At 41.4% G+C, this 71,925-nt stretch overlaps 2 protein-coding genes and 1 pseudogene across 2 annotated transcripts; 2 read left to right on the plus strand and 1 right to left on the minus strand.

Annotated features, from left to right (window-relative positions):
- The first annotated feature begins 730 nt into the window (after positions 1-730).
- On the plus strand, positions 731-29,250 carry LOC114043113 (Golgi phosphoprotein 3-like). The gene is made up of 5 exons (XM_027862062.1): positions 731-876; positions 4,797-4,988; positions 24,273-24,404; positions 25,104-25,218; positions 27,066-29,250. The coding sequence occupies exons 2-5, from the start codon at positions 4,803-4,805 to the stop codon at positions 27,491-27,493; spliced, it is 861 nt and encodes a 286-aa protein (XP_027717863.1). The 5' UTR covers positions 731-876; positions 4,797-4,802; the 3' UTR covers positions 27,494-29,250.
- Positions 29,251-39,927: 10,677 nt separating this feature from the next.
- Positions 39,928-40,079, minus strand: LOC114043449 (annotated as a pseudogene).
- Positions 40,080-58,980: 18,901 nt separating this feature from the next.
- Positions 58,981-68,028, plus strand: LOC114042811 (alpha-endosulfine). Its single transcript, XM_027861539.1, has 4 exons — positions 58,981-59,171; positions 62,983-63,108; positions 64,396-64,562; positions 67,272-68,028. Exons 1-4 carry the CDS (start codon positions 59,115-59,117, stop codon positions 67,285-67,287), a joined length of 366 nt encoding a protein of 121 aa, XP_027717340.1. The 5' UTR covers positions 58,981-59,114; the 3' UTR covers positions 67,288-68,028.
- Positions 68,029-71,925: the final 3,897 nt, after the last annotated feature.

Consider the following 71,925-nt stretch of genomic DNA (forward strand, 5'->3'; position numbering starts at 1 on the left):
GAGGACCCCATAGATGGCCTAATTGTATGGGGTGGGATTCGAACCCAGGATGCCAGACTTTAGGGCCATCATATGTTTTCCATTAGGCTTGGTGATCTCTAGCGGGGAGCCCTCGGAATCCGCCAGTATGGGGTCTAGGCCCACCCAACAGGGTTTGGGTTTCCATTTCTTTGGAAAGCAGAGGTTGGCTGGCCAGGTTCTGAAAGCATCAGCCCGTGAATTCCTGCACCGACCAGGCTCAGGCTTTCCTGGCCCGCTGGCCCGGCCGATGACGTCACGCCTTCTGGGCCCACCCCAAAGCGGCTGGTTTGACCTCTCCCCTCTCCCCCCTCCCCCCTCTCCCCTCCCCCATCCCTCTCCTCCTCCTCCCCGGCCCAGCCCGGCCCAGTGCTGGCAGGATGCTCCGCCCGCACACCTGCTCCAGGGGCTGTGGGTCACGCCTCTCCCTTGGCGGCCCCGAGCCGGCCCCGAGGGTGGGCTGCCTTCCGTGCCCTCCAGGTTAGGGGTCCGCCATTGGGCTGACCGGCTGTCAGCCGGGGCCTCGACCTACCTCCTTTTTGTGGGGTTTGTCTGGACGGCAACACAATAGCGTGGGGGGAGGCCCTCCCCTCGCTGCCGCCCATTGGCTGGACCTCCGCCCTGGCGGCCCCTGATTGGCCGAAGACAGAAACACCAAGCTAGGTTGCCTAGCGATCGCCGAGGAAGCTGATGTGTTAGTCCTTGTTTGCAGCCGAGGATCAGGAAGTAAAGTTGGTGCTTCGTCGGCGCCGGAGAAGTTTCTCACCCCGAAGGAGCGGAGGGTGAACAGGTGTCGTGAGCCAAGGGGAGCCTGACGCCGTCCGGGCCCCGCACTCCGAGGAGCCGCCGCGACGCCAGGTGAGTCCGCTCGAGGCCTCTGCCCGCGGCCGGCCGCCGGGCCGCCTGTTTGCTGGCGGGAGCGAGAGCGGGAGCGGGAGCGGGCTGCGGTGACTTGGTGGTGGGCCGTCGGCTAACCAGCACACACACCCACGTACGTGGCCCCTCCCTAGGCCCCCGCACAGGTCCGCCTGGGAAGTTCTGCTCCTTGGTCACGGTCACACGGGGCTTGAAGTTTCTCGGCCGTGGGGTGGCCAGGACGTAGGCTCCGGCTTCCTGCAGTGCCCGATGCGAGCATTTACCCTGGTCTTCCTCCTCCCTCCTCTTCCTCCTCTTCCTCTTGCAGGTAGGCTTCCCTCCAGCCTGCTGGAATGACCTCACGTGTGTGCCTACCTGGGACATATTTTGCATAAGAAACCGCATTGTGAGGGATTCGACCTTACATCTTCTTCCCCTTTAAGTGTTGCTTTTCCATTTTCCTTGTGTGCAGTCGGTATTGAGGTTCCTCCGAAGCACAGCGTGGCTATTTTAGCGTACAGTGCCCTCCAAGAAAGGACAGGGTCCTGGATGAGGTGCTGAACCTGGGAATCGGAGGCCCCCCTCCCCCCAGATCCAACTTCTGACACGTGGGCACATCACTGAGGTCAGCTGCAATTTCCTCTTAGTCCCTACCTCGAAGGATTGTTGTGAGGCTCAAATGAAAGAATCGAGCAGTAGGTAAATGCCACACCTGCTGTTGTTGGTAACTGTGTAACCTTACCCAAGTCACTTTACCTCTCTTGGAGCTGGCCTCGTGATCCCTAGAAAAGCCCTCTTTTAGCTCTAAGGCCTGTTACGTAGGGAAGTTTCCTTCGACCTTCAACTAAAGAAATATTTCGGTTCACGGCTCACTTGCACTCTTATTCTCACTTATTGGGTAGTCACGGTGACATACCTGTATGTGAATGGCCTGCCTATCATTACCCTTCTCCTTACACCTTTATTTTTCTAATATAGTCTGATGGCAGCACTTTTCCTTCAGATTTGAAGAAAATGCCACACATGAACCGTGGGGAGATCCTGTGGTATGAGTTTTTACAGTATCAGAAATGGATTTGTTGTGATGGAACAACAAACATTAACCAAACTCCTACTATGCACAAGGCATGGGCAGTACTAGACAGAAATGAAGCAATTCCTGTGTTTAGATCCTTATATTTTATTGGAGAGCTATAGCACATGCACAAATACAATACAGAGTAATTTGAGGCATGGGTGAGCATTAGCAGGTGAGGAAGTCAGAGGAAGTCTTAGGGAAGGAGGTGGCGTGGGAGCGTGTCTTTGAAGGTGTCCTGGAGGACGGAGCACATTCCCGGAATAGGGGATGGCATAGGCAAATGCAAACGGCTGGTGGATAAACACAAGGGAATACTAATAGTGCAGTTAGGATTGAAGATGGAAGATCTATTAGCAGGATAGTAAAATAGAACAGGTGAGAGGCTGGAGGTCCTGAGTCAGGTTGGTGGCTGTGAATAGAGAGAAGGCATTGAGTAATATTATGGAGATAGAATCCAGTTGATGGATATTAGAAGTGAATGAGAAGAGTCAAGGATGACTTTGAAGTTACAAAGCTGAGTAACTCAGATGATGGTGGTGCCCTCAACAGATGTAAATCTCTGTCCACATTCCCATGCCATTTTCTCTTGTGACCAACTGTATGCATTTGCCAACTGGATAGCTAGCTGAGGTTAGTTTAACCACTACTTAGTACAGCGCATAGCACGTAGTAAGTGCTTAATAAATACTTGTTGCCTGACCGACCAACGTTAAGTCTTCACTAGCCATGCAATAAAACAAAGTTGACTAGCCTCCGTGAAGATAGAATTACAACTATGACCTCACATCATTACCACTATGGATGTGCTACAATTCTCATGATTACCCTTGCTTGCAGCCTTGAACTCATCTTTAACTCTTTCTCTCCTTTATCTTCCATATCTAATAAAACACCAAGTCCTATGGATTCCACCATCAAAAATTCTAAATCTGCTGCCTCCTGATCATTCCCACTGCTGTCATCCTAGGCCAGACCTCTTCACCTGTAGCCCAGGCTGTTGTAGTAACCTTTTCTGTCTCTCTTTCTTCATTCTTTTTTTCCCTTCTCCAGTTCATCCTGCACACCACTGCTAGATTAACTTTCCTACTTCACAGCTCTGATCCCTTTACTTCACACAGAAACCACTGTCTATCAAAGTTCAAACCTTGTAGTCTGGCTTTCGAGAAACGTTATATGCAATCTGGTTCTAGCCCACCTTTTCAACTTTATCTCACATTGTTCCCCCATCCTGAATTCTAAACATCAGCCAGACTGTGCTGCTTGCCCAGGCCTGGAGTACATCCCATGCTTTCCCACTTTTGCTCATGCTGTTCTCCTTCTGCTTAAATGCCCGTCTCTTCATCTCTGCCTGTTGAAATCCTGTCCATCTTTTAAGGCTCAGTCACCTCCTTCGTGAAGCCTTTTCCATTACTCTGTCTGCTCTAAAGTGAAGTTTTCCTTCAAATAAATGTCATAGAACCGTTTTGGTTTTTACCTCTTTCACATGCTTTTATATTAAATTTTTCTGTTGTAGCTATTTGAGTCTGTGTCTTATTTCCCCTACTAGAATGTCAGCTTCTTGAAGACAAGTGTTTCTTACTTATTTTTGGATCTTTCACAGTACCTAGCAGCCAGGTGCCTAAAAGTGTCTATTAGATGAATGAATGAACTATGTTAATAAGTCAAGCTGCCTATCCTTTTTAATTTGTAGATGCAGTGTGAAGGATATTTTGCATTAGGTCATAGAAGGTTCACACTTAAGCTTTAGACAGGAAGGATGGTGTATTAATCATAAGGATATTATCTGGTTGAGCAGTGGGCTTCATGGTTTGATCTGACTTGTTATATGAAGAAACTGGGTCGTTGCGCCTCCCCCCCTTTTTAACAAAGGCATATTTATTTTATTTTTTTAAATGAATTTGAATGTTTTTCCAATTACATGTAAAAACAATTTTTAACCATTGTTTTTTTGCAGTTTTGCCTTCCAAATTCTTCCTTCCTCCCCTCCCTCATCATCGGTAAAGCAAGCAGTTTGATAAAGGTTATACATGTGTAGTCTGGTCATTGCCTTTTTAAAAGCAAATAGGATTTTCCAATTTCATTGTTAAAAACTTCCCCTTTCATTCTATTGTCAACTTAAATTTCTACATATTTCTTGTCTTATATAAGACATATATAGAGATATATATTGAGAGATATTTGAGCATATATATACATCTGTATGCATTTGTGGGTGTCTATTGAGTTTTAGGGGTTTAGGGGTGCAGGGACCCCAAAATCACAACACACAGGTCCTGCATGAAAGAATTTGACCCAACCTTTCTTTCAGCCAAAGACAAGGTTTATTAGAACACCCACCATATTGGCCAGACTCTTAAGGAGTCTGAATGTTAATGAGCTATTGGCTAGATTATAAGAATCTGAGCACCTTAACAGAGGCATGATGGACCATATATACAGAAAGACTGTGGGAGGGATCTAGGAAGGATCTTGATGGCAGTGACTGGGAGATTGAGAATGGGGTCTAGATAAGGGCTAGGGTAGGAGGTAGCCAGAGGCCATAGGGAGGTAAGACAATGAAGCAATGGGCTAGGTCAAGGGTAACCGAGAATTGGGAGATTGGGCTTGGCTATAATGAAAAGCCAGTTGATAGGATCACAGCCTCAGGGGAATTCCAGATACCTCCTTGATCAAGTGGGAGAATTCAAGGAGAATCCCCTTAGACGAATGGAACCCAAACTTTCTTTGGGGTCTCAGCTTGGGGCCTATACCCCATCATCTCTGTACACACATACATATGTATACAACCACACACATACACACACACATATATGTATAAGTTTTTGTCCAACCTCCCCTGGGACAGGTGAGAATGTCATCTTTGACTCACCGAGGCCGGCGGCGAGCTGAGGTTGGCAAGAACTCTGAAAAGAAGTTGGAAGGTGAGGAAGACTCCAACCAAGAAAGAGGTCTGGATAATGATGACTCCGGGGACTCGAAGGATATTCGCCTCAACCTTATGGAAGAGGTGTTGCTCCTGGGCCTGAAGGATAAGGAGGTAATGGAGTTCAGGTATTGATCTCCGTGTGCATGATACATATTAGTCATATTAATATTGAGACGTTTAAGAGAAGTAAAACTCTTGGGATTTTTTTTTGCCAAGCATGACTTTTGTGCTCCACAATATGGGAGCTCCAGGAGCCTCTGATAACTGAGGCCTATAAGATGATATCCAGAGGTATAACTAACTGAGAAACTCCTCCAAAGTCTTAGATTTTGTGGGTGAGGAAGGCTTAATGTACATCCACTTGCGCTGGACACAACTGTTGATGAAACAATTCACCATTAACAAACCAGAATTAATTATCTGCTCTGGAGAGAGTCTATTGTATCGATGGCTTCTTCTTGAGTTCTGAAGGAAACTGTTCTTGCATTGAAACAAGGAAGGGGTTAAGAATAGGTAGAGCCCTATAACTTTTTGAATGTTATGGATTCTTTTCTTCACTTAAGTTTAAATAGTCTCATTTGGTGAGGATTTGGATTTTGTTTGGTTTTTTAAAACAATTTTAACTTTCCTCTTCCTGCTGTGTTTTCCCTTATCGTGACAGAACATTTATTATTAGTCATATAATGCTTTGAGAGGTCAAGCTTTGGGTGTGAGATTCTTCCTCCCAATAGGACATTTTCCCCTCTATTATCATTTAAATCCTTGTCTGGGTCTCAGTTTCCTCAGGTACTTTTTTACCTTTCACAGAAGGGGACTAGAAGTATATATCTAGAAAGTATTTGAGTATCCTCTGTGTAAATACGAGAACACTGTATTATTGATAGATGTTGATATTTTCTTAAGAGTGAAATATTGCTTCAACATTGATTTGAATTGAAAATACTGAATTTACCTTGTTTTTTTTTAAAAAAAAAAAAAATCTCTTACTGCTATTTGACCTGAGCTGAAAGGCAAAATAACATGGCCAACATTGGAGTGTTTCAGGGTACTTAGGGAAACATCCCAGGTGGTATCGTGTATCCCTTGGCTTGGATTCTTTGGTATAACCAAGGAGAGCCCTGGTTACATCTTTGGCTTGTAATTACACTCTCATTACTTCCCATTTCTCAGGTGAAGCTGCAGGCCTTTTATGTGGAACGTTGTTGTTACCTTAATATCAGGCAAGTGCCCTGTATGTGCATAGAGAACATACATAAAAAGGCTCTTGGGCAACTCTATGCCCACTGGGGGTTTATAGCCTTTTCCTTAAATAAAATTAATAGGTTTGTTAATTGCATTCACAAAGGAGTTATTTATTTAAAGGTTCCAGTTACCTCTTTCTTTTCCCTCCTTCTCCTCCCAGCTAGCTGAGAAAGTTGAATTTCGGATCTGTATTACAAAAGAAATATTCAGTACAAATCAATTGAAAAAACAAAACTCCATTATATGATCAGAGTTAGCCGAAAAAGTTGGATTGGGCTCTTATATTATATAAGAAAATTTTAAATAATAAATTAAGTAAACAAAGCTCCTGATTGGGAAGGATATTCGGAGTGCTATTTAGGATTGGATAGAAATCTGGTTCCTGGGACCCCTTAGCCCAGTGGCCAGAACACTTCTCACAAAGTATATAGAAGTGAATACTAAAGAGATTTATTTGTTCACTGTGAGTGGCTGGCTTCAGCCCTGGTGGGGGCAGGGTCAATTCATTTCCTGCTGACCTATGGATGCTCAGATTTATACTAATGCTCTGAGACCACCCTTATCTGATCTTGTCTTTGTATATATTTTTACACTGGTGCCAGTAGGAATTTTACAGCAGGGGAAAAGAGGACCTTACACAACTGTTGAGTCACAGGACAAAGGTCTAGGGCCAGTTGGAAGGGGAAGCCACATAAAAAAGCATCTATAAAACACTTGAAAATTTTAAGCACCGTACGTGATGTCAGAAACACCAATACTAACTGATGATTGTACCTATAAAATTGGGAGGGATCTAAGAGAGCTTGGAGTCCAGTCCTTTCATTTAATGAAAGAGCTGAGAAGTCTGCTGAGGACGGGCAGGTCAAAAGGGGTTCATAAAGTCATGGAGGAGGATGGAGTCTAAGAGGTCAGTTTGGAAAAGTGCTAGATTCAAATCCTGATTTGGGCAAGTCACTTCACCTTTCCAGGCCTCGGTTTCCTCATTTGTAGAATGAGAGGTTGGCCTAGATGGACCCTCCGGCTCAAAGTCTGTGATCATCAGTTAGTATTTAGTGTTTGCGATGCTTTGATCCTGTCATCTGGCTGCTCTCCTTTCCTTCCCTGTGCAGGAATCCCCTGATAAGTGATCATCTAACCTCTAAGCAGGTCTGCTGTGTACACACCGCCCTGAATGTAAGCAGGCAGTAGTTAAATGGCCAGTGAATTGAATTAACCGTCTTTTGGATTGCTCTAGTTGGCTTTCAAAGGGAAGTTCATAAATAAGGTTTTTTATCTTAGTTAACTTGCAGTGCAGAAAATATGAGAAAAATGTATAGGCATTTTTGAATCAGAGTATTTAGGACAAAGTATTCTAATGTACCTAAACGTTACCAATTCCAAATGGCCAGATACTTGCCTTTCCTATCTCTGCAAATGTGTAAGTTAGGTGGCATCTGTACTTTTGCTACTGATCTTCCAAATTACTGACTTAATGAATATTCATTCAACAGATATTAGTGAACTTAAGACAACTATGTATCTGGCTAGGCCTTTGGACTTTATCCTATGAGTAAAGGGGTGGGGAGCTGTGAGTGGAGTGACCATTGCAGCTTTTTAGGCAAGAGAGCACCATGACTAAATTGGAAGAAGCTCATTGAAGTTCTTTAGCCAAATCCAGCCATTGCCTGTTGTTAGGATTTGTTACTCACTATGTTCATTCTCTTTGGCCGAAGCTACTGGTTGTGTGGTGTTGGGTGTTTGGTATCAATCATGTAAGGGTAGACACTAGACCTGTGATTTCATGGTGTAAGAAACTTCCTCAGCCAATTGTAGGTCAACATTTTGGCCCAGTTTGTAGTCTTAGAGAGCTTCCTAGAGCAATGAGGGGTTGAGTGAATTGCCTCAGGTTACTTACACTCCCCACTAAGTGTCAGAGGCAGGCCTTGAATCCAGGCCTTTCTGGATCGCTAAGCTAATTGCGCCAAGCTATTACGTCGTTGCCTGTCTATCAGTTACATACTTGAACAAATATGAAACTTTCTTTCCATGGAAAATTTTATAACTCAAAAGACTCATCTTTAAGATAATTTTGCTAATGATTTCCATATTACTGTGGTCAGAACCTCTGCTTAGAAACAATATTATTTAATGTCACTAGAAATTAAATTTAGATCTATATTTTAAAAGCCTAGAAGACAGATTTTTCAGATAATTATTGACCTCAAAGAAGACCTCACTTCAAGAGGTTAATTTATTCAGTTCTCTCCCAGATGGATTCTATAGCTATCTTCTCTTTTCTTAGAAATCTGTAATTTAGAAGATATACCACAACTTTCCTTGAAAATATAAATTCCTGGCTTAGATTCTTAAAATCTAGGTGCTGCTCACTAATGTTCCGACTCCTTAAGAGTCTGCCCAATATGACTATGTTCTAATAAACTTTGTCTTCGGCTGAAAGAAAAAAAAGAAAGAAAGAAAATATAAATTCCTTTATGATATATTGGGAAGTTCAAATACAGAAAAACACCTTTGAACAATTTGGTATTACCTCAGACAAATAGCACTTGGCATCAACGAAAACACTAACCCTGGGTACCAACCTGGCCAGCGTAAAATAGATTCATTTCCTGTTGAAATGTCAATATGGCCTTTGTTAAGAATTCTCGATATTGAGCTTTCATTGGCTCACTGATATTTAGTCATGAAGTCGTGGGATTCTGTAACTGATAATTTATTAGAATCTATATTTTCTAGATAAAAAGGTACCCATAATAGGAATTAAGTGAAGTTTCTTGTCTTAATGATTTTGGGGGAGGATTCTTTTAACCTCTTGAAATTACAGTGCCTGGCTTGGCTATTCATTTATAATTTCATTAATATAATAGAAATGCATTGAGCATCTACTACATACCAGTCACTGTGTTTAATTTCTTCTTTTGTTCATTGGAAAAATAGAATGTTAATGTAACTCTGTGTCACTGAAATGCAAATGGAATAGCCACAAGTTTTCAAAGACGTATATTCTGGAAGTAGTAGGCATTTTAGAAAACTGTTAATTAAAATTTTTAAACCAAATCCCAAATAGGACTAGATAGGAATATTTTTAAATTAAGTTAATGCTTTATCATTTTGACTAATCTTGCCCATAGAAAAAAGATAAAAATTTTTGAAGAGCCTAAGAACTCGGGAGTATGGAATGTAGCGCAAGCTCTCAGACGTGGTCAGCCTATCTATCCGACATATTGAACGGTTTTGGGTTTTATGTTTTGTTTTGTTTTGTTTTGTTTTATATTTGTAACCATGGAAGCCTCAATGGGTGGAGAAAAGTATATATATGGAAATAAATGTGATGTAAAAACAAAACACATCAATAAAATTTGTTTTAAAAGTGGAAAAAAATGAATGTTTACACTATTGATGAATATAAAAAATAAATGATGAAAGAAATTAGACAAGGTCAGTAAGAATTTTACTTAAAATTGTGAAGATAATGCTCCCAGCCTTGACATTATACTTGATCAGGATATCCTCTTGCTAGGAACATTATTGTTAGTTCCTTGGGAAATCTGAGGTGACTAGTTTTTTTGTGAGTCTTTCAGCCAACCTATAGCCATTATGTAAACAACTTGTTGGAAAGAATGAATGAAATATAAGCTCTCTCTAAAGGTTAGGCTTTTTTCTGTATTTGAATTTCCTGACATTATAAGACAGTTGAACTTTGTGTTTTCAAGGACCTTTTAATTTAATAGTAAAATGAGTAATACTTCTCCCAGGGATTAAAATAGCTGTAACTATCGTTATTGGCTTGGAAGACTTGTTTGTCAAGTTGTTCTGTATGGTCTGTGGAGTTCTACTATTTGGTTATTATGCTTCATAGAATTATATTGAAAAATGTTATTAGGCCCATGACATATAACAAAAGGATCATTGGCCTAATAGCTCAAAGGCTAAAGGCTTATCTTATTTGTAGAATAAATATAGTTCAGATGAACTAACTCTTCTTTGTTTCTTCTTCAGAGTACCAGCTCTCTTCTTGATCTAACTTTGGCAGTGAGGAAAAAGCCCTCATGCTCCTTGTTTTTTGGCTGGGATTGAGAGCTTAGAGCACTGGGCCTGGAATCAGGAAGACCTAAGTTCAAATCTGGCCTCAGAAACTTATTAGCTATGTGTCCCTGGGCAAGTCACTTCACCTCTGTTTGCCTGTTTCTTCCACTGTAAAAATGGGGATAATAACAGCACCTACCCCACAGAGTTTTATCTCATTTGTGAATGAGATGACATTTGGTACACAGCAGGCACTTCACAAATGCTTGTTTCCCTTCCCTTTCCAATCCCCTTATGATGATGTGACCATTGAGTCTAGGAACTTGCTATAGGGCTATTTTATTCCTGCCACCTTACTATTAAAGATGACATGCTCCTAAAGACGTCATCTGTCACCTATCTTTGTCCTTCTTGCTAAGGCAAGGGAGCTGTTCAGGCTTTTTAACTCTTTTGAGTAGAACTCCCACGAATTTTATGCCCTGGGGTAGCTTCATGTGTAATCTAGTGGTTTAATCGTATGTTCTGTAAAGCAGTAAGGACATAAATCCTCTACAGTGACCTTCATCTGATAGCTTTTTCACGAGCTGTTTATCCTAGGCTATTGTTGCTCTGATTCCCAGCTTCCCAGCTTGTGGACCCTTCACCCCTGTATGCCATGGGATCATGGTAAGGAGTCCAACCATCGGTTCACATACGAACGGTTTGTCATTTTTAATCATTACTTAGCTCCAACAAAATAGGCACCATGACTCTATATAGTAAGTAAGAAAACAACTGGAGACCGAATAAATAATATCGGAAATGTTTTACTATTTTTCGGATATAAAATCTCACCCTTTTTTTGGTCAGAGCCTGTGATTTCATTGGTGTAAGTAATGCCTGTGGGGAATCCTCCTCTGTAGATGTAGCTCAGTCACTCCCCTGCAATGTCTAGTCTTAAAGTGGTCCCCAGAGCATTGCCTTTCCCAGGTGTATCTGGGATACACACTCAATTGTATCCCAGGAGGCATTTGGGTCAGGTCTTCCCATTCATTCCAGGGTCGGCTCTTTATCCACTATACATACCATGCTGCTTTTTTTAAGAATTGTGACTAAATCCATATTAAGTTTTCATCACCTTGTATTTTCTCAATCATTGGATACTCAACTACTCTCGTGGGGTTTTGAGAAATTATTTGACAGTAATAAGGCCCTTTTACTCAAAACAGTTTGAGAACCCTTGCTCTAACGTTTATTGTCTTGGCATGCTCACTTGTGGCATGAGACCTTAAGATTAAGCCAAAGTCAAAGTTTGGAAACTGATAGTCACTGTCTAAAGTGATGTCCAGAAGATAATCCCACCATCATGGGCAGAACTTGGGAATATTGCCTTCTGTTCTGAGGCCATGTTATAGAAAGAGGTGCTTTGGATTTTGAGGGCATCCAGAGTAGGATGACCAGGATGGTAAAGGGACCTAAAATCATGTCACATGACAAACAGCTAAAGGACTAGTAGTGTTTAGTATGGAGAAGGGAAGCTTTGGGGGAGCAGGACAGCTTCCTTCAGGCAATCAAAAACATTTAGCATCTGGTGGTATAGAGGATAGAGTGCTGGCCTGGAGCCGGGGGGGTGGCAGGGGGAGGCCTGGGACACACAACTCATCTTCCTCAGTTCAAATCTGGCCTCAGACACTTCCTTGCTGTATGACTCTGGGGCAAGCCATTTCACCCTGTTTGCCTCAGTTTCCTCATCTGTCAAATGAGCTGAAGAAGGAAATGATGGCAAACCACTCCAGTGTCTCTACCAAAAAAAAAATCTAAATTAGGTCACAGAGTCTGAAATGACTGAACAACAAACAAAAATGAGGAAGGCATTATGCTAGATTCTGGAAATACAAAAATGAAAATGAAAAAATTGCTACTCTCAGGGAGCTTACATTTTGTCAGGAAAAAATATCTAAGTTTATAAAAATAGATATATGGTAGTTTGGGGAAGGGAGATGATAATGCACAGTAAGCCTAGAAAGGCAGCTTGGAGCTCAATTGGGAAGAGCTTTAAATGCCAAACAAGCCTGTATTTGGTCCTAGATGTGGGAGCCAATGGAGTTTATTGAGAAGAGAACAACATGGTGATGACTGTGTGCATTCAGATTATCACTTTCCAGATATTTGAAGTACAGTAATCTGAGGAAAAAATCGTCTTAATTTTTTGTGGATCCAGAAGACGGAACCGAAACTGCTGCTTGGAGATCAGAGTCATTTTCCAAACTTAAAAAAGAAAGAAAGAAAGAAAGAAGAAAAAAAAAGATCTAACAAGTAGGACTGTCCAGAAATGAAAGGGAGTGCCCTAGAAGCAGGTAGTAAGTCTTCTCACTTATCAATCAGCCATTGTCCAGGGTGTGACGGAGAGCATTCATGGTGTGGGAAGTTACGCCAGATAACCTCCGAGGACCCTTTCTCTCCTACGGTCCTGTAAGAGGCCTCAATGCTCTAGTCTGCTCAGCGTGAACAAGAAGGGCACGTGAGGAAATGTCTAGCTACTAATCACAGCTTCAGAGATGAGAGTAGAAGGATATCCTCCTGGCAACAGTGCTGCAAGTACCACCTGGGAGACTCAACTGAAAAAAATGCACTTTGGTGACCTCTCCTTCACCCCATGTCACCAGCAAAGCATTCATTTAAAAGGGGATCAGAGGAAGGAATGTTTTTCCTTTTGTTAAATTTCATTTTTTTAAATAATATTTTATTTTTTCCCAGTTGCATAGAAAAATTTTTAATATGTATTTTTTAAAATTTTGAGTTCCAAATTGTCTCCTTCCCTCTCCCCAAATTGGCAAGCGATTTGATATAGGTTATACATGTGCAATCATGTAAAACAGCGTTAAATCTCTTTTCTAACAGCTGCATTTACAGGCAAACTAAGACACGGTGAATGCTAATGGATCATCCAGGGCATCATAACTTTAGTGAAAGAATGAAAGCAGGTACCCCTTCTAGAATTTTCCTGAGATAGAAAATAGAAGGCTAAGCATTATGATGGAGTGAACAGAGAACCTCAGGAAGACCAAGATTCCAGTCCGACATCTTATACCTGTTGGCTTTGTGACCCTGAGCAAGTCCCTTAAACTCTCAGTGAACTAGACAATTTTCCAAGTTACTGTTAATGGGATCTTTCTTTTCTGAGTGGTCCCAGTATTAATGAATTCACAAGTCCACTTTCTGTCCCCTGTGAAATGGAAAGATACTAGAGATTGTTGCTTATGGCTGCCTGCAGTGCAGTTTCTTCTCGTTAAACTAAGCTCCTTAAGGAAAGTGACTTCTTTTTTCTTTGTCCCCTCAGCATCTCTCACAGTGCTTTACACATAGAGACTGTTGAATTATTGAATTGAACTATCTAACAGGGTGGGTGCTTAAGTGCAGCCCTTTGACTGAATCCAGACTTCACAGACCAAATTTAGTTTGGATTCAGTCAAAGGGCCACACTTAAGGACTTAGAGGGCCACATGTGGCCTTGAGGCTGCAGGTTCCCCACCCCTGGTCTAGGAAGTACACAAATTAAAATTATTATTGTATTACTGGCTTCCCTTGGCAGCTACTACTTTTATCTGTTCCTACCTAGCCATAGTTATCCATGGAATAAAGAATGAAAGTGACAAGTGTCACCAGAAACTCTAGATGGGAAAAATACTAAGCTAAGGTCTTAATTTTTGTTCAGTAATCCGTAAACTCTGTTCCCGTTTCACTAGTAGCAGGCTAGTATAGGTTTTTCTCTTCCATAACTGTTGTCAATAATCACCATCAGGGGCAGCTAGTGGTGCAGTAGATAGAATGTTGGACCTGGAGTCAAAAAGACCTGAGTTCAGATTTGGCTGAGTGACTCTAGGCAAGTCACTTAACCTCCCATTTGTCTCCATTTCCTCAACTGTAAAATGAGGATAATAGTAGAACCTACATCCTAGGATTGTTGTGGGGGTCAAATAAGATTTTTACAAAAAGTGCTCAGTGTAGTGCCTGACACATAGTAGGTGCTGTGTAAATGCTTACTCCTTTCCTTCCTCCCACTAATACAGCATTCCTTACCTTGGCTTTCAAGGCTTTTCCATCAGATGCCTCCATCTGTCAGCCCTCATCTTACAGTACTTCCCAACATGAATCTTTTATTTCAGTTTTGTTATTCACAGAAAGCATATGTTTCGTCTGTGGCTTCTTTTTGTTCATGCCTTTACTGCCCCTTCCTGAATTTCCTTTCCTCCTTTTCTCCATCAGGTATAATCCTACAGTTCTTTTGAGGTCCAGTTCAAGTCTCAGCTCCTCCTTGAAACCTTGAGCTTCTTCTGTAATTGTTGATTTTTCTGTTCCCTAAATTTCCGTGGCCCAAGTCTGTAGCACACAGTATTGAGCTTATTTAAAGATACTTGTATTTGTTCTCTGAGGGACTTCTGGATGGTACAATGAATAGAGTGCTGGCCCTAGAGTCAGGAGGACCTGAGTTCAAATCCAGCCTCAGATACTTACTAGCTGTGTGTCCCTGTGCAAGTCACTTAACCCTGTTTGCCTAAGTTCCTCATCTGCAAAGTGAGCTGTCAAAGGACATGGCAAACGGCTCCAGTGTCTTTTCTAAGAAAACCCCAAATGGAGTCACGGAGAGTCAGACATGACTGAAAAAATGACCTACCAACAACAAAGTCGTTCTCTGGTTGTGTCTTAATTATTAAATTGTAAATTCCTTGAGGGAACGCTCCACGGCTCCTACTTTGTTTTTATCGCCCCTGTTCTAGTAATGGCACACAGGCTCAAAATTTCAAAAGCAGCCGTATTCTATGCTTGCTCCAATTGAAAGTAATAATATGGCTTGCCCATTGAGCAACTGATCAATAATGGAATTACCATGATACCACATGAAGTAGTGGATATTTTGTTTGCTAGAGAAGAACCTGACCTGAAGTGATTAGTATTTCTGTTTTCAGGCATGGCTTCAAAATGTGAACGGCCTCCACCATATGAAAGTGTTAGGGGCATGTTGTGGCTATTGATACAGCAAAAGAGACTGAGCAGGAATGGTAAGACAGGTAGGAGGGAAGACCAAGAGAACAGTGTCATCAGAATGAATCCACGTGTAAAGTACTGTGCTAAGCCCTAGGGAGACAAATAGAAAGACTAAACAGCCCCTGCTCACAAGGTGCTTACAGTCTAACTGGGAACAGAACTTACAAACGTTACGTACAGATAAGATATACGCAGGATAAATTGGAAGTAGTCTCAAAGGGAAGGAACTGGCATTAAGGTAAACCACAAAGGGCCTTTTGCACAAGCTGGGATTTCAGCTTGAAGGAAGTCTGGAGGTGGAGACGAAAATGAACATTCCCAGTATAGGGGACGGCCCATGAAAAAACATGTTGAATGTGTTTGTAGGTGCTAAGGAAGGAACCAGGAAAAGACTGAAAATTAGAAGGAAAGGAGGAGGGTCGATAGAGGGGCCAGTCTGCTTGGAAAGACATGAGAAAATGGCACATGTAGAGGCATTGACCTTGGCCAGGAGAAGAACCAGTTCATCAGTATCCTGGGGGTGGGGAGAATAGCAGAGTAACCCTGGGTTGGAACTCGACCTGGTGTGAGTAGCAGCGGGTCAGTGAGTAAGGGTTTCAAGAGTAGCACATAATGTAGAGGTGAACTGGATAAAAGGTTCTGGAATGAGAAGGCAAGGGAATAGAGTCAGAGCAGGGATGATGGCCCATGCAACACTGAAGGGCCCAGAGATTAGGGAGATGAGTTGGTTTAAGTCCCTTCCACTAAGGCATTGACCCAAAGAACTGCCCGGGTGGAGCTGGAGAAGACTCAAGGACGACAGATAGCTGCTACAAGTGCTTTAAAGGCATCCTGTGGAAAACGATCGTTCTGCTTGTCCCTGGAGGGCCAAACTAGTAGAAACGAGTGGAAGTCGAGACTGGATGTCAAGAAAAATGCCCCAGTGTAGTGGAGGCGAGAGCTCTGGACTTGGGGTCAGGAGGTCTGTAGGCGGAGTCCTGCCTCGGACATTTCCTTGCTGTGTGATGCTGCACAAGGCAGTTCATCTCTGGGGTTGGCCTCAAGGGCCTGTGAGGGCCCTTCCAACTCCAAATCTGTGATCACACGATGATTAGAACTTGTTGAAAGTAGAAACCGTTCCTGCAGGAGAAAGCGGCTCCCCCTTTTTAGAAGTCTTCAAGCAAAGGCAGGATGACTTGTTGTCCCTTGGGCCAACTTTCAAATATGACTTGTGCTGCATGGCCACAGGTGTCTTCCAGCTCTGAAATTCTGTGAGTGAACTGAGATTGTATATATGTGTAACGTTACAGAACTTTAAACGCCCTCTGTATATGTTAGCAATTACCTCTTATCGTTAGCCTGTGAGGGTATGTTCTGAGGGCAGAAATACAAGATACACTTATCTGAAAAAAAAAATCTCTCCAATATCCTCTAAATGATAGCTTTTTGAGTGAAAGAGAATAGAATTTCATTTGTTTTCCTCAGCCTTTACATATGAAAACACAAGGACTGGCTTAACTCACAGGAATCACTCATACTTTGCTAGTTATTGGCTTTGGAAGTTCACTCTTGGGAATTATTATGACCAGGCCAGAGGATGAAGCAGAAGATTTGTTTTCCATTCTTCAGGATAATAGGAGAATAAAGGAAAGAATCAGTCATTCTCTTTTGAATTATCATGGATTTAATCGGACAAGTATTTTCATGTTCCAGTGCTTGATGCAATCAGGACAGTGTCATCTGCAGATAGAAACAATTGGAGAACTCCACCATTGCCAAATCTTTCTTTGTATTTTCTCTCCGATGAGGCCACCATAGTGCAGGCCCTCATCACTTCATGCCTGGATTATTGCAGTATGTGAGGTGCGGAGAGGATCTGGCTGCCCCAGGTCTCTCCCCACTCCAATCCATCCTCCAGTCACTAAAGTGATTTTCCTAAATAGTTAGCACAGGGAAAATCACGTGTCATTTCTTTCTTTCCCCCCGCCACTTCAACCAACTCTGATGGCTCCCTGTAGCCTCCAAGATCAAATACCAAATTCTCTGTTGAGCCATCAGAGACCTTTATAACCTTGCCCCCTCCTACCCTTTTAGTCTTCTTACTCCTTACTCTCCAACACGTACTCTTTGATCCAGTGACACTGGCCTCCTGGCTGTTCTATGGCTCTAAGCATTTTCTCTGGCTAGCCCCCATACCTGGAATGCTCTCCTCCATTTCCACTGCTGACTTCCTTGTCTTCCTTTAAGGCCTAACTTAAGTCCCACCTTCTACTGGCAGCTTTCCCCAACCCCTCTTAATCTTCATGCCTTCTTTCTGTTAATTATTTCCCATTTATCCTATTTATAACTTGCTTTGTATATATTTGTTTGCATGTTATTTCCTCATTTGATTTTAAACTCCTTGAGGGCAAGGACTGTCTTTTGCCTCTTTGTATCCCTGGCACTCAGCGCAGGGCCTGGCACATGGTAGACAATAAATGTTTAATTGATTGATTGATCTTTATTCCTACAGTGCTGTGTACTCCAGTTGCTTTGCCTGCATCCGTGACAGAGGGAATCCCCCCTCCGATTTCCAGCTCTCCACTGCTGACCTACCTGATTTCTCAGTGATGAATATAATTCTTACCCAGTCATTCCCTCCCCATCCCAGCAATTCTGAATCCCTAGCTGGCATTATTTAAACTCTGTTCGCCACCCCTTTGGCCCTTCCTCCCCCACCCCATAGTTCACTGTAGAACTTGCCGCTTTATGCTTTCAGAATGCCTGTTCCATACCTGGCTTTCTTCTGAAACCTTTTCCTTCCTCATTCCTTCCATCTTCTTGTTCTGAGATCTGTCTCCATCCTGATGATAGCTTCCCTGGCCACCTTTCCAGCACTCATTGCACTTTCACTCACGTACAGTGTCACCCCACCCCCAGATCACTAGTTGTGTGTGTTTGCGGTGGGGGGGAGTTGGAATACTCTCCGGTTTAAGGTGACAGCTTGCCTTTTACCTGTGGAACGGGCCTAGAAAGGTTCCTCCTTCCTAAGCGGGCAAAGGCAAGGCAACTAACTCCTGGTTCATCAGCAGCTCACACATTCTCCACCACCTTCTCCTTCATTCTTCCTCAGCAGTACACAGAGATGGTCATTGATGTTGTCATTACACACAAATGTTCCACTTCTATGTTGATGAATTATGAAATTTTCCTATCTGATCACAATCTCATGTCAATTCCACCCCTCCTTCAGCCTTGCAACCTCTAACCGTGTTCTTTGCCTTCTCCTCCAGTCCCAACGTGCAGTCCTTTCCCAGGCTACAACCCTTGCACTGACTACACTCTCTTCCCTTCCCCATCTTGACAATTTTAAGTATTTGTTAAAATCTAATTGATTGTAAGTGCCTTCTGTGTGCCAGGCAATGGGCTAGATGCTGGAGATACAAAAGCCTGGCGAAAAAAAAAATGCTTTTTACCTCTGTACCTGTTTGCTTTGGCCTTAATGGACCGCTTGTTGGCACTAAGATTTCCTCAATTAATAAATGCTGTTGTTTTGACCCTGAATCTGGATTTATAAGCCACCAAGACTAATGGTGTGATAGGGATTTCAGTCATTCCATCATGAAATCATCCACTGAACTTGAACAATTTCTAATATTAGTATTTTCTTAATTACCTCATCAGGCCAATGTTCTTTATCCTCAAGTATCTGTGATGGACCCTTGAGAAATAGCTGCCAGCTCTGTGTGCAGGTTAGGATAAGTTGGATAGGATGAGTTTGGATAGACAAAGAGGGGTAGACAAGAAGAGATCTGGGGGAAGCTCCAAAGCACTTATATTTGTCTGCTCCTTCAATAGAACAGATTGGGGAAAAATACCATATTTTTCAAAAAGTGCTGTTTGATGTAATTTTATGAATTAAAATTAGTTACATTTTTTTCAATATTCTTTTTTATCTTTAGGGGGTTGATTCCTTCTTTGAAAATTAAACCAAGTTTCAAGTCAAAATTTTAGAAGCTATTTTTAGTTTATGCTTTCAAGATTTTTTTCTTCTAGCTTTAATTCTATTTGCCCTGAGCAGGAAACTTTTCAATCCTTGACCTTCATAGAATTGTTTTAAGGTATGTCTTCAAGGATGCTTAGCCTAGGGAAGGGCACTATGTGTACATAGATGGGTGGAAATTCAGGCGAGATTATTCTGGTGGAAGGTTATGGAAATTTCCTGACCTAACATATAACCCTCTTCATACTTTCCATCTTGGTCACTCCACTCCTCAGAATATTGCTGTTTAGCCTGTTTGGTTTTACAGACAAGAAAGTCCCTGAAGTTTTTTGAGCAAGTGAGTTTCATGATCAAAATACCATTTTAGATTAATGTACCTGTCTCTATAAAAGCAGAATTTACAAATAGGAGAGATTATAGTCCCTGAAGTCCTGCTGTTGAGGTTTTAGGGGTGCTGGGACCTCAAAATATTGAGAGCAAGAGACCTGAGTCTTGCCCGAATAAATTCAACCCAAGCCTTCTTTCAGCCAAAGACAAGGTTTATTAAAGATCTACCATATTGACCAGACTTTTAAAGAATCTGAGCATTCGTGAGCTATTGGCCAGATTTTAAGAATCTGAGCACCTTAATAGAGACATGATGGACTTTATGTACAGAAAGGGTGTGGGAGGGATCTAGAAGCAGCCAAGTAATTTAGGGTGACTGTGAGGAGGGATCTAGGGAAGATCTTGATGAGAGTGACTGGGAGGTAGAATGGGGTCTAGATAGGATCAAAGGGGTTGGGGGGGGGCAACGGGAGGTGAGAGACAGTGGAGTGCCAGGCTAGGTTAGAAAGGCCAGTTGATAGGATTATAGCCTCAGGCGAAAGCTAGATTTCTTTGACCAAGTGGGAGACTTCAAAGAGAGTCCAAGGTAGGGTTTTCTAGGGCCTGTAGAGAATGAGCCAGTGTTTGCTGCGAGGGTGCATCCACTAAATTTTACTGAAAACAGTGTTGGCGATGAGAAGGTCATGAGATGCACAAGTCTTCAATAGTAAGTGACCATTGCTGTTGCTGTTTTCAACTCCACTCCTTCCTAGAATTCCCTGCCAAGTCTGGTAGTCTGAGCCTACTCTAGCAGTAAAGTCACCCAGAATTATAAGCTTGTCCTCCTTTTATTTTATGGAGAACTCACACAGGCCAGGTGTTCACATGGTGGTCAGAAGAAGATACGAGGACACTCTCAAGGTCTCTCTTAAGAACTTTGGAATTGATTGTGTGACATGGGAGACACTGGCAAAGGACCGCTCAAAAGGTGCTGTGTTCTGTGAGCAAAGCAGAATTGAAATAGCTCAAGAGAAATGCAAGATACGCAAACTTAGAGAATCCACCCCAAAGGTTCACACAGACTCTTTGTGTCTGACCTGTGGTAGAACATTCCCAGCTCATTGGTCTGAAACTTGACCCTGGCATAGTGATGTCAGGCTACTAACCAGATTCAAATCTTTAATATACCCTCCAAAATCAGTGTGCTCCACAGCTTCAGTTGCTTCCTGTGATGGTGCAAAGAAATTCTCCTGATCCTGATCTTATAAGCCGTTCTGGCTTATAGGAAGTGGACAAAGTACCTAAAGCACCCGCCTCTCCTATTCTTCCCAGCCCTCCATCTCAGATCTTTTCTAACCCTAACTCTCTTAGCCTAAGTCCCACTTAACACTGACAGGTCAGCAGCAGTCTTTACAAACGTCATCTGGCCTCCCCGAGCTCCTGGAGCTTCCTAAGGTCCAGTCTGCTCACTTACCTGCCATTGAGCCACACCATCCCTTTTTTGTGATGTGTTTTGCTGGCACAGGCTTTGGGGCAGGGTTAACTAAGGTACTGCACAGCCGTAAAAAGCAGTGGTCCTTTCTCACTAGGGTCCTTCTGACTGCTTATATACATGGATTATAGAGATATGATAGATTGGATGTGTTACATTCACAAGGGAATCACAGGAAGAGCCCTTTGGAGATCCAGTCCTTAAGCCTTCGCTTTTGCTTCTAAGTATTATTTACCCAGATTGTGTCGGTATTCTCTTGTCCTGAGACATCACCAGGGAAGGCAGTACCACCGCCTCACTCACACCTGTTGCCACCTTGAACCCCTCTGTTTTTACTTGTCCATTCTTATTCTCCTCATGCTCCTGCACAGTCCTAAAGGAAGGTATTTTTCTGGGGTTTTATATGTTTTGTGAGGACGAAGTGGGAAAGAACGCTTTTCAAGGAAGTCCACGCCTTACATCCTGGTTTCTGTTGCTCCTTTATTGACACTGTTGAAATCTTTGACCTCACCAAAATTAAAACCAAAGCTGAGGAGTGAGTTGGAAAGAAGAAACCCCTGGAAGAAACTTTTCTAAATACTTACCTTCGATTTGAAGTGTTTATACACACCTAGTAGGAATGTGCTGGGCCACCGAGGCCTCTGATATGCATATACATTTTATTGCCTCTTCAGTCTGTCTTCTTGTTCAGGAATGGGTTATGCTTTATCTGAACCAGCAGGGAAAATGAATAAGCTCCAGTGTTTATATGAAAAGAATAGATGTAGTTGTTTCCATGTGCCCTGCACAGCAGGTGCGGTTCAGTGGCAGATAAGCCAGCACACTAGACCTCAGGAAGCTTTGGGGAGGCCAGGTGGAGTTTGTAAAGGCTTCTGCTAACCTGCTTTAGGAACTTGGGCAGAAGCATTGGGGTTAGAAAAGATCTGAGATAGGAGCAGCTAAGTGGTACAGTGGATAGAGCACTTGCCTTGGAGTCAGGAGGACTTGAGTTCAAATCTGGCCTCAAACATTTGACACTTACTAGCTGTGTGACCCTGGGCAAGTCACTTAACCCCATTGCCTCATCCAAAAAATGCAAAAAAACAAAAAACTGAGATGAAGGGCTTGGAGGAAAAGGAAAGGTGGGTGCTATAAGCACTTTGTCCACTTCCTATAAGCCTGCAGTAGATGACTCGGGAGAACTCATTTGCACTGTCACAGGAAGCAACTGATGCTGTGGATCACACTGATTTTGGAGGGTATGGTTAAAGATTAGATTCTGATTAGCAGGATGCCAGAAGCAATAATCTGTCCTACTTGTAAATTCCTCTGCTCTTATAGAGATAGGCACATTAATCTAAAATGGTGTTCTGACCATGAAACTCACTGTTCAAAAAAACTTCAGGGACTCTCTTATCTGTAAAATCAAAATCCATAGTCTGGTATTCATGACCCTCTATGACCTGGCTCAGACTTATCCACCACCTCTAATAGTACCGTCCCCAAAACACCCCCGCCTCTAAACATGCCTTGTTCTTTAATGCTCCTCCCTTTTTGTTCACACTATTCCCTCACAGCTTAGGATGCTTGCCCTAGTTTTCTCTCCCTAGCCTAAATGTAGCTCAGTCTGCCTCTTTGTTCAGATTTCCTGGAGTATTCCACAGTAAAAGAGATCAGTCCCTTAGAACTCCTAAGGTGCACTGTCAGTACCATTTATATCTCTATCAATCATGTACTGCCTTGTGATAGCTCTTTTTTTGTTCTCCTTTATATATGCTCTCAACTAGATTAAAAATTCCTTATGCACAGAAGTTTATGCCTCTCTGTTCCCTAGCACTGTGTATTTGTTGCACTTAATGGTCATCGGTTGGTTGAACTGTCTGAGAGCTAGATGGTTTGTGGTTTACTCTTCCTGTCTAATCTGTATTCTCCCTTAAACTTTGAAATTGTCACAGGAGCAGCTTATAGAGAGCTCAAAGGTGCCTTTCTACAACTGTAACTTAAACTTTTGGGTTAGCATTGAATCACAGACTCCTAACTTTGGGAGGTAACGTCAGACACCATCTGGTCCGGCTCCTACTTGAACAGAAATCAGCACATACACACGCACGTGCCTGACAAAGCGGCCATCTGATCAGATAGACTTTGCTTGAAGCAGACTTTGCTTTGAGGGAATGGAGACCCACCACCTCCCAGACTAGACCATTTCTTGTTGTTCAGTTGTTTTTCAGTCATGTCTAACTCATTGCAACACCATGGACCATACTGTCTGTGGGGTTTTCTTGGTCAAGATACTGGAGTGGTTTGCCACTTCCTTCTCTAGTAGATTAAGGCAAACAAGGTTTAGTGACCTGCCCAGGGTCATACAACTAATAAATGTCTGAGGCCATTGAACTCGGATCTTCCTGATTCCAGGACCAGCAGCACTCCATCCATTGAGACCATCTGGATGCCCCATTTCTCCTCTGGGATTATTTGATTGGTTGGGAAGTTTTTCCTTATATCAAAACTAAATCTGTCTCTCAGCAGTTACCAAACTTTGGACATTGTGTAGGTTCTTTTCTAGAAAGAGAGACTGATAAGCTGTTTATCAATTGCTAGTGGAACCATATTATTTGGTCTTTTCTGGAAGAGTCACAAAGACTCAGGAAGCTGTTGGTTTTCCTGTGCCTAACTTTGTTTTGTGTCCACACCCTCACAGGCTTACTTCTGGCAGGATCTTCGAGGCCATCTATTCCAACCCCCCTCATTTTACACACGAGGAAACTGAGGCTCAGAGTTCAGTGACTGGCTCAGGGTCCCTTAGGACCCTGGGTTCAAGGTTAAGTGATTTGCCCAGGGTCACACAGCTAGTAAGTGTCAAGTGTCTGAGGCTGGATTTGAGCATAGCTCCACAAAATTTCCTTGAGATACCTAGAATTTAATACATACTACTATAAGTCAGAAAATGAATATTTTTTTTTGCTTGTTTGTCTCTGTGTATTGCATCCATTCACCCATCATCACAGGGTCCCTTAGGACCCTTACTATAGGCCTATAGTAAATGACAGAAGCCAGATTTGAACCCAGATCTTCTCTCTCCAAATAGTGTGCTGACTGCTAGAGAAGAGAGACAGAGAAAGGAGACGCTGTCCCCTTATGCCATGAAGGTCCAAAGCTGGTCCTAGCTCCTGCCTGGGAAAGTTTACAGTCTGTTAGGAGACAGAGAACACAGAGATAACAGAGAAAGCCAGGCACCAGCTGTACAGGTCGTTGTCCATGTTGATAGGGCATTGGTATGTGCCTTGATGTCCTCAGAGTTGCCTGTGACAAGCCCGAGTCCTCACACCACACTTTTCTCCCTGCCTCCTCCTTTCCCTTTACCTAGGGTTATACGTCCTTCTGGAATGACTGCATTTCTTCTGGGCTTCGAGGAGGCATCCTGATAGAATTGGCCATGCGAGGCCGGATCCATCTGGAACCCCCGACCATACGAAAGAAGAGGCTACTTGACAGAAAGGTAACCCCATAACCTCTCTTCACACCACGGCCCCCCCTCCGTTAGTAGAGGAAAACTGGGTGAAATTGGAGTGTGGTCTGTCCCTCCCACGAACCCCCTGACACCTCCAAGCAAGGAGCGAGGCCTAGGGGAGGGGAAAGAAGCAGGCACGTGGTTGCCTATCCAGTTTTTTCCTTCCTTTCTACTGGATGAACATGGAGAGTGTGCCCAGTGCTCTTATCTTGTCTCCTCACAAACCCTTCCCTCCTGCAGCCAGGCCTGTCTCCTCATCGCCTCTGGGAAACTGTGGTCTCATTGGTCACTAATGATTACCAAATCCATTGACCTTTTCTTAGCTCTGAAACCAAATTCCTCATCGTCTTCCCGGACTAGATCCCCTTTTCTATGTCTGTGGATCAGTCTCAAAAACTTGGCGTTCTCTTTGAATCCACCCTCCCGCCTGTCCCCTACATCCACCGCCAATCCTTTCGGTCCTTCCTTGAAATCGCTTTTCTTATTGTCGTGTAACTTTTGGGGGTCTGTGCTCGAAGTCTTCATTCAGTTGTAAACACCCAAGGGCAGAGAACATGCAATATATCTTTATCTCCTATAGCATCGACATAACGTTATGAATATAATAGTTTCTTAATAACTATTTGTTGAATACTTTTGAACGAATAAATACATACCCCTTGTTCCTTTCCTCTTCTTCCCTAAAAGGTGTTGCTAAAGTCAGATAGTCCGACTGGCGATGTCTTACTGGATGAAACACTCAAGCACATCAAGGCCACAGAACCGGCAGAAACGGTTCAAACATGGATAGAGCTGCTCACTGGTAAAAGAATTCAGAATGTCTCTTATCTCCGCTTTTCAGCGGCCAAGACATGGTCCTGAAGCAGAAATTCAGATATGTTGTTTATGAGAGAATAAGAACTTGGTTTAGAATGCATCCAGTTAATATAATAATAATAAAAGTTAACATTATATGTCACTTACTAGGTGCCAGGCACAGTGCCAAGTGCTTTACAAATATTGTCTCATTTAATATTCACAGCAACCTTGGAAGATAAATGGCATTATTATTCTCATTTTACAGATGAGGAAACTGAAGTAGACATAGAGGTTAAGTGATAGCCCTTTGTCCCCGGTGCCTCCTAGCAGCCTAATGCCAGAGATGCCAGCCCTGGCCACCCGATTGTGGCTGTCCTCTCCCCTCCCCCTCTTGTTTCTGGTGCCTTCTTGAGGCTTCTCAAGTCTTCAAGACGATTTGGATAGCAGGGTGATGGTTAGAGGGGAGGGGAGGGGGTATATAGCACGACAGGGGTCATACTACCCTTCTGGGGAATGATGATACCCCAAACAAGAGAGTTTATCCTCAACTTCAGGAAGATATAGCATGATGTGTTTATGGTGTTGGAAGCATGCTGCCTGCTCCCTAGGCAGCAAAGATATAAAAGTCAATAAAGACTGGGGAACCTTGTTGAGAGAGGCAAGGAAGAACAGTCTGATGGCTCCCTGAGGGCCCCTGGGGTGTCCCCTTGGTGGGACTGCGAGGTAGGGGAAAAGACAGAAGACTGGCCACCACACAGACGCGTTGGGTAGTGTGAATCTAAAAGAATAAAAACCCTTCTTGTAATTGGTAGCAGCAAGAAGGCAGCCTGAGCTACCCCAGGTTCCTTTACTGCTATGCGTGGAAAGTGTTGTGATTCTTTTAAATTCAGACAGCAAAGAGCACAAGCCTGGGACAAGTATTATTTTCTTATTGAAGAAGTCCCTAATCTGGAATAAGATTACCAAAGGATACAAGCTTATCAAGAGGGTGTGATAAATATTTGGCAAATAACCATATTAGCCTATACAAATTCATCTGTTTTATTTCTTTTGTGCTTATGGTAAATTAAGAATTTATTTCCTTTCATGTTGAATAGAGGGTTCATAAATCCAAGGAGTACAGAGCTCGAAAAGACTGGGAACCTCTGCCTGAGAGGTCCCAGACCACAGGGCCACTGCCTGGGAACTGTTGGCCACAGTCTTACGTGTGTCTCTTCATCTGTCTCCCAGCCCCCCTGGTGGCAACCCAAGTAGCAGTGAGATTTTTCCTCCTCTCCCCCTTCAGCAGAGTGCTTGTCTCTCCTCCTCTTTGGCTCAGGCCAGTGGCCATTTCACCTCTTCCCTGCCATCGTGGGAGGGACGGGGATAGGCAGTGTGCTTCTCCACACTGTCCCTACTAGAGATGAATGCACACCCCCTTTTTTATTGGTCCTTCTAACTGTTGTCCATCCTCCACTCTTGCTCACTGCACAAAGAACTCTACCATGCAGATTGTCTTAATGTTTGGAAAAGTCTCAAGAAGGTGCCAGAAACACTGTAGGTGTGTGTGGGGGGTGGGTCACAAGCTTATAGTTGGATTCCCTCTGTCACTGCAAAGCCTTTGTTCTTTCTCTCTCTCTCTCTCTCTCTTTTTTTTTTTTTTTTTTTTTTGTGAGGCAATCAGGGTTAAGTGATTTGCCCAGGGTCACACAGCTAGTAAGTGTCAAGTGTCTGAGGCTGGATTTGAGCATAGCTCCACAAAATTTCCTTGAGACACCTAGAATTTAATACATACTACTGTAAGTCAGAAAATGAATATTTTTTTTTGCTTGTTTGTCTCTGTGTATTGCATCTATTCACCCATCATCACAGGTGAAACATGGAATCCCTTCAAGCTGCAGTACCAGCTGAGGAATGTGCGAGAACGGATTGCCAAAAACCTGGTAGAGAAGGGTATCCTGACCACTGAGAAGCAAAACTTCCTGCTCTTTGACATGACCACCCACCCAGTGACCAACACAACAGAGAAACAGCGGCTGGTCAGAAAGCTTCAGGAGAGCGTTCTGGAGCGATGGGTGAATGACCCCCAGCGCATGGACCGCAGAACCCTGGCACTCCTGGTACTGGCCCACTCCTCAGATGTGCTGGAAAGTGTCTTCTCCACCCTGGCAGATGACAGATACGACGTAGCCATGAATAGAGCCAAGGACCTGGTAGAGCTTGACCCCGAGGTGGAAGGAACAAAGCACAGCGCCACGGAGATGATCTGGGCCGTGTTGGCAGCCTTCAATAAATCCTAAAGCCGGCAGGCGGGTTCCTCCTTTCCCCCTGCTGCTGCTGCTGACCACCAGAAGCCACATCACTCCATCCGTGGGATGAGGTGTTTAGGAGTTGGTTGATTTTCATCTATTTTTTCCTTCTCTTGGACCAAATTCTTGGTGAGTAAGCGAGCAACCTCAGGGCATTGCCACAGGCCTTGACATGATAAATGAAGACTTGCCACTTTTCCCAACACTTCTTAGCCCGCGGAGGAGAAGTTGGGGCTCAGCGCCCTGCTCTCCTTTTTTTTTGGCTCGCCCCCATGGCTTACGCAGATGTGACCAAGGTGGGGTCTGGATGCTTCGGCCACAGTGTCAGGCAGAAGTAGCAGAGCAAGCTCTTCATTTTTCTAAAAAATTTGTCCCATCTTAAATATATAGCTCACTCAAGTCCTTTGTCTCTTGGACTCTCTCAGTGTACTGTAGTTTATTAAAGCAGCATCCTCCTTGGGTGAAGGGCAGAAATCTAAACCAGTTTTTGAAGCACTTGAGATGTGGTATTTGTACATCCCTGTCATGCCAGCGTTCCCCCCCCACCATCTTTCCATTTCTAGCTTAAAGCATGTCTAAAGCCTGCCAGCCTGGTCATAAATATTTAGAGATGAGAGATAAATTTTCAGACTCCCTCCTATTCCACTCTTCCCCTGGTCAGAAAACCAATTTAAAAATTTATCTCTTAACTACCTCCTGTATGCATTGCAGCATTGGAAGCTGTGATAGGGAAGGAACAAAATTCCTACAGTACCACAAGATTATTTTGGTTTCCTCCTCCCTCCTGTGCCCTCCAGTCCTTTTCATATATTTATTTTGGCTTCAGCCAGTGAATCTGGAACTGAAATTGCTCTTGGAGTTCAGAGTAAGTATCTAAGCTCTAGGTCTTTACTCCATCAGGCTTCCTGACCAGAGGTGAGGAGTCCCCAAACTCCATTTTATTGTTAAGGTTATGAGCCCCCTCCAGATCACTCATCTTCAAACCTCCTCCGTGTAATTTGTAACAGAAAGGTCTCCCGTTTTCGACTCTGTAGAAGAGGCAGGAAGAACATTTATTGAGGGCGCCTCTTGGGGATTATGTATCTTAAGAAAGGAAATTTAGTATTAGAAACCAGGAATGAGTTCAGCTAATGTTAGAAATTGAGCCATCCCTGCACACCCCTCCATACCCCTCCAATAAGCACTGCCTCTTGACTATGGCTAAAACACAGTCTGTCAAAGCCCAGGCCTCCTGGTAGTTCTGGAATGGACCTCTCCAGAGGGTTGTCATGCATGTTCAAAAGTAAGTGGATGTTTCAGCATAATCTCTTTCCTTCTCCCTAACTTGGCCACAGTAAGCACAAATATTACCAAATTAACATGTCTTAGTTTTCCCTTAATGACCTTTTGATGACTAGAAGCAAATTATTGGTGATAATTATGAAACTAGGCAGAATTCCAGATTTGCTTTTCTTGAGATAGAAGCCAAATCCCTCATAACCCTCTTTGGCTTTGCTGTACTTGCAATTTGAACAATTCATATGCATGAAAACCAGGTTGTCCTGTGGAAAGCATCAGTTTAAATGGTGCTAGAGGTCGTGTTAGTGTGGTTCTTTTCGGTCTTTGGTCAGTCATTATTTTTAATACTTCTCTCTCGAAAAGACAGGGAGAGGCCAGGTATGAATCTGCATTGTGTATACTGCCAGTCAGCTTCCCTATACTTGCATATGGCCATCATCTTTGTTCAATAAAGTTTGTATTCTTGGCTGTCTTGTCTCTTGAGTACAATTTTATAGTGTCTAGAGCTCTGACTGGAGGTTGGGGTCCTCTGTGAACGACTCCAGGAATGGCTGACCTCCCTCCTCACTCCATGTTATCAGTCTGTATTGTTTCATTAGGCAGTTCAGCATTTCAGGAGGCTAAGATCTCATCGATGTGGCTATTCCCTTAATTAACTCTTCTAACAGCTTAGTTGCTGTAGCTGAAATCACTACTAACAGAGATAGGCTGGTTCTGGGAAGACAAGTATTCAAAGCTTTTCCACTTTGGCAGGATCTCTCAATCAGAGCTATATTCTTTTGGCAAAGCCTTCAAGACCCCAGGGTCACCGCCAGGCATTTTTCAGTCAGTGTTGCTTCATTATGTGTGGAAAATCTGAGGTACGCAAAATTTTAGAATTGTGATATGTTATATATAGACATGTTAAGGCAAAAATCCAAACACCAACTAACGTGGACCTTCACCAGAGGAATCTTTGTGATATCAGCATTTAACAGAAAGGTCACGGGAAGAACATAGTAATAATAGTAATATTATGGAAACTAGGAGGATTATTCTCATTCTAATGATTAATATGTCTGCTGGAATTAACCTTATGACTTTAATTTTATTTACTAGGAGGCTAAATCTCAGACTTAAACACAGCAGACATTCTAAATAACAACAAAGCTAATAATTGTAATGATTATCCTTATAACTAGCTTGTTTTTCTTCCTTTGTTCTAATGCCTATAGCAGAAAATAACAATTAGAAATTTTGTTAATTAGGGTCCTGTTTATATTTATGTGGCCATCTGTAATTTAGCCATTTGTTTGAACAAAGTTTTTTTCTCTTGGGGTCATCTGTAGCGATCCATAAGTAATATTTCACAGATATTTGAATTTTAGATATCTTAAATTCCTAGAAAAAGACCTTGATGGTTATCACCAACACAGTCTTGAATTAAAGAAATTATCCTTTAACAATGCAGTTAATTAATGTATATATAATTTGTTCTTTCCCTTTGTAGACCTTGTCACCTGATCATGGCCACCCCTCCCTCTCTCCCTTCCCCCCCACTCCACATAACTTTTTTTTTCCTTTTTGGTGAGGCATTCAGGGTTAAGTGACTTGCCCGGGGTCACACAGCTAGTATTTGTCAAGTGTCTGAGGCCGAATTTGAACTCAGATCCTCCTGACTCCAAAGCCAGAGCTCTATCCACTGTGCCACCTACCTGCCCCTACACATAACTTTTAAGAGTGAATATTTCACTTCCTAGAGAAAAAAAAAATCACAGAAACACACCTTTTAATGTCTACCCATAGTTTATTCAGCTTTCTTCTAGTGGAGTTCTGTGTCTTTCTGACTTTGTCTCATTTGTGTGCAACTGTATCTTTGTGTATGAGTATCTCACACTTTTAGTATGATCAAAGTTTTGAGTTGTATTCCCAGTTCCTCCCCCCAAGGCCTTCTTTTTTTCCTCAGTAGGTGCCAGATTGCCCAAGCAGCCTGGAAGGAGACAGCATTGGCTGCTGCTTCTTGGTGACTGGTTAGTGGGGTGGCGGGGGAACTGTTTTTCCCAAAAAGGAGCAAAGGTCTCAGTAACATATGTAGGGGTCCTAGCCAGACACAGACAGGGCCTCCTCCTTCCAGAAAAGAAACCTTCTTGTCATGGTCCAATACACCTAGTACATTTTTTTCCACACCAATAAATTAATGGGAGGGAAGTTCAAATTGAGTAAATCAAGTGCCTTTCAGAATTGTTCTCCATATTATACATGTAAACAATAAATCTGTTTTATTTCTTAATCCAGCTAAAAGGAATTGTTAGCTGTGTTTTCCTGGCATTATACTCACTTTGAAGGGTTAGCTGGAGGTCTAGAAGGCTCCTCTAGGGCTTTCTGACAGCTAGTTAGAAGACAAAATAAAGGTTGATTTTTCTTACATGTCGCATTTCAATATAGTTTAGTTTGATTTTCTATTCCCCTATATCTGAAAATAGGCACGGGCTTTAGGAGGTACCGTGCTAGGTGCTAGAAATGTAAAAAGGAAACATGGCCTGCCCTCAAGAAGCTTACACTCTATTAGGATTGGGGGGAGTAGGGGAAGAGTATACAGCAAGTACCTACGCAAATAAGTATAATGCAAGGAGAACGGAGGAGAGCACTCACAACAGGGGATCAGGTCCGACTTCATGGAGGATGTGAGCCTTGAAGGAAAACAAAGTTCCTGAGAGGCAGATAGGAGGAGGCAGTATGGTTTAAAAATAGTTGGTAGTTCAGTTTGGCTAGAACATAGCGTCTGTACGGGAGAACAGGATGAAATAAAACTGGAAATGTAGGTGGGCGCCAGATTGTGGAAGGCCTTAAATGCCAGGCTAAGGAGTTTTTAAAGCTGATATGTCTCAGAATATTTTAGGGTTCCCTTCCTACTCCCCACTCCCTCTTCTAGTCATGAAGACAAATCTCTAATCTCTCCCTTTTTTTTTGGTTTTGTTTTGTCCTTTGCTTCAGACTCCCAGATACAGACCAGTCTTAAGACCTCTTTTCATGACCTAAGTTAAACAGTGTCTGTGTCCACTCTAGGGTGGGATTGGAGAGCAAGGGAAGATGGGTTAAGGTTGAAGACAGAAAGGGAGCTTTTTCCCAGATCTAAAAATAAGCAAGGACTCCCGTATTCAATTCAATATTTATTCAGTTCCTGCTATGTGCAAGGCACCGTTCTGAAGCATTGAGGATACAGAAACAAAGGAAAATTCCTGACTGGGTTCTTAATAAGCTTATGTGTATCTGAAAGACAGCACAAACGCCTTCTGTTGAAATGCTCTGGAATGTATTTAGTGTGGGTACAGGTATCATTGCCAACTATTTTACAAACTAAGAGTTGTTTGGCCCCCTTCTATTCCAATATCTTCCATTTTCTCCCCACCCTGGACCCCCCCGTCACTGCATTATAGCTCTTCACAATCATCTGACAGATTTTATGCATGTTTGTGCTACGAACAGCTTAGATAAGTAAAAGCTAACCATTAACTCCTATGATGTTACTATGGTTCATTTCAATAGGCCTGCCTGGAATTTAAGGCTCTCCAACTATTTAAATCCAGATAATAGTTCATTTCAGCAGATACATTATCAGGCTGTCAACAATCCTATTAGTTTCAGTAATATTACTATTTGTTTTAATTTATACCAGAAGTTACTTTCTAAAATATAACCAGTGTCTTCCAGAGCAAAGTATCTTTAACGTGAACAATTTTTTTCTTTTTCTTCTGCTTGTTCCTTTTTTGATTATTAAACTTCGTTTTGTTATGTCACAGAAAACTTCAGTGTACTCACACTTAAATCCCCCATGATGTGTAATTTCTCCAGTGAAGTGAACTCTGGTGACCATGTTTGTGAGCAGTGTTGGGGATTTAATACTTGTAGATTTTTAAAGTGGTTGTCATATGATTGTCATAACTGTGTATATTCTCTTGGATCTGCTTTGTTCACTCTGCATCACTTCATATAGTTCTTTCTGTGTTTCTTTGCAGTTTTTCGAAAAAAGAAATTGTACATTAGAATCCTGCTTATCCCACGTCTCCTCCAACATTTCTCATTTTCCTTTTCTGTCATATTAGCCAATCGGGTAGGTGTGAGGTTGTGCCTCAGAGTTGTGTTCATTGCATTTCTCTAATCAATAGTGATTTAGAGCATTTTTTTTATGTGACTATACTTAACTTTGATTTCTTCTGCAATTGCAAGTAGGGCTGCAATGAGTTTCATCAGATAGAGTTTTCCTTGTTTTCAATAAACTCCTGGAGGTATAAACCCAGTCAATTGCTGGCTAGTAAAATGTAAGCCTCTTTAGGACAAGGGGCTATTTCAGCTTTTGGTTGTATCTACTATTGCCTTACTTAAATTGTCACTTAATAAATGTCTGAATTGTTTTGTTGAATTGAATGAACAATTTTATAACTTCTCTTGCATAATTCCAAATTGTTTTGCGAAACAGCTAGACTGATTCATGGCTCTACCAGCAGTTAGTTGCTCTTTTCTTTCATTCCTGTCATTGAATTTTTTCATCTTTTACCACTTTTGCCAATTTTTGATTATGAAATGATACCTCAGAATTTTAAAAATCTGCATCAATATAAAACTTTTGACAAAGTATTTAAACTGAGGTAGCCAAAACATGTTATAGCTGGAAGGGACCACAGCTTAAACCCCTCATTGTACAGTTGAGGAAACTGAGGCCCAGGAGATTCAAGAGCTTGCTCCCGGTTACACAGCTAGTTTGATAGAGCTAAGGTGCAGCTTTCCCACAATTCATAAACCCCAATTTTGGCCAGAAGTTTCCATCCCCTTTCCCTAAATCAAACTTAGCAATCCCATGGCCTAGCCTGAGCTTGTCCTCTCTTCCTTTCTCCATCCTTTGGCAGATGTATACGAACAAGGAGCAAAATGGGCAAATCGATAACGATTAGATCCTGGATCGCTGAGGAAATAGCTGGCCCTAAACATATTGGAAAGGAAACAAATTTGATTTAGGGTTCCCCCCACTCCATGTGCTTTTTGTTTTCCCTTTAGGGTGCTCCTCCATGCTTCATATTTGCTGAGTATGGGGCAGCTAGATGGCACAGTGGATAGAGCACCAGCCCTGGAGTCAGGAGGAGCTGAGTTCAAATGCGGCCTCAGACACTTGACACTTAGGAGCTGTGTGATCCTTGGGCAAGTTACTTAACCCCAATTGCTTTGCTAAAAACAAAAAATTTGCTGAGTGTTCCCAACCCCAGCCATGGCACTTAAACCTAAGCTTGCCTTCCAAGAGAGGCCTCAGGTTTTGAATTATTCCCTGATGTCATCAAAGTAATTCTGCATAAAGTAAGCCTTATGGATAAATGAGGTCAACACTCACCCCTTTGGTATGATTTTTAAGTGAAGAGACCCTGCCTTTAAAAACCTCTCCCACAGGCAGCTAGGTGGTGCAGTGGATAAAGCACCAGCCCTGGAGTCAGGACCTGAATTCAAATACAGCCTCAGACACTTGACTGTCTGTTTTGTCCCTAGCTGTGTGACCCTGGGCAAGTCACTTAACCCCGACTGCCTCACCAAAAAAATAAAAATAAAAACCTCTCTCACTGGCCTATGAGAATGTTTGAAATTTTGCTGTTAAGAGATGTATTCTCCTTTATAGTAAAATTCACCAAACATTCTTTTAAATACTAATATTTTGAAGGACTCACAATATCATTCACCTTTAGTTTTATCAGAGGTTTTCTTTCCTAAATAAAGAAATTGGCTAGCAGGAGTATTTGAGAGGTAAGAGAAAGGTAAGAAGCTCTAAATAAAGGCTTCATCTAATGCATGGTTTGGCAGAGCTGCTCACATCCCATTCTCTCAAATGGCCGGATAACTAGTCTGACTAATACAAGGTAAAGCTTCAGTGGTTGGTAATGTCTTAATGTGGTCCTTCCCCCAGGTGACATGTTTGCATTTTAATGCTTTAATCCAAAGGTTAGAGGTAGTGGGTTTGAAGGTATCCTTCACATCCCTTGGGCAACTCTTAAGATGAGCCACAAATGAGTTTTAGTTCCTGGACACAGAAATGAGCCAATTAGCAGAACTGGATTGGCTTCTGTTTAGTGTTCTCAACCTAGCCATCAGAGGGCACTGGTGACTCTTGTGTTAGGTGTGGAGTGGCATCAACACAACTTTATATGTCTAACCTGTTATGGAAGAGTGACTGGAAGCTGCAGTGGATAGAGCACCGGCCCTGATTCAGGAGGAGCTGAGTTCAAATATGGCCTCAGACACATAACACTCATTAGCTGTGTGACTCTGGGCAAGTCACTTAACCCCAACTGCCTCACCAAAAAAAAATAAAATAAAACATTACCTCATTTGATCCTCACAACTCTATGAATGTAGAATATAGGTGCTATTATTATCTCCATTTTATAGTTAAACTCTAAAATTTACATTTCATTGTAAACTGTAGTTTCAACTGAGGCAAACAGATTAAGTGACTTGCCCAGAGTCACATAACTGCTAAGTGTCTGAGGCCAGATTTGAACTCAGGGCTTCTGACTCTATGCCTAGCTCCAGTTCATGAGGCCACTAGCTATTTCATGAACCTTTTCAGTGTCATTGGTGCTTTTTTATCTTTCCAGTGGATATTAGTGATGCGTACTTCAGGTAGGAATGCACTCTTCCACAAACTTCTTCCCTTGGAATCTGTGCCCGAGGTTTTTCCTGGGCTTCTGCCCCTTGGATCACTTCACTCCTTTACCAGACCTCTGCAGCAGCGCAGAGATGGTTTTGTCCCAGCCAGGAGCCTGGTCCAACCCCATCGGCTTCTCAAGAGTCTCAGAGAAGTGAATCCCTCCCTGCCTTAGTGGAATCCAGACAATACGCATGGAGAAAGACTCAGAATAAACATGTAAACTGAGGCAATTCCTGTGCTTGAGAAGTTCTGTTCATAGGATCATAGATTCAGAGCTAGAAGGAACCATAAAAGTCATTTAGAAGAATCCCCAAATTTCTAATCTCATCCCATCCAAACAGAAAAAGAATCCTCACTATAACATGCCCAACAAGCCTCCATCCAACTTGTTTGGAGACACCTGAAGGGAGGAATCCGCCATTTCCCCAGGAAGTCTGTTACATTTTGGGGTCACTAATTGTTAGCAAGGTCTTCCTGGTCTCAGGTTCGTTGCTCTTGTGCAGTTTATGCCCACTGCTACTGGTTCTGCGTTCTGGGGTCAAACCGAACTCAATACTTTGTCTACTCGACAGCCCTTCAGATACTGGAACACAGCTATGATATGACATGCTCAAGAATGAAAATCTGAAGACACAAAGGGAAACAATTACAAGGAGGAAGAAAAAGGGCCACTTGTCTCAAGAGGCTAATGTGAATGTACAGGAACTCAGTAATCAACTTAGATTTTAAAAACAAGTGTACAGAAGATGGAGGCAAAGCCTCTTCCTTCCTCCCGGGGAAATCCTGTGGTGACATTTAACCAGTTCCTTCACCTGATCCTCATATGAGGGGGACTCAAGACCCTTTACATATAGTTTACCATGTTCTGGATACTCATCAGCTTATTAATGTCTTTTTTAGACAGTGGTGCTCAGAACTGAATGATTCTCTAGATGAAATCTGATTAGAAGAGACCGTAGTTGGATTTTCAGCACCCTGTTCTGGAAACTATGCGTTTCTTAATGTAATGCAAGGTCAGTTAGCTTTTTTGGTGACCACTTCATACTGCTGACTCAAATGGAATTTGCAGACTTCTAAAACCCCAAACCTTTTTCAAAATCACTGCTGTCTAAACATGCCTTCCCCATCTTGTACTTAGGAACTTCATTTTTGTACACTAGCCTTAAGATTCTCTCCACATTTGTCCATATTGAATTTCATAGTATTAGATTAAGACCAATCAATGTTACAGCCTGTCTTTGGGAATTTTAAAAATTCTGATTCTGGCATCCACTATTTTAGAAACCTTTCCCAACATTGGATCATCAACAAATCTGGTGATTATGCCATCTGTGCCTTTATTCAAGTCACTGATAAATATGTCAAACAGTACAGAGCCAAGCACTGGCCCCTGAGGTTCTCCAGACTTTGTGCTACATTCACTCTTTGTGAGAGGCAGAGGTTAAGTGGCTTGTCCAGGTCACTCTGCTAATGAGTGTCTGAGGTTGGATTTGAACTCAGATCTTATGGACTCCAAGCCCAGCACTCTATTCATTGCACCACTTACCTGCTTCCCAATTGTTGTTGTTGTTTCGTCCTTCATTCTCGAAAAGGACCATGGCATGCAAGTAAATTTGATTTAAGTGGGGGAGGGCTGTGCAAAGTCACCAGCCTCACTTTCTCCTCAACAACACCTGTTTGCCAATATAGCTTTAAACCTCTAAACTTTTTGAAATCGGCTTTCCTAAATTCTAAGGTACATGTCAATCCGTAGCTGAATTTTCTTTCATCTATCACAAACCAACAGGGTATTGTCACTTTTCCCCAGGATTCATATCATTTCTACCCCAGCAACTAGTTAGTGAAAAATGTTAGTGAAAAATCAGATCCAGAATAAAATTTAGTTAGTTTCTCCATCTTTTTTTTAATCTATTTTTATTAATTTATTTTGATTTATCAACAATCACTTCCATAAGCTTTTGAGTTTTAAATTTTTCCCCACCTTCCTCCCCAAGACGGCGCGCAATATGATACAAGCTATACATATACATTCCTGTTAAACTTATTTTCACATTAATGATGTTGTAAGGAAGAATTAGAACCAATAGGAAGAACCACCAGAAAGAGGAAACAAAACACAACAGAAGAAAAAAAATAGCAAATAGTATGCTTCGATCTGCATTCAAACTCCATAGTTCGGGGGGCAGGTAGGTGGTGCAGTGGATAGAGTACTGGCTCCGGATTCAGGAGGACTTGAGTTCAAATCCAGCCTCAGACACATAACACTAGCTGTGTGACCCTGGGCAAGTCACTTAACCCCATTGCCTAACAACAACAAAAAAAAAAAACAACCAAAACCAAAAACAACCTCCATAGTTCTTTCTTTGGATGTGGATAGCATTTTCCCTCATGAGACCTTTGGAGATATCTCAACCTCACTTTTCTCTTCTGGAGAGTTGAAAGAGTCTGTTAACCTTTCAACTCTGAATTCAACAAGTATTTTTTAAATGTCTTCTATGTACAAAGCTGTGTGGCTAGAGGAAATAGAAAATTTTGATAAGACCACTTACTGAATTATAATACAAAATTATACTCACTATGTACATAAAGTACAAACAAAATGCTACAGGAATATTTTGTGATCTATATTCCTTCTACTTCTTTACCTCCTCCCCTGCAAATTCACCACTCAACTGAAACTGCTCTAAGGTAACCAGGAATTTATTAATTGCTAAATCTGTGACCTTTTCTCAGTCTTCATCCTTCTTTGCAAAACTGGATAGTTACTTGACTATCCTCTCTTCCCAAAGACTTCTTCCTTCCTTGGTCTTTTTATATATCACCTACATTTATTTCCCAATATATTCTCCACACACCCCCACCCCAATCTTCCAGAGCCATCCTTCATAAAGAGTACGAAAAGAAAAACAAAAAACAGTTCAACAAAACCAACAATGGAAAAAGTTAGGCAATATACCCCACTTAATGAGTTTCAAACACATAGTCTAACTTCTATATATATGAGGGGGATTCATCTTTTCATATCTCTCTTTTAGAGCCAAATTTGGTTATGATGATTTCACAGCATTCAATTTCCATTGTTTTGTTGTTCTTTCCATTTACATACACTATGTATATTTCTTGGTTCTGCTTACATCTTTATATTAGTTCATATAAGTGATCTTCATGATTCTCTTAATCATTTCTTATAGCACAAGTAATATTCATACCTAATATATTACAATATGCCACAATTTGTTTAGCCATTCCACAATTTATGGATACCTACTTTGTTTCCAGTTCTTAGCTGCTACAAAAAATACTGCAAAAATATTTTGGTGTCTGCCTTTCGTTTTAATCATTGACCTTCTTGGGGTATAATTGGGATCTCTCAGATCTAGACATCCTAGGCCCCGCGGGTCTGAGGTTTTAGATACCAGAGAGGCACCATAAGGAGCTATGATGGCAAGAAGGAAGGCTTAAGACAAAACCCAGAAGAAGAGAATGCTTCAAAAATGGCTACAAGCAGAGCCTCAAAGAAAAATGCAGCTTGGACCCAAGTCCAAGAAGAATTCCTAGAAAAGTTAAAGCAAGAATTTAGAAAAGGAGCTAAAAATTATTTTAAACTCCAAATGACAGCTATGGAAGAAAGATATGAAAAGAGAATTAACAGCTTGGAACGAGGTACAAAATTTTATACAAGAAAATAACTCCCTAAAAATTTGAACTAAACAAATGAGACATCAAGAAATATTAAAGTAAAAAAAAAACTGGAAAAAATAGAAGAAAATATGAGGTATCTCAAAGCGAAACAACTGATCTGGAAAACAGAGAGATCACTTAAGAATCACTGGACTACTTGAAAGCCATGATCAGACAAACATTATATTTTAAGAAATCATAAAAACTGCCCAAATCTCTTAGAAACAAAGGGAAAAGCAGAAATTAAACTAATCTACCAACTACCTCCTAAAAAAAAAACCCCAAATCCAAAGTTCCCAAGTTAAAGAAAAAATATTGCAGGCATCCAGAAAGAAAGAATTCAAGTATGGCAAACTCACAGTCAGGATTATATATAATTTAGCAGCCACCAATATAAAGGAGCAGAGAGCTTAGAATACGATATTCCAGAAGGCAAAGGATATAAGTTTATAACCAAGAATACACAGAAAAACTAAGCATAATCCTACATGGAGAAAAATAGACTTTAATGAAATAGCGGGCTTCTAAGCATTCCTGATGAAAAGACTAGAGCTAAGTTGAAAATCTGACATACAAACACAGGAGTCAAGAGAACCATAAAAAGATAAACATAAATGTGCAATCATAATGGACTACACAAGGTTAAACTTTTTACATTCTTACTGGGGAGATGAGGGATGTAGTCCCTCAGAATTCTATCACAATGAAGAGTCAGAGAGATAGTCTAATTTGACAGAGGGCCTGGGGGTGATTCTTTTATGTTTTAATTATCTTTTTTTGTTTTTGAAAGGAGAAAGATCAGGGGAGAGCACAAATAGGGTCCCACTCTACTACAAATTATGCAGTCAAGTTTCCCACATTTCGGGAAATCACAGGGGCAGTGTGCAATGGATAAGTCTCACCCTGGGGAAACCATCTTCGTGATCATGGAATCACCCCTAAAAGAAGAATGGAAAGAGTACAAAAATGGAATACCCTGGGAGGGTGGGGAAGTGAAAGGAAGGATGGGGGGAAATTTAAACATAAATAAGGTTGTGAAAGTAGAAATTTATACATCTAAACTAATCAAATCTAAAGTAGTCAAATGAAGGAAGAATACACACACAGAGAGATGGATACAGAAATATATTTCACCCACGGAAACAGAGGGAAAAGGGGTGAAGGGAAAGGGAACAAGGGGGAGGTGAGATTAAAGGAAGGAGTAATCAGAAGCAAAACAATCTCTTAGGGGGTGGGGGGAAAAAGAAAAGAAAATCCTAAGAATCATAACTGTCAATATGAATAAGATGAACTCATAAAACAGCAGATAGCAGAATAAATTAGAAACCAGGTCTAACAATGTGTTTTAAGTTTTTTAAACTTGATACAGAAAGAAACATAGACACTTTTTACACTTGATACATTAAGATGCATAAAGTTAAAATATGAAGATAGAGCAGAATCTATTATATGAGCTACAGTAAAAAAGGGAAGAGTATAAATTATAACCTCAGACAAAACAAAAGCAAAAAATACACCTAATAAAAAGAGATAAACAGGGAAACTAAATTTTGCTGAAAGGTACCCTAAACCAGGGCTTCTTAAACTTCTCTCAATTGCAACCCCTTCAGTGCTTCTCAAACTGTTTAAGAAGTTTAGAAGTATGGCAGGCCTAAACAACGAATTAGTATAAATACTAAACATATATGTGCCAAATGGCATAGCCTCTAAGTTCTTAGAAGAAGAGGTAAATGAGTAAAACTAAAACAATGGAGACTCTCAGTTTAATCCTATTTATCAGCTGTGTGTGGCATCTTCACAAAAAACTGACTGTTAGGGCATAAAAACCTCATAAATACAGAAAAGCAGAAATACTAAATGCATCTTTTACTAACCATAATGTGATAAAAATTACATTCAATTAAAGAGGGCCTTTGAAAAAAGAATTAAACATTAACTGGAAACTAAGTAACTTAATCTTGAAGATTGTTAACTACTTTTTTCTTTTTATTTTTTTTTTGCTTTTTCAAATCTGAACTCAGACACTTGACACATGCTAGCTGTGTGACCCTGGGTGAGTCACTTAACCCCGACTGCCTCACCAAAAAGCAAAAAAAAAAAAAAAAAGTATTAAAAAAAGTAAGCAACAGATCACAAAGATTATATGCTGTGATCAGACTAGATTTACACCAAGAATACAGGCTAGTACAATAGTAGGGAAACTATAAACATCACTGACCGCATCAATAACAAGAAGAAAAAATTGTGATTTATCAATAGATGCAGAAAAGTCTTTTGACAATTCCTATTCCTTTTATAAACAATAGTAAGTATAGGAATAAGTGGAGATTTTCTTCAAATGATAAATAGTATTTATTCAAAACCAAAAGTCAGCATTATCTGTTCAGATAAGCTAAAGGACTTTCTAATAAAATCAGGAGTAAAGGCTATCAGGTATCACCATTACTATTCAATATAGTGCTGGAAATGCTAGTCATAACAGTAAGACAAAGAAATTGAAGGAATAAGTATAGGCAAAAAGGAAACAGTTTCCATTTTTTTTACAGACGGTACAATGGTCTCTTTAGACAACCCTAGAAAGTCAACTAAAAAACTAATTAGAAAAAGGAACAGCTTCAGCAAAGTCATGGGATATAAAATAAATCCATATAAATCATCAGCATTTCTGTATATTGCCAACAAAATTCAGCAGGAAAAGAGAAAAATTCCATTTAAAATAACTACAGATAGCATAAAATAAACGGGAGTCCTTCTGTCGAGTATTTGAAACTATAGGAATACAATTACAAAAGATTCTTTTCACAAAAAACATCCAAAAAATTGGAGAAATACTAATTGTTCCTGGGAGGGCTAAACCAATATAATAAAAATGACAATACTACCTAAATGAATTCAGTTGTTCAGTGCTATGCCAGTCACACTACAAAAAGATAGAGAGCTTGGGAGAAAAAATAACAATTCATCTAGAAGAACAAAAGGTCAAGACAAACAAAGGAATTAATGAAAAAATAGTGAGAAGGAAGGGGGCCTGCCAGTACCAGATCTCAAACTATATTACAAAAAGCTGTAATCATCAAAACAACTTGGTACTGAGTAAGAAATAGGTTGATCAGGGAATCAAATTAGTTACACAATATGCAGAAAAAAAAGAGCACAGTAATCTAGTTTTTTAATAAGCCCAAAGATCCTAGGTATTGGGACAAGACCTTATTATTCAATAAAAACTGTTTGGAAAACAGGAAAGCAATCTGAAAGAAACTAGTTATAGACCAACATCTCACACCATATATGAAGACAAGCTCTAAATGGTATGTAATCTAGACAAAGGGTGACATCATAAATTAGAGAAGCATGGAAGAAACTGCTTGTCAGAATGATGGATAAAGGGAAGAATACATGACCAAAGGAGAGAACAAGATCAACAGAAGATAAAATTGACAATTTGGTATACTTAAAGAGTTTCTGCACAAACAAAACTAATGCAGCTAAAATTAGAATAGAAGCTGGAAATTGAGGGAAAAATCGTTGCAGCAAGTTTACCTGATAAGGATCTCATTTCTACTATCTATAGGAAACCGATTGTAATTTATAAGAATAAACCATTCCCCAACTGATAAATGGTAAAAGGATAAAAATAGGCAGTTTCCAGAGGAAAAGATCTAAGCTATCAATAGCCATATTAAAAAGTCCTAAATCACTAATAAGTAGAGAAATGCTGATAAAAATAACTCTGAGCAATCACTTCGCACACATCAGATTGGCAAAAATGGCATGGAGGAGGGGCTGTAGGAAAAATAAATACATTAATGCATTGTTGGTAGAGCTCTAAAATGTTCTGACCATTCTGGAGAACAATTTAGAACTATGCCCAAAGGGCTAGTAAGCTGTGCATACATACCTTTTTACCCAACAATAATACCACTACTAGTTCTATACCCCCAAAAAGATCAAAGAAAGAGGAAAAGGACCCTTATGTACAAAAATATAACAGCTTTTTGTGGTAGCAAAGAATTGGAAAGTGGGGGGAGGGCAGCAGTGCCCATAAGTTAGGGAATGGCTGAATAATGTGTATGTATGTGATGAAATGATATTGTTGTGTAAGAAATTATGAAGGTGATTGGTTTTAGAAAAACCTGGGAAGATTTTTATGAACTGATGCAAAGTAAAGTGAACAAAACCAGGAGAATAATTTATTAAATAATAATAATACTGTAAAGGCAAAGAATTTTGAAAGATTTTAAAACTCTGATCAACATATTGAAACTAATCACAGACAGACATGATGAATCATGCTATCTACCTCTAGTTTCAGAGCAGACTCTGAGTACAGACTGAAACATGTTTTTCAGATATCGCTAATGCAGGAATTTATTTTGCTCAACTATATATAAATATATATATACAATATATATACATATATATGTATATATTTGTAACATGCTTTGTTTTTCTTGCTTTCTCAATGGGTAGAGGACGTGGAGGTGAGAGAGAGAGAATTCAGAACTGAAAATAAAATTTAATTTAAAAAGGCATTAAGTCTTATTCTAATGTTAAAAAAGAAAAAGAATCATTAGGGACAGCTAGGTGGTGCAGTGAATAAAGCACCGGCCTTGAAGTCAGGAGGACCTGAGTTCAAAATCTGGCCTCAGATCAAACACTTGACACTTACTAGCTGAGTGACCCTGGGCAAGTCACTTAACCCCGATTGCCTAAAAAAAAAAAAAAAGGAAAAAAGGGGGAAAAAGAATCATTAAAATAAAGAATTTTTAATTACAAAAAAGAATCATCTAACTACTTGAAAGCTATGATCACAAAAAAAAAACTTAGATATCATATTTTGAGAATCATAAAAGAACTGTTGCTCAGATTCTCTCTTAGAACCAGAGAACAAAATGAAAATACAATCTACTGGTGACCTTCTAAAAGAAATCTCAAAATGAAAACTCCCAGTAACATTACAGCCAAAATTCAGAGCTTCCAGGTCAAAGGAAAAATTACTGAAGCAGCCAGAAAGAATTCAAGTACTAGGGAGCCAGAGTAATGATCACACAAGATTTAGCAACCACCAATACTCAGAAGTGAAGAGCTTGCAAAATGATATTCCAGAAGGCAAAAGATAGAAATTTGCAACCACGAACAACTTACCCTAGCAAAACTGAGTAGAGGGTTTCAGAGAGAAAAATGAACCTTAAATGAAATGAAGGACTTCCAAGTGTTGTTGATGGAAAGACCAGAGCTGCATAGAAACTGAAATATAAACACAGGAGTTAAGAGAAATATAAAAGTGTAAATATGAGCAAGCAACCATAAGGAGACTAAACAAGGGTGAACTGTTTACATTTCTCTAATATGGGGAGATGATACACATCTCCTCAGAATCGTTTCCTCATCAAAAAGTACAGAGGTGTCTAATAAGATAAAGGTTGAGAATTTTTTTTTAATATTTTGATATTAAAACAAGGAAGAAAAAGGAAGGAAAAAGGAACACACTAGGCAGTAATAAGAGGACAGGTAGGAGAAATTATCTCGTAATTTGGGTGTATAAAAGTAGATTACAAAAATAAGGGGTGGAGGTAGTAGGCAACATTTCAACCTTATTTTCATATGAACTGGTCAAAGGAGGGAAGAAAGCAAACACAGTTGGGTGCAAAAATACAGTTCATTCAAAAGAGAAACATGAGGGAAAAGGGAGAAAGGAGAAGGGGAGAAAAGGGGGTAGGGGTGGGGTGAATTAAGGAAGGGTTTAGTTCTAAGCTACACAAACTCTAACCATGGAGGGTAGAAAGTGATGAGGGTTTTAAAAGAAACAGAGAAAGAAAAACTAAGAATCTGTGGTTAGGTTTTAGTCAAAGGAAAGGAAGCAGGGTAGTGGAAGCAGATAGCTCCTAAACACATAGTGCTGGTGCTTGGCATACTCTTCTCTCAATACCTTCTTCTTTTTTTAGAAAGAGGAAAGGGAAAATGATCAACACAATGACCAACATGAGTCCCAGAGGACTCATGATGAGACATACTGTCCACCTTCTGACAGATGATGGATTCAGAGTACAAATTGAGATTTTTTTTGGAAGTGACCAATGTGGGAATTTGTTCTGCTTGACTACACATATTGGTTACAAGGGTTTTGTTTTTCTTTTTTAATGGGGGAAGGAGCAGGGAGGCAGAGAGAGAAGATGGATTTTTGTTCATTGAAAACAATAAAACTAAGTTGTTGTTTTTTAAAGAGGGTGTAAGTTGTAGCTTAGAAAAGAAACAGTTAACTGGGAAAAGATCTTTGCAGCAAGTTTCTATAATAGAGTTCTCATTTCTAAGATATATAAGGAACTGTATTCAAATTTATAAAAATAAGATCTATTCTTCAATTAATAAATAGTCAAAGGATATGAACAATTTTCAAAGGGAAAATTCCAGGCTAAAAATATATACATAAAAAATGTTCCAGATGACTACTAATAAGAGAAGTGCATATTAAAGCAACTCTGAGGTTCCACTGCACACCCCTCAGACTGGCAAAATTGACAAAAAAATAAATGACAAATGTTGGAGGGGCTCCAAGACAACAGGTACATTAATGCACTGTTGATACAGCTGTGAATTGGTCCAGCCTTTCTGGAAAGCAATTTGGAATTATGCCCCAAAAGTTATATCCTTTCACACCATACCACTACTAGGCTTATACAACAACAAAAAAAAAAAAATTTTTAAAGAGGAAAAGTACGAAATATTTATAGCAGCACTTTTTGTATGGCAAAGAACTGGAAACTAAAACAGTGCCCATCATTTGGGAATGGCTCAACAGATTAAGTTAAATATATGTAATGAAACATCATTATGCCCTAAGAAATGATGAAAGGGATATTTTCAGAGAAGCCTGGGAAGATTTGTATGAACTGATGCAGAATGAAGTGAGCAGAATGAGAACAATGTATACAATAACAACATTGAAAAGACAAACAACTTTGAAAGACTTAAGAATTCTTATCAATGCAATAAAAAAAAAAGGATTTCATAAGACCAATGATGATGAATACTACCTACCTTCTGACAGAGAGCAAATGGATTCAAGATGCGGAATGAAAGATACATTTTACATGGCCAATGTGGGAATTAGTTTTGTTTCACTTGCATATGTCTTGCAAGAGTTTTGTTTTTATTTTTTAACTTTTTTATCCCAAGGCAGGAAGAAGAGAAAATAAATGCTTGTTAATTGAAAAAAATTTAATACAATATTAGATTTGTTAAGAGATCATTGAGGATTTCTGGTGGTGGAGCCAAGATGGCAGAGTAGAGAAAGCACTCAGCTGAGCTCTCCCAACATTTCCCTCCAAACAACTTTAAAATAACACCTCAAATCAAATTCTAGAGTGGCAGAGCCAACAAAAGGTCAGAGTGAGACATTCTTCCAGTGCAAGACAACACAGGAGATCAGAAAGAGAAATCTGTGATACAGGGGAGAAGGCTGGCCTGTAACCCACATGAATGAGACACCAGTGACAGGAACAGATGGTGATGACAGGAGTAGCAGCAGCTATAGGAACTATCAGGTGAGAGACAGCAAAAGGACCTGGCAACTGGTCAAAAAGAGATTACAGGGTACCCCTGTGCTAGCACTGGATGCAAGACCATATACTGTTTGGCAGCTCCATGGCCTATACTCACTTCTGGGTCATAGTTCAAGGACAGAGAGGAGCATGTTTAGTCAAGAGGAAATGAAAGCCCTGAGGGGCAGTTATCACTTCTGGCCCCAAGGGATCAGGGAACCTGAGGAATAGTATCATTTCTAGTCCCAAGAACCTGACCATAAAAGCTACTGTGATGACAGGGAAGAGCAAGACACACTCAGAAGAAGACAATGAAGTCAAAACAGCTACAAGCAAAGCTTCCAAGAAAAGCTGTGAATTGGGCACAGGTCTAACAAGAATTCCTGGAAGAACTAAAAAATTATCTTCAAAATCACATAAGAATGATAAATGAAAAATTAGGAAAAGAAATGAAAGCAAAGAAATTTTGAAAAGACAATTAACAGCTTGGTAAAATGAGACACAAAAAATACTGAAGAAAATGGCAGCTTAAAAATAGAATTGGTCAAATGCAAAAAGCGGTACAAAAATTCACTGATGAAAATAACTGCTTAAAAAGCAGAACTGATCAAATGGGAAAAAAAAGTTCCAAAAGCTCACTGAAGAAAAAATTCCTTAAAAATTAGAATTGGGCTAGTGGAAAATAATGACTCCAAGAGGCATCAAGGAACAATAAAAGTCAAAAGAATTAAAAAATAGAAGAAAATGTGAAATATCTCTTTGGAAAAATAATTGACCTGGAAAATAGATCAAGGAGTGATAATTTAAGAATTGTTGGATTATCTGACAGCCATGATCAAAGAAAGAGCCTAAATATCACATTTCAAGAAATTATCAAGAAAAACTGCCCTAATATCCTAGAACCAGAGGGTAAAATAGAAATTGAAAGGATCTACCGATCATCACCTGAAAGAGATCCCAAAATGAAAACTCTCAGGAATATGATAGCCAAATTCCAGAGCTCCAAGGTCAAACAGAAAATACTTGAAGCAGCAAAAAAGAAACTATTCAAATACCATGTAGCCACAGTCAGGATCACACAAGATTTAGCAGCTTCCACTTTTAAAGGATCAGATGGCTTGAAATATGCTATTCTAGAAGGCAAAAGAGCTGGGAGTACAACCAAGAATAATCTACCTAACAAAACTGAGTATAATTCTTCCAAGGGAAAAAATGGATATTTAGTGAAAGAGAGGATTTTCAAGCATTCCTGATGAAAAGACCAGAGCTGAATAGAAAGTTTGACTTTCAAATACAGTATTCAAGAAAAACATAAGGGAGCTGCTAGGTGGTGCAGTGGATAGAGCACTGGCCCTGGACTCAGGAGGACCTGAGTTCAAATCCAGCCTCAGACACACTGTTTACTTTCCTATATGGGAACATGATACAGGTATCTTCTAAGAACTTTATCTTAATTGTGGCAGTTAAAAGGATTCTACATAGAAAGAGGGTATATGAGTATTCAAGGAGGACTAGTACCTCCGGTGGGAAGGCTTATCAAGTCTTTTTCAGGGCTGCTCATCCACCTTTGGTGTGCACCTGATACTCAACTCTCACTGCAGCTCCAAGAAGCTGTAGTATGCCCAGCAGCCATACCTCAGTAAACTCTCTCTGCAGATGGGCTAACCAAGGCTGAGGGTGACAAGCCACGAACCTGTCAGTGAAGACGTCCCCCAGTGGAACGGTTAGATGAGAACAACTTGTTCCAATGGCCACGAAGGAGCTGCAGCAGGTGCACACTGCTAAGCTTGGTCAGACATCAAAGATGCCTGGGTCCTCCACTGCATCCCAAGCCATCACCTGTTGTCTTGACTTTTGTCTTGCCACTGACTTTGATGATCCTTCTAGAGTCATCTAGACTGTGCAACATCCGTGCAACTCTGCCTCACTTAAATCCATTTCACACATGAATCAAGACACCGCCCTGTGATGTCGTCGGTCCTCTTCAAAAACAAAGGACAAACAACAATAACACAGAAAGAAAGCGCAAGGATGAGTCACTTATGTTGGTGTGATGTAAAAAAGATGTATAGATGAGAAAGAGGAATGCAATGGGAGAAGAGGGAGAAGAAAAGGATGGGGAAATTCTCTCACCTACAAGAGGCCCGCCAAGAAGAGCTTTTACAGTAGAAGGGAGAATGCGGAGGGAGGGCAGTGCTTGATCTTCACTCACATCTAAATTGGACCAAAAAGGAAAAGCATGCATCCATACGTATTTAATCGGTGATAGAGATCTGTCTCACCCAATGGAAGCAGGAGGGGAAAGGGAAAAGGAGAAAAGAAGGGTACATGTGATAAAAGGGAGGATGGATAAAAGAAGGCAGTGGTCAGAAGCAAAACAGACTTTAGAGGAAGGACAGCATAAAAGGAGAGGATAAACAGAAGGAAATGCACAGTTTGTAATCGTAACTGTGAGTGTGAATGGGATGAACTCACCCATAAAATAGTAGCAGATAGCAGAATGGATTAAAAACCAGATTCCAACAATATGTTGTATACAAGAGACACACTTGAAACAGAAGGACAGACAGACACACGGACGAACACACACACACATACACACACACACACACACACACACATACACACACAGAGTTAAAATAAGGGACTAAAGCAGACCTATGCTTCAGCTGACATAAAAAAGGCAAGGGTAGTCATCTTGATCTCAGACAAAACAAAAGGAAAAATAGACCCAATTAAAAGTAATAAGCAGGGAAACTATATCTTACTAAAAGGAACCATAGACAGTGAAGTAATATCAATACTAAACACATATGCACCAAATGTCATAACAGCTAAGTTCTTAAAGGAAAAGTTAAATGAATTACAAGAAAAAAACAGACAGTAACACTATACTAGTAGGGGACCTCAACTTTTCCCTCAGAGATAGATAAATCTAACCATAAAATAAATAAGAAAAGTTACAAAGATGAGTAGAATCTTAGAAAAGTTAGATATGAAAGACCTCCGGAGAAAACTGAATGGGAACAGAAAGGAGTATACCTTTTTTTCAGCCTTCACAAAAATTGATCATGTATTAGGGCATAAAAAACTCACATCTGAATGCAGAAAAGCAGGAATATTAAATTCACCCTTTTCAGACAATAATTCAATAAAAAATATATTTAATAAAGAGCCATGGAAGCATAGATTAAAAGCTAATTAGAAACTAAATAATCTAATTCTAAAGAATAAGTGGATGTGAGAGCAAATCATAGAAACAATAATTTCATTAACGAGAATGACAACAAGACAATATTAAAAAATTTGTGGAATGCAGCCAAAGCAGGACTTAAGGGAAAATACACCTCTCTAAATGTGTACATCAATAAACAAGAAAAAGAACAAAACAAAGAATTAAGCATGCAACTAAAAAAACTAGAAAAATAATAAATATCTCCAATTAAACACCAAATTGGAAATCCTGAAAATCAAAGGAGAGATTAATAAAATTGAAAGAAAACTATTGAACTGATAAATAAAATTAAAAGCTGGTTTTATGAAAAATAAAAAAGATAAATCATTGATTAATCTGATTTTTAAAAAGAAAAAAGAAAACTAAATTCCTAGTAACAAAAATGAAAAGGGCAAATTCACCACCAATAAAGATGAAATTAAAGCTTATTAGGAATTATTTTGCCCAACCCAATTATATGTCAGCAAAACTGACAATCTAAGTTAAATGGATGAATATTTACAAAAATATAAACTGTCCAGATTAACAGAAGAGGAAATAGAATCCTTAAACAACCCTATCTTGGAAAAAGAAATTGAATAAACCATCAATGAGCATCCTAAGAAAAAATTCCCAGGATCAGAAGGATTCACAAGTGAATTCTACCAAACATTTAGGAAATGATTAATCCCAACACTTTCTAAATTATTTGAAAAAAAAAATAAGTAAAGGAATCCTACCAAATTCCTTTTATGATACAAAAATGTTTTTGAAAGCTAAATCAGAGAACAAAAATTGAGAAAGAAAACTATAATTTGCTTAATGAATACCAATTCTAACATTTTAAAATATTTTTTTCAAATTACATGTAAAAACAGTTTTAACATTCTTTTTTTTTAAGTTTTGAGTTCTAAATTCTATCTCTCCCTCCCTGCCTTCCCCCTTCCATGAGACAGCAAGCAATCTGATATAAGTTGTACATGTGCAATCATGTAAAACATATTTCCATATTAGTCATTTTGTGAAAGAAAACATCAATTGAAAAATTTCAAATAAAATACTGGCAAGGAGATTACAGCGATATATCACAAAGATCACACACTATGACCAGGTGGGATTGCAGGATTGCAGAGCTGGTTCAACATTAGGAAAACTATCAACATAACTGACCACATCAATAACAAAAACAACAAAAATCATATGATTAAATCACTACATGCAGAAAAAGCCTTTGACAAAATACAACACCCATTCCTATTAAAAACACTAGAAAGCACAGGAATCAATGGAGCCTTTCTTAAAAGAGTAAGTAGTATCAATCTAAAATCAAAAGCTAGCATTATCTGTAATGGGAATAAACCTGAAGCCTTCCTAGTAAGATCGGGAGTGAAGCAGGTATGTCCATTACCAACACTGTTATTCAATATTGTAATAGAAATGCAAACTATAACAACAAAAGAAAAAGAAATTGGATAAATAAAAATAGGCAATAAGGAAACAAAACTATCACTCTTTGCAGATGATATGATAGTATACTTACTTAAAGAACCCTAGAAAATCAACTAAAAAACTAGATGAACAACTTCAGCAAAGTTGCAGGACACAAAATAAACACACAAAAGTCATTAGTTTTTCTATATACTACCAATAAAATCCAGCAGGAAAAGAAATTTCATTTAAAATAACTGCAGATAATATATAATACTTGGGAGTCTACTGCCAAGACAAAGCCAGGGAATATATGAATACAATTACAAATTCTTTCACACAAATGAAGGCAGATCTAAGCAACTGGAGAAATATTCACTGTTCATGGGTAGGCCAAGCCAATACAATAAAAATGACAATTCTACCTAAGTTAATTTACTTATTCAGTACCATACCAATCAAACTACCAAAGAATTTTTTTTTTTTTTTGGCTAGGCAATTGGGGTTGAGTAACTTGCCCAAGATCACACAGCTAGTAAGTATCAAGTGTCTGAGGCTGAATTTGAATTCAGGTCCTCTTAACTCCAGGGCTGGCGCTCTATTCACTGCACCACCTAGCTGCCCCCCAGAGAATTACTTTAAAGAGCTAGAAAAAAAGTTACAAAATTCATCTGGAAAAACAAAACGTCAAGAATATCAAGGGAATCAATTTTTAAAATGTTAAGGCAAGTGATGTAGCAGTTCCAGATTTCAAACTATCTTACAAAGCAGTAGTCATCAAAACAATCTGGTAATGGGTAAGAAAAATCAATGGAATAAATTAGGTTCACAATACCTGATGGTAAATGACCACAGTAATCTGGTGTTTGATAAACCCCAAGTTCCAAGCTTTTGAGGTAAGAACTCAACATTTGAAAAACATTGCAAGGAAAACTGGAAAGCAATTTGACAGAAACTAGGTATAGACCAATATCTCACACCATATACCAAGATGATTTTATAAGTAAGTTAGGAGAGCATAGTAAAATGTACTTGTCAGATCTATGGGTAAGGGAAAAAAATGACCAAACAAGAGATAGGAGGGATTATTAAAATAGATCATTTTGATTACATGAAATGAAAATGGTTTTGCACAAATAAAACTAATGTAGCCAAAATTAGAAGGAAAACAAGAAACTGGAAAAGAAAATTTTATAACAAGTTTCTTTGATAAAGGCCTCATTTCTCAAATAGAAAGGGAAGTGAGCAAAATTTATAAAAATAAGGGCCATTCCTCAGTTTGTAAAAGGTCAAAGGATACGAACAGGCAGTTTTCTGAAGAAGAAATCAAAGCTATCAATAGTCACATGAAAAAGTGTTCTAAATCACTATTGATTAGAGATATGCAAATTAAAACAATTTGAAGATACTACTTCACACATATCAGATTGGCTAACATGACAGAAAAGGAAAATAACAAATGTTTGAGGGACGTGGGAAAATTGGGATACTGATTGGGATACTTGGTGGAGTTGGGAACTGATTCAACCATTCTGGAGAGCAATTTAGAACTGTGCCCAAAGGGCTAAACCGTGTATACCTTTGAACCAGCAATACCACTACTAGGTCTGTATCCCAAAGAGATTTAAAAAGGGGAGGGGGAACTCATTTGTACAAAAATATTCATAGCAGCTTTTTTTGTGATGACAAAGAATTAGAAATCAAGAGGGTGCCCATCAATTGGGGAATGTCTGAACAAGCTATAGCATGTGATTGTGATGGAATACGATTGTGCTTAAAGAAACGAGCAAAATGGTTTCACAAAACCCTGGGAAGACATATATGAACTGATGCAGAATGAAATAAGTAGAACCAGGAAAACATTGTACATAGTAAAATCAATATTATAAAGATGATCAACTGTGAAAGACACAGCTACTCTGATCAAGATAACGATCCAAGACAATTCCAAAGGACCCATGATGAAAGATGTTATCCACCTCCAGAAAGAGAACTAATGCATTCTGAATGCAACTTGAAGCATATTTTTCAACTTTATTTTTATTGTTTTATTTTGCTTGTTTTCTTTTACAATATGGCTAATACGGAAATGTTTTGCATGACTTCACATGTGTAACTGAAATCAAATTGTGTGCCTTCTCATGGAGGGGGGAGGGACAAGACAGAGGGAGAGAATTTGGAACTTAAAATTTTTAAAATGACTGTTAAAAATTTTTATATGTAATTGGGGAAATATTTAACAAATTTTTTTTTAATTTTTGAAGAGATCACTGGTGGGTTTTGTCAGACCTGAGGTACTCCCTGAGAGCTCTTTTTCCTCAGGCAGCAAACATTTCTTTTTCATGACAGAAATTCCATCAGAAAAAGCTACCTTATTATCTGCTACTCCCAAAGCCTATAAGTCTGTTCCCTTGAATTCAGGGAAATAAGAATTGCCTGAAGAGAAGATGAAATGGGGAAAGCACATTCATCAGAAGAACTTTTTCAAAGACTGAATTTAGCCAAATGTACAGATCAAACAGCTCATCACAGTGATGAATGCAGTGGCCAACAGAACAGAGACAGAGTCAGGAACACACAGCAAAACAGAGAACTCATAAAACACAGACATACTGATATGTTGGAGGTTAATTTCTATGGACCTCAAAGTCACCATCACCTTGTTGTTACTCTTTGAACTACCAATTAGCTCTACATTAAAAATCCTTTTTTGAAATAGGAAATAGTATTTCTTGGGGGTTTTTTTTAGTTCTAAACTTCAAATTTTATTCTGGTAATATATATTTTCCCTAGAATGGGGGAAGGGAGAGTTGGAAAAAAGAGATCAATGGTAACTTTGGAGAAAATAGTTTTAGTTGAATGATGAGGTCACAAGCCAAGTTGGATAGGATTTGGAACAGTGAGAAAGGCAGAAGCTGAGGAGCCTCATTGGCTTTTTCAAGAAGGTTAGCTTAAAAATGAAATATAGGATAACTGGTATGCAGGTAGGAGCTAATGAAAAGTTTTTAAGGATAGGGGAGACAATCTATATACAACCAGTTCTGCATGATCAACTGCCTACTGGACATTTCAAACTGGATGTCCCACAGGCACCCCAAACTCAACATGTCCAAAACAGAACTCATCATCTTTCCCCTGAACCCCACTCCTCATTTCCCCATTTCTCTTGAGGGTACCACCATCCTCCCAGTCGCAGAGGTTGCAATTTTGGCATCATTCTTGACTCTTTACGCTTCCTCACCCACACAGCCATTCAGCTGCCAAGTCTAGCTGAGTCTACCTCCACACCATCTCCTGCATTTGTTTCCTTCCTTTCACTCACACAGTCACCATCCTAGCTCAGGCCACATCAACTCCCACCTGGACTGTCCTAATGGCTTCTTCATCAGTCTCTCCCCTTTCCAATCCACCTTCTGCATAGCTGCCAGTCTCCTGCATAATTAATCCAGTGGTTCCCTGTTGCCTTTAGGATCAAGTCCAAACTGCTGTTTGGCATTTAAGGTCCTTCACCACCAGCTCCAAACCACCAGTTTTGGAAAGACTTCCAAACTGTCTTTGCAAGTTTACTCTGTATCTGTGACAACAGTCAAAACGGAACAGATCCCAACAGGCTACATATTGACTTAAAAAAGCACAAATTAACATTATCTGTGTTTCATTCTATTTTATTTATTTTGTTAACCTTTTCCCCATTGCATTTTAATCTGGCTCAGGCCTCACTCAGGAGCTTGGAGGGCCTCAAGTTTGACACCTCTGCTCTACATTATTCTCCCATTGGGTTGAGCCATGTAGTTTGGCCAAACTGGTTTTCTTGCTGGTTCTCAAGCATGACATTTCATCTTTCATCTTTACTCTGCCTTTACACAGACTGTCCTCCATCCTAGAACGAGCTGTCTCCTCATCTCCCCCTTTTAGAATCTTTAGCATCCTTCAAAGCTTAGCTCAAGCACCACAGGTAGGTAAAGCCTTTCCTGATTTCCCCTAGTGGCTAGTGCTCTTCCTCCCCAAAATACCTTGTACTATTTTCTAGGTTTTAACATGGGTTGACACTATCTCCGAACTTGATAGAATGAAAGTTCCTGAGAGCAGCAACTGTTTCGTGTTTTGTCCCTAGATCCCCAATACCTGGCATAGAATAAGCTTTGCATAAACACTTGGTGATTGATTCCTTAGCTGTGGATGACTGAGAAAAGCATACAACCCACTCACTTCTGCCTTTTCTATAAAAATACCATTTTTATTACATAATAACATTTCAAGTACTATCTAATTTCTACTTATACTATGGCACACAAATTAGAGTAAAATTCAAAACAGTGTCATACCCAGATGTGAGTTATGTAAGGACTCTTGTCACTGGACTTCAGTTTTTATAGTTTGACTAAAAAAAAAAAAAAAGTCAGGTGTTCATAGTTTAACCTAACAAGCCTATATGAGGTGGTTCAGAGGAAAACTGATTCATTCAGATGTTGTTCTGCCAAGGCCATACTTTCTGTTTGGAGCTGTGAGTGCCCTTGTACTGCCACAGGCTCCAAAGTAGAGGCTGATTGTACTGGGACGGTCTTTCTCCATTCCTTGGCCAATCCTCTGAAGCTTCTTTGCCAGAACTGTTTAAAGGGGCAAACCTTCTTCCCTCACCTCCTTATCACCTTAAAACTGACAAAGCCAAAAGTAGTTATTAAACTAGAATTACAGAGATTCCTTTTTCCTCCAAGAAAGAAGCCAGAACACTTTGACATGAGTTCATTCGTCTGGTTCTTTGTGTAAGCCAACTGACAAGAGGACCCTTTCTACCACAATCACCTGGGAACTAGATTTGTGGGGATAAATACTGAAGTCAAAGTTCCATCCTGCAAGTATTCTAACTTGAACTTTGGGACTGGATAATCTGACTCTTCCCTCAACAAAATTCTACCATCTCAGGATCACTTCCTTGGTTGTCATTGTCATCATCATCATCATCATCATCATCATCTAGTGCTTTTGTTCTGGACCTGTCAATGTAACTTCAAATAGAAAAGTTTTCCCGTACTCCCTCCATCACTGCAGACCAGCAACTCATTGGTTGTAACTTGGTTATTTTAAAGTATAATACGGGGGCAGCTAGTTGGTGTAGTGGATAGAGCTCAGGCCTTGGAGTCAGGAGGACCTGAGTTCAAATTTGACCTCAGACACTTGACACTTAACTAGCTGTGTGACCCTGGGCAAGTCACTTAACCCCAATTGTCTCACCAAAAATAAATCAATAAATACAGTGTAATATGAGTGGGGAAAATAGGAAAAGGCCAGATGATAAATAGTTTTAAATGCCAAACAGCTTATATTCAATCCTGAAGTTAATAGGAAGCTACTGGAGCTCATTAAGCAGTGACAAGGCCAAACTAATGATTTAGAAAAATCACCTTGGCAGCTAGCTCTGTGAGAAGCTGGGATCATGAACAGTGAGAGTAATCGACTGAGGTTTAGCAATAGATGAGCAATAATAGGATAGAAGGGCAAGGAATTCAAGAGTAAAAGACGGTGTAAAGAGTTAAATTGGCTAACTCTAGGATCAAGAGTGGAAAAAGATTAAAGTGAAGTCAGAGTAGGAGAGTGGCCTAAGAAAATACTGAGGTGGGGAGGAATGAGAAACTTTGATGAGGAGAAAGAATAGGTTTAGAGGGGTGAGGCACAGGGAGAGGTGGTGGTCGTGCAAGTGGAGAAAAAGGTATGCTTAGAAAGGTGGAAGAATTGGGAGAATGTGAAGTCATTAGACCATAAATTTAGAACTTGGATGGATGAAGAGATCATTTAGGGGCAGCTAGGTGGCTAAGTGGAAAAAGCACTGGGCCTGAATCAGGAAGACTCATCTTGCTGAATTCAAATCTGGCTCCACTTACTAGCTATGTGACCCTGGGCAAGTCACTTAACCCTCTCTGCCTTAGTTTCTCATCTGTAAAATGAGCTGGAAAAGGAAACGGCAAAACACTCCAGTATCTTTGGCAAGAAAACCTCAAATGGGCTCACAAAGAGTCAAACAGGACTGAAAATCAACAGAGATCATTAGTCAACTCCCTCATTTTACAGACTTGGAAACTAAGGGCCAGGGAATTTAAATGATTTGCCTAAGTTCATCTGGGTAGTAAGGGACAGCTGAGATTTGCACTCCAATTCTCTGGGTTCAAATTCAGTATGTTTTCCACTATTCCATGACTGTATTCAGACATTCTGGAAGCTGACCTAAAATACCACAAAAATGTCAGTCAGGATGAGAGCTGTGGAAACAAAAGTCATTGCATTAATTGGACAGCCATTCTCTTCTTTAAGATGATGTTACTCCATATGTTCTCCTCCCTCTCTATTCCAGCCTCCTAAGTTTATACATTCTTCTTCAAGATTTTCCTTTCTGTCCCTCATGTGGATGGGGTACCTCATGCATATCCAGCCTCCTAGTCTATACAGACTTCCCATATGACTCCAGCCAGAGTGAAATTGAGAGGCAGAATGAGGTAGTAGAAAGAATGGGTTTTGCTACAGGACCTTGTGGCAAATACCATTTACTGGCTGTGTGACCACTGAGGCAGGCCTTTCAATCCTTCCCAGCATTCCCTAGGTGGTTCGGCAGATAAATACTGGACCTGGCCTCAGTAAGATTTGAGATGGACCCATGAACCAAGGTTCAGCACTTGGATAATCTAGTAACTCTTCCCTCAACAAAATTCTGTCACTTCAAGTTCATCATCATCTTCATCATCAGGTGACCTTGAACCATTGAACCTTTCTCTGTCTGTAAAATGGGGGTCACGAATTGCACCTCCTTTACAGGGCTGTTGTTCCAGGACCAAATGAGACAATGCACGTAAAGCGCTTTGGGAATCTTCAAAGGGTTGTGTGTTGGCTAAACCGTCCACAGTAATACTTATCTGTAAGATGAGGATAGCAATCCTTGTGCCACCTACCCCCCTGCACTGGTGGAAAGAATGCTTTGCAAAACACGATGCACACGTGAGCTATTACTGACGATGACAGTGCCTAGACACAAGCCTCTGGCCAGATTGGCCATAATTAAAACGGATTCGGTGAATCCTGGGAATTCACTTATTCCTTAATTCTGCCAATAACAGTGTCTTAGCATCCTATTCCGTGGTCCTTGGATACCACGAGGGGGATCAAGGATGGGCCTGGCCCCGACGCGAGAGCGCCCCACATGAAAATACACAAAGCAGCCCCTCATCATCGTCATCCCCATCTTCGCTGCTCTCCACGCCACGTTCCCGGGTGCCACATTGTGCCCGCCTTGACTGGCAGTCCAATCTGAGGATCCTTTTCTGCTTTTCCTGAGCGCTCCCGCCTCCTCGCCACCTGGAAATTAAAGTGCTCATTAGAGTCCGACGAAGCTCCTCACTTTGGATAACGCCCTGAAGATTTTTCCTGGCCTGCCCTCACTACCTAGCCGTCCAAAGTGTCGGCTACGAGCCCAGCAACAGCAGCTCCGCCTCCGATACCGCCTCCACGGCTTCCTATTGGTCACCATCCCTAATTCTCTTACTCTGTTGGCTTTCTGAACTACCCATTATCGACGGAGAGCCCACCTTCACCCAGCGACTATTGGTGGGTCGTGACGTCATCTCCGGCGCCCGATCCTCATTGGTCCCTAACGAGCAGAGGCCGTCAAACGTCACGGGAGCGGGCCGCCATTTTGGCTGAGCTACCCCAGTGACAGGAGCCGGGCAGGCAGACGCAGCTTCTCCCCGCTTCCCCTCCCCCTTCCCTATTCCTTTCGCCGCCCCGCGCGCCCCGTACTCCCGTCGCCCCGGCCCTGCCATGTCCCAGAAACAGGAGGCTGAAAACCCCTCGGAGGAGACCGGAGAGGAGAAGCAGGTGAAATGGAGGGGGTGGGGGGCGAGACGGGGCGGCTGTGTTGGGGCGAGAGACGGCCTTCCCCCGGCGTCTATTGGCGGGTAGGTTCCCGAGCTCCACTCGGGTTGGCCACTTCCCTCGTCGTGTACGGTGAGCCCCACCACCGCCGGTCCTTTGAGTTCGGGTTAGCTAGGCTGCTTGTCGGTCAGGACCGTACTGCGACCTGATTGGTCGGCCGGTCTGTCGTTCAATTGGGACAACCCGTGCTGTGATTGGCCAGAGTTGGGCGCCGGGCGGGTGCTGGGAGAGGCTGAGTGAATGAAGTGGGCTAGAGCTCTGCTGTGTTACGGGGGCGGCGTGGTGCCGGGGCGCGGGGCCGGCGTGTCGGGTCTCGGAGTCCCACGCTCTTTGGCTCCTTCTCCTCGTCCTCCGCCCACCACCCGGCGAACGCTCGGTAAACAGTCGGCGGGCTGGTGGGGGCGGCGATCCTCGTCATGTCTATTTAAGGTGGAGGCTTTTCACAAGTGAGAGATTCGTGTTTGTGGAGGACTGAGACAATCTGTTCTCCACCTCCAGCGAGACGGCGCAGGATGGAAGGGGGCCGAGACCCGGGGAAGAGGGCTTGGGGGGAGGTGTGAGGCAGGCAGAAGGACCGCCCCCCCCAACCAGCGCGGCGGGGTGCGCGCTGGGCAGCCTCGGGGGGAATCCCTCCAGCCAGATAGGGCATCCCAAACATGGCAGGGAAGTGTCTCCCAGATTGATTCATTCAGCAGCTCTTGGTCAAGTTCCCTGATGTGGGCTAGATTCTGAGACTGCGAAGACGGATGACACAGGCTGTGCTCCAGGAGCTCACAGTCTAATGGGGAGGCGTGGAGACGTGCCCTCTGGTAGAAGGGAGAGCACGAATTGCCAAGGCAGTGCTGTGAGACATAGAAATTAGCACCTGGCAGAGAAAGCTTCAGGCTTCTTTGAGGAAGTGGCCATGAGTTGGGCCTTGAAAGAAAGAAAAGGCTTCAGAGGACATTCCCTTCCTTCCCCCACTCCCCAGCACTGACACAGACCAGAACCAGCTAAAGATGCTGGTGAAGAATATAGCACCTCAGTACCACACAGCTAACCCCATTCCGTCTTTCACCAGTCTCCTAATTTTCATCCTCTGTTAGGAGTGTCCTAGTTTAGTGAAACATTGTGAGTAAATTCTGACGAGACCTTTTTGTGCCCATTATGCAGTTGAAGATCTTAAGGCAAAACATGCCACTTGCCAGCTACCATTATCCAGTCAATCAGCACCTACTATGCACCAGGCACAGTTGCCAAGCCTTGACAGTTTTACTTCAACAGAATTTCTCAAGTCTGACCTATTTCTCTCTGCTCACTTGGACCACCATCCTAATTTATGGCTTCATCACCTTTCACCTGAATTAATACAATAGCTACCTAATTGATCTCCTTGCTTCCAATCACACCTCTCTCATTCATCTTCCATACAGTTGCCAGTATAATCCTTTTAAAGCACAAATCTGACTGGGTCCTTGTCAAAAACCTACAGTGACTCCTATTTCCTTTAGGATAAAAAACAAATTCTGCTTGGCATTTAAAGCATTCCATAGTCTCTCTAATTCCAGCTGTCATTATATTCCCCTCCTCCCTTCCCCCCACAGTCCAGTTAAATTAGAGTACTAGCTGTTCCCCTCAACCCATTGCATCTCTCTCTATGCATTTGTATAAGCTACCCTTAATGTTGGCTGCTTCCAAGGCTGAGCTCAGGTGCCTCTGGCTGCTTCTGCTGTTGTCTTCCTCTCCCAATAAAATGTAAACTCTTTAAGATTAGGATGTTGCTCATTTTTATGTCTGTATCCCCAGCACCTGGCACAGTGGTTGTAGAACTCTTGTTAAACTGAATCAACGCACGGTTCAATTAGCATTGATTAATGAAGTGGATACTATGCACCCAACACCATAGGAGGCCCTGCTGTATAAAAGCAAAAATGAAATAGTTTTGCCCACGAGGAGCTCGCATTCTAATGGGGGAACAACATGTACACAGAGAAGTAAATACGAAGCATATAGACAATAGAAACCAAAGCATTTCAGAACAGTCATTCCTGGGGACTTTGGGGAAGGCCCTCAATGGAGTTTTAAAGGAAGCCAGGGGTTCTAAGAGATAGAGGGGAGGAGAAAGAGCATCCTAGGCAGGAAAACGAGAGGTAGAATGTCTTGTAGAAGACATAACAAATAGGTGGGACAGTTTGGCTGAAAGATAGAAGTCATTAGGGGAATCACGTGTAATTGGCCTGCAAAGATAGGTTAGCACTAGATTGACTCTAAATGCCAAACAAGAGTTTGCATTTTATCCTATTGGCATTAGGGAGCCACTGAAGTTTCAAGAGTGGGGAGTTACATGTTCAGGCTTGTGCTTTGGGAATATAAATTTGGCAGTTATGTGGACGACTGATTGCAAATAAGAGAGAAACAGATGCATGGAGACTACTATGGCAGTAGTGCAGGTGAGAAATGATGAGGACATGAATTAGGATGGTGTTGATGAGTAAGTATAGACAAAAGCTTGATAGCATTCCCATTGGCTCTTTCCTGAAGGCACAGTGCATCCAGCTTACTTCTCTGCATGTCTGATGGTGGCTGTGTGAGTAGAGAAAGGGGGACAGATATGAGAGGTGTTGTGGAAGTAAAATGGATAGACTTGGCAGTTGATGGGACGTAGAAAATGTGAATGCAAAGGTGACACCAAGATTTTGACTGAGTGACAGAAAGGATTCTGGTTTCGGAGCTGTAAGACACCTTAAAGGTCATATAACCTAACCCTTTCATTTTACAATTTAGGAAACAAGACACGCAGATGTTATGTGACTTGCTCAAGGTTACGTGGCTGTTAAGGTACAGAGCTAGTATGGTGGTGTCCTGGATAGAAGCAGGAAAGTCAGTCAACCAACAGGCATTTGTTAAATGCTCACTGTTGTGCCAGACCTTGTGCTGAAGGCTGGGGATACAAAGAAAGACAAAAAAATAGTCTCTGCCCTCAAGGAGTTTAGAGTCTAACTGGATGTAAATTAAAATGAGGAGCTATCTCCAGTCATCCTGATGAATATCTGGCCACTGAACCCAGATGGCTCTGGAGGAGAAAGTGAGGCTCGTGACCTTGCACAGCCCTCCCTCACTCAAAGTCAGTTGCAAGTCATATCATCATCTCCCTGATGTCATGGTCCTTTTCCAGAACGAAGGACAAACACAGCAACAACACCAAATTAAAATGAGAGGTGGCTAAAGCTGTTGAATTCAGTGTTCTGTATAGATTCATAGATGAGGAGGAAGGGAGGTTAAGTGCTTTGCCCAGATCAAGGAGACATTAGAAATGAATTGAGTTTTGTGGTGAGACTTTTATTGTCCCAGTACTGTTAAAACTTCTCACCATGAAAGAACTCTGTGTAGAATCTGCCACTCCATTTATCTTTCTTATCCCTTCCTTTGCTAGCTTAGGCACCCAAAGTTTGTCCTTGGCTTTTGAGCTTTCATGCTGGGAATGAACCTTGTGGCTCCTTCTTTTATTTAGCCTGAGGATTGCTCCATGATTAAAAGTGGTATATTAGGATATTGACCCCTATCTATGCCTTATAAACCAGTGGAGTTGGTCAGCGGGTATGGTGTGAAATAGAGCTCTTCTTACCCTTGATCGGGTGGGAATTGTTTTGGCCCTCATGGAGTTGAGCATGGAGCTCTTTAAACAGGAGCAGAGAGTGAATGCTAATGTTGGTTGTTAACTGCAGCTGCTACTTGGTCGTTAGTTTGACAAAATGGTTCCTCTTTATTTTCCCAGGACACACAGGAAAAGGAAGGTATTCTCCCAGAGAGAGCTGAGGAGGCAAAGCTAAAGGCCAAATACCCAAGCCTGGGACAAAAGCCTGGGGGCTCGGACTTCCTCATGAAGAGACTCCAGAAGGGGGTATGAGGCACCGCCTGTTCTTTGTTATGTGTTTGTCATTTGGGCCCTCCAAGCTGTGAGGGCAGCTTAGGGGGAGGAGGGTGAAGGAAAAGTGAGGAGGAAGAGGTCTGTAGATGTCCTACTGTTGGAACCAGCAGCACTATAAACTGTGTGTTAGCACCCCTAGGTGTCTCAGAAGCTTAAAAGAAGGATATTGTTAGCTTTGTTATGATAACAATTTACATTAACTCTCCCAGGAAAAAAAAAAAAAGATAAAAAGGAGAGGTCCAAGGAGGCTTCATTTAGATGGGTGGAGGAAGGTGGGAGAAAATAGGAGCCTGATTTCCCCTAAAAATGGTTTCTGTTTGTCTTGTGTTGTTCTGGGTATTTGCTTACTTCACAGTTGAAGAATAATGGTGATGCTGTGTGTATCTTAGTGGTGTTTTGTTAAATCTTGGGGTGCCTCACCGAAGGGAACACCAAACCATCCCTACCATAGAAGTCCCTTTTCATATAGTGAGTAATAAGTCTCCTTCAGCACCTTGGAGGTAGTGCCAGCCTTTGTTAATAGTCCCTCCAAGAGGCTCATTTATCTTCTCCACAATGATTTCCCCCTAAGGAAGGAGAGATTCTATCTTTATAGTCGCCTATGTGGGATACTTTGGCTTCCGAGGTACCTAACAAGCTAGAAGATGCTTCCTCTTGTAAGTGCAATGGGAAGCTTAGTTTGTGAGTATTAGTCACAGTTGGTGATAGGAGGCTGACTTTTGACTCACTTTGCTGAGTACAATGCAAACAAGGCATTTTTCAGTAGTGGAAAAGTGTGGAGGAAAGAGGAGAAAGATCAGATTTTCCTCAAAGACTAGCTCAGCTTCTCACTTCCTGGCCTAGGGAGTTTAGTTTATCTCCAGTTGACTGATGAGACTTCCAAACACTGACCAGTAGACAGGCCAGTCAAGCTCCTTCCCTCACTGCCTCGTTCATTCATCACTATTGGTTGTGCTCTTTTTTGAGTGCTATGGTATAGAATAAAGAGGAAGAAGGAAGTATGGCTCCTGGGAATTCCTCTGGGAATTGACTGTAAAGTGGAGAAATTGGATGTGATTACAGATAAAGAACCATGAACAAAATATATAAGCAAGTGGTAAGAACACAAGGTGATCAGAACTTGGGATGATAATTTCTTGGTAAATGTGAGTTTTGAACAGGGTTTGGAGGGAAGGTCAAAATGCATATTTCCACCATTTTGAGCCAGCACAGAAGTCCTGGACCCCACTTTTGCCTAAATTTTCCCCTCTTGTCTTCTAGCAAAAGTACTTTGACTCAGGAGACTACAACATGGCCAAAGCCAAGATGAAGAACAAACAGCTGCCAAGTGCAGGACCAGACAAGAATTCGGTGACCGGCGACCATATCCCCACACCGCAGGACCTGCCCCAGAGAAAGTCCTCCCTCGTCACCAGCAAGCTTGCGGGGTAACCTGGGCCCCTCCCCTCCCCCTCCTCCACCATCGGACTTCTCTGTATTACAGGCTGGGCTGGGCTGAGCAATTAGTCATTCAGATCTTCACAATAATCTAACCAGAAGGGAGCAAACAAATCGAGAGATGGCTTTGGACCTGGTGTTGGTAGCTGGAGGCTGCTGAGGAAGGGGGCAGGTGACTTGAAGAAAGGCTCTCGTCTCAGTTCATGACCTTTTTTGTTAACAAGGAAGATTTTCAGGGTGTCACCTGCAGCCTTGGAAATCCTCCTTAGTGAGAGGTATTGGCATTAGATGATGGTATAACTTGCTAGCTTTTATAAGTTGGGTGGGAAAAGCAGTCCCCTCTTCCTTTGAGAAGGGGTCATCCTGAATTTGTTCAGACGGATCCCTGAAGAGGTGGGAAGGAGTGAGTCAGAGATCCCTTTGTGATAGGTATGGCTTCCTCAGTAGATGTGATCTACAGTAAGGGAACGGAAGTTAGGTGGATGGAATGCAGTCTTTCGGCTGGCAACCGTTCTTTTACTGAGGAAGGTTAGGCGAATTCTCAAGAAAGGGAGGAAACTCATTTACTTGTGCAAAACTTTAAGAGCCTGCTTGTGCACTCCTCCATCAGATGTTATCAGTTCAGTCTGGCCTTTGCTCTCTTCATGTGGCAGTGTGCTGGTGTGGCTTGGAGTACCTGCCTTCACTCTTGACCCATTGCTTGAGTTGTGTTACCCTTTTGGTCACTATAAGTAGTAGTGTGACCTTGAACAAGTTATTTAACCGATTTACATTCATCTCCTTTTCCTTTTCACTGCAGGAGTTGGACTAGCCAGTTGTTCTAGCTCTCTGGGTTTCTGCTTGAAAAGCTTTTTGCTGTTAATCATGTGACTTTAAAGTGATAGACTCTGCAGTTCAGCAGTTGCTTGATGTGGGTTTCAGCCAGGGCAGAGCTATAGGTTGATTCCATTAAGGATTGTGTATGGAGATTAGAAAGTTTAATTGGGGGGATGAGGCCCCCAGGTGTCAGGACCAGGGGGAAAATGATTGAGAAGCCAATTGTGGATGCTTGTCTCTGACTCATCCTCTTTCCTAGCCTACATTAGCTCCAGGCCTAAAAAGCAGCTGAGGGATGGTCCTTGGGCAAGTGGGAGCCTGTTCATCGTAAATACACGAAGTCCCACGTTTTGCATGTATTGTTAGGGAACTGGAATAGGATGACCTACTTTTCAAAGGGCAAGAATGGCAGCAGGGCAGTTTTAGCTTAGAGGAGGCTGGGAAAGTGGGTAGGCTAGGGATTTCCTTGGGTCAGGACTCCCAACTATTAAGAGGCATAGAGGGTTGGCACATCTTAGAGCTCATTTATAAACAGGTAAAGGGAAGGGGGTGCAAGTGGTCAAGGAGGAACAAGGCAAGCCTTGGCCTGAATAGAATTGTCTGAGCAGGCTATGCCTCATTGCTGTTACTTATTGGAGAGGGACAGGGTGAATGTTCCCTTCTTGCCTTTTTATTGTAGAAATCCTGATAATCTGTTCACTCAACTTATGTGAATGACTAACTGATCAACTTGATGTGTGTATATAGATACTATGTGTATATATACTTCCCTCCTGCTTAGTCAGATTTCTTGCTGCCACTTGAGTAGATAGGGTATGGGAGGATCAGGGCCACAGTCTTCCTGACCCACAATTTCACTGGCTCTCACTTGTAAATGTATGTAATTATTTTTGTGTTTCTTGCTCCATTTCCTCATGCTCTCTTCCTAGGTCTAAAGCCCCATGTGGAAGGGGAGAATTGCTAAGCACCCTGTATAGTTGCCTCACCTGTCCCAACCACTTTGTACATAAATATGTCACATATATTATTATATATATAAATATATATATAATTTTTGTACGTCCTTTTCATCTCAAATCTTCTTGAGTTCTCTGTTCATTTCTTTCCGTTCCAAGTTACTCTTTCCATTGACCCGTGTGAGGCCTCAGGACTGATGATCATAGTGAAGCGTGTGGCTTGTAGGGAATACGTAAAAGAGATAGGAAAATTAGGCCTCCATTGCCCTCCTCCACGTCCATTTCCCAGAACTATGAAAACAAGGAACCAAATAATTTTCTGAGCTGCCTGCCCTTTTCCACAACTTTGTTAACAAGGAAAAGTATTTTCAAAATAAGTTCAAATATCCTTGATCAAAAGTTGGATTTTGGTTGTGTTCTCTCCAAAAGGTGTTTTTGTGTAAGATCTAAACAAAGGAAATTGTCAACTTCCATCATCTACTCAGGTGTCCCCACTCCATCAGTCCTGCTTCCTCAATCAGCTTAACCATTTTGAATGGTTTCAGTCCTACCTCTGAAATAGAGCCTGCTCTGAACTAAGAAATTACCTCTCAGATTTGAAACTCTAGATAACTTTTGTTTTTTGTCTAAAGGATGATTTTTGTTTCTTTGTTTGAGCATCCCCAGGTGCTGCAGAGGGGCAAGGAGAATGCTACTGTGGGAGAAATAAGATTGGGGATTTCTCTCTTCCCCACTTCCTTTTCCCTTTGCTGCTCTGGGAGCAATAAAAGAGTTTCCCTGTATGGATGGGAATGGGGAGAAAGCCAAGTGGCTTAACAGTTGTTGAGTATGGAGCAGAACCATGGGGTGGGGAGAGGATTGGGGCTGGATACTTTTTCCCCTGTTACTTGACAGTGTTTTTATTTTTTCTTCTGTGTTCGTCCGCAGTGGCCAAGTTGAATGATGCTTCCCGGGGCTCCCGACAGATCCTGAGACGCTGCCCCCCTGGGTCCTGTGCTGGCTCCTGCCCCTCCTTGCCTTAGTGGCTAGGGGGTCAGGAGGTGGCCTGGGTGCGGGCCGGAGAGGCAGAAGCCCCTGCCCGACGGTGTCCCAGCGCATGGAGCCCCTCGGGTTGAGCACCAAGACCTTGAATCTTTTTTTGTGTTTTATTTTTCCAAACATCTGCTGAGAAAAATCTCTATGAAATCCTGGTGTGGGGTTGAGAGGGTGGGGTTGGGTGGGGGGAATATGGGATAATATGAACTGGGGCTTGGAGCAAAAAAAAAAATTGCTGACTACCCTTTTTCTGTAGCCCTTGGTGATGGCTGGGTGTGGGGGTTGCTATAGGGAAAACGGACTGAAGATGGAAGGATCAGTCCAGTTCCACAGAAAAATGCCTTGTGTGCTGGAATTGGTGCCAGGTGATTTAGTGTCAGGTAAATGGGACTGTCCATCCAAATCTGATTGCTGCAAATGCAGCTCCCTTGTTTCTGTAAAGTAGGCTGGGAAATTGAACTCTAATGTACCTAACTGTCTTTGAGGATTGCTGGCCCTTTAAAGTAGCGCTACTGGGGGAATTGGGACTGTGAGTTTGGGAGGGAGGCATAAATGTATGGGAGCCCCAAAGAGCCTAGGGAACTTTTTCAGTATTTGAAATAAAACAACAAAAAAAACACCCACAAAAAACCCCCAGAAGTCCTCTGAAGCTGCTGGTGTGTTTTATTGAGGGGGGAGAAAATAAGACTATATAGAGACCTTCAAAGGGAGAGTGGGTCTAGAATCTTGGACGGGCATGAAACAGGGATACCTCAGTAAGGTCTGGGTGGGGTCCCAGCTTTTGTTGCTGAGGGGTGGTGTAAGGAATGGAATAGGGACCTAGCTGAATGGACTAAAGCTTTTCCTAGCCTACAAGTGGTTCTGTCTTTGTTTTCTGTGGCAGGTATGGGATGGCCAAATCAATCATCTGACCATCGTGGGTAGTGGCTTACGAAATCATGGATTCAGGGTTCTAAGTATTTTCATGGCCCCCTTTCAAAGTTCTAATAGGTTGAACATAAAAGAAAAGGAAGCCCCACCCACCTCCTTTCCCCTTGAGTTTTTCTAGTTCCTGCTCCAGTTCTCATTGTAAGAGCTGAAGCCTTTGTGCTTGTGACCCTCAAGGATCTAGAGGGTATTCTCCCAAAGCTGTCCCAAGCCCAGCCTGGCAGGCTGCCACTTAAGAGCCCAGAAGCTGCCTCATGATACCAGTTAAACTCTTCAAGGTACACACCCCACCACCAGCTGAGTCTACCTGAACTAGCATGGTTTGCTGGTATTTGGTAGGGGTAGATGATAGTCGTGGTTTTTTTTGTGTGTGTGTGTATGTGTGTGAGGCAGTGGGGTGAAGTGACTTGCCCAGGGTTTCACAGCTAGTAAGTGTCGAGTGTCTGAGGCCAAATTTGAATTCAGGTTTTCCTGAATCCGGGGCTGGTGCTCTATACAGTGCGCCACCTAGCTGCCCCAATAGTCATGTTTTCTAAGGTATGATTAAAGCCTTTAGGAAGAGTATGGTTGAAATTGAAGTTTCAAGGGACAGAGGCATTAACATCTCCTGCATGAGAGAAGATGAACTGCTAGGCACAAAGAAGGTTGCTCTTTCAAGTCAGCTAGGTTGTTACCCAGCCAGAGGGTTTCCAGATGAATGAGTTCTCTTCTAGGAGCCTGGCTTTTGCATCTGCAGAGAAAGTGAATGCTCAGGCATCTCCCATCTCTTTCAATACAGTTAATACCAACTGGATAACTAAAATGTGCTATGGACTGTTGGTAGGAACAGGATGAGTAATTCACAGTCTCTGCCTTTAAGGAAGTTGTAGAGTCAGGGTGGGGAGCAGGTAGGAAAAGAAAAAAAAAACATTCAGCTATAATACAAAGCAGAATGTAATTAAGTAAGATAGGATCTAAGTGCCACAAAATGCTCTACAGTGTAGGAGGGGGCATATTTTGTTGTGGATAGGACAAAGGGGAAGTTTCCACAAAGTGGCCTTTGAGAGGCCTTCAAAAACAGTCACCTGTGTGCCTCTGCCCACTGACAGGAACTGGGGGAGAGTTACCACTTAGGGAAGACAGAGTCTCTGCCTTCATGGAGCTTCAAATGTAGTCAGGGATTTGACATATACAAGTTAATCATGTTGCAAATTAAATACATTGAAGAAATATGAAAAGGTGGGGTGAAGAGGAAGATCCGGGCGTCTGAGAGATGGCATTAGTGATTTATGGGCTTGAAAGGATGCTCAAACAGGCATAGTGATGGAGAGCATGAAACAGCCTAGTGATAAAGTACAGAACATATTTCACATCAAAGAAGCCCAGTTTAGAACAGGTAATGGGGATTGTGAGCTACAGCTGAAAAGGTAAGTGCCAAATTAATGCCAGGAAGAGGAATTTGAACTTGTAAGCAGTGGAGAGCCACTGAAAATATTTTGGTAGCATGCTGACTAGATTTAGGCATAAAGGAAGTTATTCTGGTCGTGATATGAGGGATGGATTGGAGGGGAGAGGTGGGAAGACATGTTAGGTGGCTACTATGATGGTTCATATGGGTAATGATGGGGTCTTGTTAATAGGGTGATCACAGTGGGAATAGGGGCGGTGAATGTAAGAAAATTGCAAAGGTGAAATCTATAGAACATGGTCATGGGTTAGACAAGAGAAGGAAGAAGCAAAGATAACATGCTGCTTTGGAACATGGAACACGAATGATTCAAAACCAAAATCAGAAGGACCTGGTTCTGAGGGAAAGATTGGTTTTGTACATATTGAGTTAATAGGTGTTGGTGAGAAGTCCAAGAGATGGCCTGTAGCTAGCATTTGTATATGGTATTTCTAAGTTTTACGTTGTCAAAAGTAGGATTTTACTTTGGCTGAGCTCATTCAGAGGGTGCGTGTGAAGGATTGTTGTTACATCAAGCACAGGGCACAGCTTGCTTGTTGGGCCTTAACTCTGGAAAATGGTGTCTCCTAATAGTATAAAAAAAGCAAAACAAAACAGAAGGGGGTGGCCTTGGCACAGGGATCCTGACGTTTCTCCCTTTTCACCGAAGGGAGGGACTTTAAAAGAATTCTTCCGATTCTGGCCAATAAAGGAGAGGCAGGTATAAGCCAAGATACCATGAGAGGCCAGTTGACAACATATGAGGAAACTGAAGCAAATAGGTTAAGTGACTTGTCCAGGGTCATATAATTAGTGTCAGGGCAGATTTGAACTTGGATCTTATTTCAGGTCCAGCTCTTCACTACACCACCCGGGTGCCTGTAGGCAGGTTGGAGGTGCAGCTCTGGAGCTTAGAAAGGAAGGGCTAGAGATTTAATTTTGTCATTTGCATGGAGATGGTAGTTGACAAGAGAAAGTGAGATTGCCAAAGAGAAAAATGGGAAAGGCTAAGTATAGAACCTTAGGGAGCCCTTACCTTAAAGTCAGGGTAGAGTGGGAAAGTAAAGAAGTGATCGGTTGAAGATAAGGGCTGAAAAAGGCAATTAAATTTAGCAGTTAGGTTACTGGTAACATTTAAGAAGCAATTATAGAGTAGTGGGCTGGAAGCCAGAGTACAGGAAGTTAAGGAATATGTAATAAAGGAACTAGAAGTCTTGAAGAATGTAGCATTTGGAAACAAAGATGGGAGAAGGAAGGTTATCATTCCAGGTGGCGCTGACACCATCCTTCAGAGGCAAGCAAGATGGGATGATGGAGAGAGTGCAGGATCTGGAGTCAACAAGGCCTGAGTTCAAATATGACTATAAGATACTAGCTGTGTGACCCTGGGCAAGTCACTTTACCTCTGCCTTAGTTTCTTCACCTGTGGAATGGAGATGATAATAGCACCTACCTACAAGAGTTGCTGTAAGGCTCAAATGAGATCTTTATTAAACACTTTGAAACCTTAAAGTACCATGCAAACACTAGTATTCTTATCGTCAAAACAACCCCATAAGGTAGCAAGCATGAGCGCTTCCTATCTGCAACAGATTTGGTCAGCAAAGCTGTGGAAGTGAGAAATGGTGAAATATCAGTGTTTGAAAAATATAGTTGTCGGGATGGCTCCAGTGTACGGTAGTCAAGGAAAATGGTGTTATAGGTGAAAAGACTTACTGAGGACGCAGTTATAAATGAATACCCTTTAATGCCAGGCTGAGAAGTTACAGTGCTATCTACCCTAAGAGAAGTCAAGTAAATATAGGAAATCCTATATTAAATGCTGTGGGAGATCTGTAAAAGAAACTCAGTCCATGCCTTTGAGCCCAAAAACCAGATGGGAAAAGACACAATATGAGTAAGAGCCTAAAGGACATTTAGCAAAGCAATATTAGTGTGCAAATTAACAGAATCTTAAAATTTTCATGAACTGAAAATACATTTTAATGTGAAGGGAGGGATCAGGGGAAGTTCATTAATATTCATTACCATTCCACAAGCCCTGTTCCAGTCTGAACTAGTCCCATAACTACTTTTTAGTCTTGTCAGGTGTGATTGTTAGTGGCACATTTCAAACTGTCTAGGGAATGATATCAGTAAAGGTGAAGTCAGGTGGCAGGGAAATTCCTTCCAAACTTCTGGGCCTTACTCATT

Source organism: Vombatus ursinus, unplaced genomic scaffold (genome assembly GCF_900497805.2).
Source record: "Vombatus ursinus unplaced genomic scaffold, bare-nosed wombat genome assembly UNPS02014768.1, whole genome shotgun sequence".
Lineage (NCBI taxonomy): Eukaryota > Metazoa > Chordata > Mammalia > Diprotodontia > Vombatidae > Vombatus > Vombatus ursinus.

Coding starts and splice junctions, on each gene's coding strand:
- LOC114042811 (XM_027861539.1), top strand. CDS start 59,115: ATGTCCCAGAAACAGGAGGCTGAAAACCCCTCGGAGGAGACCGGAGAG. Junction 59,172..62,982: donor AGACCGGAGAGGAGAAGCAG/GTGAAATGGAGG, acceptor TTATTTTCCCAG/GACACACAGGAAAAGGAAGG. Junction 63,109..64,395: donor TGAAGAGACTCCAGAAGGGG/GTATGAGGCACC, acceptor CTTGTCTTCTAG/CAAAAGTACTTTGACTCAGG.
- LOC114043113 (XM_027862062.1), top strand. CDS start 4,803: ATGTCATCTTTGACTCACCGAGGCCGGCGGCGAGCTGAGGTTGGCAAG. Junction 4,989..24,272: donor TGGGCCTGAAGGATAAGGAG/GTAATGGAGTTC, acceptor CCCTTTACCTAG/GGTTATACGTCCTTCTGGAA. Junction 24,405..25,103: donor AGAGGCTACTTGACAGAAAG/GTAACCCCATAA, acceptor CTTCCCTAAAAG/GTGTTGCTAAAGTCAGATAG.